Below are 72,089 nucleotides of genomic sequence, written 5' to 3' on the forward strand. Positions count from 1 at the left end.
CATTTCATGCTCAGGCCGTAAAGTGAATTTCACCAGGCCAGAAGACCGGGTGTTAGTCCCACTATAAAAGGTATTCATGCTCGCCACAAGGCGAGTCACGCCAATCCACAATCCGGGCATTAGTCCCACTAATCAAGGCATTCATGTCAAGGCACAAGACGAGTTCTGCCAGGCCAGAAGACCGAGTGTTAGTCCCACTAAAAAAGACGTTCATGTCAGATCAGAAGCTGGGTTCCACCATGCCACAATCCGGGCGTCAGTCCCAAAAATCAAGACATCTTATACCAGACCACAATTCCAGTGTTGGTTTCATTAATCAAGGCATCTTATACTCAAACAACAAGGCAAGTTCCGCTAGGCCAAAAGACTGGGTATTAGTCCCACTAATAAAGGCATTCATGTCAGGCCACAAGGTGGGTTCTTCTAGGACACAATCCAAGTATCGGTCCCATAAATCAAGGCATCTTATGCCAGGCCATAAGGTGGGTTCCACTAAGCCACAATCTAGGTGTTGGTCCCACTAATCAAGCAATTTTATGTCAGGCCACAAGACGGGTTCTGCTAGGCCATAGTCTAGATATCGGTCCCATTAATCAAGGCATTCATGCCAAGTCACAAGGCGAGTTCCGCTAGGCCACAATCTGGGCATCAGTCCCACAAATCAATGCATCTTATGTCAAGCCACAAGGTGGGTTCCGCCATACCACAATCCGAGTATTAATCCTACTAATCAAGACATCTTATGCCAAGCCATAAGGCGGGTTCCGCTAGGCCAGAAGACTTGGTGTTAGTCAGACTAAAAAAAAAGCATTCATACCAGGTCACAAGATGGGTTCTGCCATGTCATAATCCAAGCATCGGTCTCACTAAATAAGGCATTCATGTCAAGCCACAAGGTGGGTTCTGCCAGGCTACAATTCGGACATTGGTCCCACAAATCAATGCATCTTATGCCAGGCCACAAGGTGGGTTTCGCCAGGCCACAATCTGGTCGTTGGTCCCACTAATCAAGGCATCTTATGCCATGCTATAAGGTGGATTCCGCCAGCTATAAAACCAGGTGTTAGTCTCACTAAAAAAGACATTTATACCAGGCCACAGGCGGGTTTTCCCAGGCCACAATCTAGACATTAGTCCCACTAATTAAGGCATTCATGCCAGGCCATAAAGTGGGTTCCTCCAGACCATAATCCAAGCGTTGATCCCACTAATCAAGGCATTTTATGCTAGGTCACAAGGTGGGTTCCGTCAAGCCAGAAGACCGAGTGTTAGTCCCACTAAAAAAGGTATTCATGATAGGCCACAAGATGGGTTTCGCCAAGCCACAATTTAGGCGTCGATCCCACTAATCAAGGAATTCATACCAGGCCACAAGGTAGGTTTTGCCAGGCCAAAAGACCAGGTGTTAGTGCCACTAAAAAAGGCATTCATGCCAGGCCACAAGGCGAGTTTTGCCAGCCCATAATCTGGTCATTGGTCCCACAAATCAATACATCTTATGCCAGGCCACAAAGTGAGTTCCGCCATACCACAATCCGGGCTTTGGTTCCACTAATCAAGGTATTTTATGTCAGGCCATAAGGCAGGTTCCATCAAGCCAGAAGACTATCCCACTAAAAAAGGCATTCATACAAGGCTACTAGGCAGGTTTCGCCAGGCCAAAAGACTGGATGTTAGTCCCAATAAAAAAAGGCATTTATGCCAGACCACAAGGTAGGTTCCACTAGGCCACAATCCAAGCATCGATCCCACAAATCAAGGCATATTATGTCAGGCCACAAAGGTGGGTTATGCCAGCCCATAATCCGAGCATTGGTTCTATTAATTAAGGCATCTTATGCTAGACTACAAGGCAAGTTTCACTAGGCTAGAAGACTGGATGTTAGTACCACTAAAAAACACATTCATGGCATGCCACAAAGTGGGTTCTGCCAGGCCACCATCTGAGCATCAATCCCACAAATCAAGGCATTTTATGCTAGGTCATAATCTGAGCGGTGATCCCACTAATTAAAGCATTTGCCTCAAGGCGGGTTCCGTCAAGCCAACCAACTGGATGTCAATCCCACTAAGCAAAGCATCTTATGCCCAAGCCACAAGGCGAACATGCGCTAGGCTGACCAACCGAGTGTTAATCCCATTTTACAAAGATTCTAAAGCATCTTATGCCCAGGCTACCAAGCTGGTATACGCCAGGCCAAGTGACCGGGTATTAGTCCCGTTTTGTAAAAAGTTTCTAAGACATCTTCTACCCAGGCCATAATGTGGGTATATGCCAGGCCAACCAATTGGGCGTTAGACCTGTTTCACAAAGAGATTCTAAGGCAGTTCATACTCAAGCTACAAGGCAGGTATGAGCCAGGCCACACGTCCAAGCATTGGTCCTGTTTCATAGAAAGTCTCTAATACATTTGTCACTGCTCTTATAATTACTCCTGAAAATTCAAAACTTTTTTAGAAAGAAGAAGGCTCATTGTAGACGAGCAAGACTTTTTGACAATTAGCGAAGGCAGAACGGACTGCTAAGCGAGCGAGTAAAGTCCGCAAGCAGGAAAATAACAGGAAACTCGTCAGGGCTAGTCGGGACAAGAAATTGTCCGAAAGCACGCTAGGGCTGGAAAATGCCAAGAAGCTTGTCAGGGCTAGAAAAATGCTCAAAAGCTCGATAGAGTTGGAAAATGCCCGGAAACTCGTCAAGACTAGATAATATCTGAAAGATTGATAAGGCTGAAAAATGCCCAGAAGCTCGTCAGGGCTGAAAAAAGCTCAAAAACTTGTCAAGGCATTACTATATCACTTGGATCAATTTTGGTCAAGCGTTGGACAAGATTTTGGACCGAGCTGGTCGACACAGCGAGTAAGAAGAAAGTAAGGACAGCACACGCTCAGCCCAAATAGAAGTTGACTTAGTACGACAGACTGAACTAAGGCTGGCACGGTTCCACTCAAGACGGTCGTTATAATTTACACTTCAGAATCGTGACACATTTCACGACTAGCCTACTAGTTAGTCATATTGCTTATTAATTTGTAGTGGTTTTAAATGATTGTTCATTTATTATCTTTTCGATGTGGAGATTTAAAAAAAAAAAATGTACACTTAAATGATCTAACACTCTCATTTTTAATGGGAATGATTTACAATAGTCATCAAAATTTGACACAATAACAACTAATTACATTATTGATCATCATATTTATATTATTAATGAAAAAAATTTAAATTAGTATTTATTTAATTATTGTCAAAAGTTATAATTCTTGCAGTGCTTTAAAATAATATATTTCAAGTGAAATGAAAAATGAAAGTCGCAATAACTTTAATCAATGGTTTTATATTTAAACTTAGATATGGAGCATTTTAAATCTAGACTAATCAGATTAATGGATTCCCAACATCAGATGATTTATGTATATAAAAACTTTTAAGATAATCTTTATAGAATGCAAAATTCATGCTTTGACACATTTTTTTTTATTTTAATTTATTTTTATTAATATTATAAATTTGAAATGTCAAAAATATTTTTAGAAAAACAAAGTATTGAGAGTATTGATAATAGGGTCCATTCGACTTTCAAAACAACAAATCAAATTCAATTTTCAGAAAATAAATAGTTAAAAGGGATTGCTACAAATCCAAATAAAATAGAAAAACCTATTGATCACTTTTTTTTAAACTGAAGAACAAGAAAATTTTATTCATTCAATTAATTTATAAAAATATTATTATAAGAAAATTATTATTCAGTTCTTATTATATAAAACTTAAAACAATATATTAGAATACCTCTGAACTTTTAAAAAATTCACTAATTAATTTCTTTATTAATTTAGTTATTAAGTGTTATAAAAAAATTTAAAATATTTAAAATATAAAAAAATTAATTAATATATACTTTTATAAAATCGATGGATCAATTTTTATATGGCTAAAATTAATTAAATAATTAATAATAAAATTTTAAATATTTTAAAAATATTTTATTATATTTTTTAAAATTAAAAAATCAACTAATAAATTTTTATATAATATAAATACTAAATAATAATTTTTTTATAATAATAAGATAAAAATATATTTTATAAATATTTATATAACAAATTTTTTATAATAATAAAATAAAAATATATTTTATAAATTAATTGAATGAATATGTAACTAAAAAATTATAAAAAAAAATAATGATTTGATAAAATAAACTATTCTCTTCATTCTAAAATTTTTATTATTTTTTTTAAATTTTTTTTAAATTATAGTAAGATATAAATAGATTATTATAACTCTATTTAATATTTCATATTTTTAAGAAATTTCCTAAAATATTTTTTAATATTTAATAAAATTTAATATATTTAAAATATATATAATAAAAAAATTAATAAAAAAATTATATTTTTTTATATATATGAAAAAATAAAATTGATAAAATTATAAAATTGTTGAATTAATATTTACAATTTTTTATTTTAAATTTTTTTATTTAAAAATATTTTTTAAATAGTAATAATAAAAGCGTAAAAATAAAAAAACGAAAAACAGAAGTCAGCGAGTAAAAATATGAATGCACCCTTAATTTCCTGATCTTTTAGTTTTCTCATTTTTAAATTGGACCAGATATCAAGAAAACTTAATCCGTTAAATCTTTATTTTACTTTTTCCCCCAATTTGTTTTTGTAACGTGGCAATCAAAAGTGAAAAAAGAAAATGCAGCCACGTGTTTCAATTTTATCCCATGAGCCCATTTCGCCACTATTATTGGACTTTTACTTTTTTGTTTTTTTTTTAATTTAAAAATTGAGAAGTAAAATATAAAATTTTTTAAATTTATTCAGATATATTTATTATTAAATTAAATTTATGAGTATAATATTATTAAACTTTTAAATATTATCAAATTAAATATGTGACTGCACTGATATTGAACCTTTAAATATTTTTAATGCTAATATTTTTATTTAATTCTTACTAGACATTCAGTTTCTAAATTCTTTTCATAAAGGTTAGGAATTCAAAATTTAATTGAATGTATTTAATTTGGAGCTAAATTGTGAGTGATTCACTGTTGTAATTATTGGGAGTATTTATTTTATTTTTCAATTTTTTTTAATTTTCAAACTAATTAAGCTTCTTAGTTTTTTTTTATTTATATAAAATCAAATGGATAGATACAAGGAGGGGCGGCTAAAGACCTTGAAAGTCATTACACTGTATGATGAATGCTGTGGTGGCAGCCATATAACCCAATTATGAGAAAGAGTAGAACAGAGTGGCAATGGCAATCATAGAGAGAGAGCAGGTGAACAAATGAGTATATTTTAATTTGATAGTAGCAGTGTTCTTGTATTCACCTTCTATGGTTTTATTATGCCAACGTAAAAAGGCTTATATTCTCCACCATATCATTCACGTATGCATTAATAATTATATATGCCACCTTGCTTTTAATTTTATTAAGATTTATTACTACATTACCTTATTAAGGTAATGAATTCACTGCTCGTTTCATTGATTAAGACTCAAACTTTGAGGATTAAATAATAAACTGGCTCTAGAATATCTTTAATTCTATTACTAAGAAAAAGAAAAAAAAAAAAAAAAAAAAAAAAAAAAAAAGATGGCTGATTGTTGTAGTCATGTTTATACACGGATCTATACCTCACTTGCTTAGAGAGGCAGACAAGCATAACTAATCATAATTTAAAGTTACTGTTTTAGAATCTTCTTTCTTATGTTTTAGCTCAAATCCATGCTTATAAAGGTGCATCTTCTCTCATATTACAGGCATACAGCTTATCTCTCTCTCTCTCTCTCTCTCTCTCTCCCTATTTGTTTCTTCTTATAGTAATATCAAGATCAAAATGAGAGTGATAGGTTATTTTGGTTTAATAATATTTGGTGTTTTAGCATTTATGGGTTCATCAACTGAAGCTCAATTGCAAATGGGTTTTTATGCTAAGAGCTGCCCAAAAGCTGAGAAGATTGTTCAAGATTTTGTCAACAAACACATCCATAATGCTCCATCTTTAGCTGCTTCTTTCTTGAGATTGAACTTCCATGATTGCTTCGTCAGGGTTTGTCTCTTTGATCATTTCTTAATTAATTAAGCTGGATCACTCGCTGCTTGTTTTTTTTTTTTTTTTTCATTTTGAGATTTGAACTCGAAACCTCATTTATGATATGTTCTTGGCATCAGGGTTGTGATGCATCTGTGCTTCTGAACTCGTCATCGAGCTCTGGCGAACAACCTGAAAAGGAAGCTATTCCAAATCAAACAATAAGAGGATTTGACTTCCTAGACAGAGTGAAGAGCCTTCTTGAAGATAAATGTCCTGGCATAGTATCCTGTGCAGACATTCTTGCTTTGGTCGCAAGGGATTCCATTGTGGCTACAGTATGTAATTAAATCAATGGACATTAAAGAAAAATCTTGAATTATAACATGTTCCCAAATGATTAATGTTGTTGTTGTTGATTTGGATACAGGGAGGTCCCTTTTGGAGAGTTCCAACTGGAAGAAGAGATGGTGTAATATCAAGGTTGTCTGAGGCCATGGCCGACATCCCACCTCCCTTTGCAAACTTCTCTACTCTTCAGACTCAATTTGCCGACAAAGGTCTTGATTTGAAAGACCTGGTTTTGCTTTCCGGTAATTATGCAATATCCTCACATATAAATAAGGTCTTAAATTAAACAGCTTTCTTTTACATAGTTTGTGAATAATTTTTAATATTTTTTTCTGCAATTTCAACGTCAGATTTGCTTTTCTTATCATGTATAGAAAATTTTACCTAAATCAGATTTATATAAATTATAATATTAAATGTATAAAATTTCATGTGAATCTTACTTTCATTTTACATAACGGGCCTACATGAATTTAATTTAAACAAAAAAAAATTTATCATATATGAATGGTAAATATTTTTACTAAATTTTCAATAAATTAATAAAATAACTCATAAATTCAATTACATACATATTTTAAATAAATATAATTTAATCTTACCTCAATATAAATTCTCAGTGCGAGCAATTATTATATAAAATTTTCTTGAAAAAAAGCATATATAATGTGGAATTCACATGGAGAAAAAAAAAAAAGCTAAATGCATATTTATTTCTTTATTTTTTTACAAAAAAATTATTTTAAATTCTTAATTTTTATTTTTATTTTATTCTCTTTTAACTTTCAAATATTAAAAACTTATATAGCGAATGAGTAAATTTATATATGCTATTCAAAATTTAAAAAATTAAAACTGTAAATAAGATGAAGGATAAATTAGGAGGGTAAAATGATATTTTGTGAAAAGTTAAGGGGCAAATTATATATTTTCTATAATTTCCGCATATATAATACATTGAATTTTTATTTTTATTTTTATTTTTTTGTGCAGGGGCTCACACAATTGGGATATCCCATTGTCCAGCATTTTCAGACCGTTTATACAACTTCAGTGGAACTGGTGAGCCAGATCCTAGCCTAGACAGTGAGTATGCTGCAAATCTAAGGGCAAATAAGTGCAGAACTCCTGATGATAGAACCACCATTGTTGAGATGGATCCAGGAAGTAGAAAAACATTTGATCTTAGCTACTACTCTCTCTTGCTTAAAAGAAGAGGCCTTTTTGAATCAGACGCTGTTTTGATCACTGACCCTGTTACTTTATCTCTCATCAACCAACTTCTCAGTGGTTCTGTTGATGATTTCTTTGCTCAGTTTGCCAATTCCATGGAGAAATTAGGCAGAGTTGATGTTAAAACTGGAACTGATGGTCAAATTAGAAAGCACTGTGCAGTTGTTAATAGTTAATATTATAATTAGAGTTTTTCTTTTTTTTTTTCTTGGGTGATAAAAATAAAAGATCAATTAAGGGATTTTGGGTGATTTGTTTTATTTTTTTGGGCTTTGATTGTGACATAAATGTCTTGGTGAATAATTGAGATCTACTTAAGATTTCTTTATTTCTTACTTGAAAAAAAAAATAAAAAGAAGAAAAAAAGCTGTGTTGTAAAATATCCCTTCCTTTAGCAGCTTTTGTAACAAACTTTTAATAATATGAGATGATTCTTTTCTTTTATGCCAATCTATTTAATTATTTAATTGAATAAATTTTCTTAATTCTTTATTTTATGTCATGTTTTGAGCGGGAGTGAGTAATCGATCGGTCCAATTTAAAATCGAATCAAACTGAATAAATTAAAAATTAAATCAAATCGATTTTGATCAAAAATCGAATCGAATTGAACCAGTTTGATTCGGTCTGATTCAATTCGATTTGATTTGTTTGAATTTTTAATAAATTTTTTATTTTTTACACTTTATTTTTAATATTATAAAATTTAATTTGAATATTTTAATTTTAATATGATGTAATCTAATATACTATTATCACTAATAGGTTCGGTTCATTTTTTTTATTTTTTTAATTAAAATTAAATCGAAATAATCGAAATTTTTTAAAATTAAAAATTAAACCGAACCAAATCGAAATAAATAAAAAATCGAATTGAATTTTTAAATTAATTCAATTCGATTGATTTTTTCAATTTGAACCGAATACTACTCTTCTTAGTTTTGAAATAAATTTTTGAAGTGAAATAATCGCTTGTTCTTAATTATTTAACGGGAGTTTTGAAATAAGTTTTTGAAGTGAAATAATGGCTTGTTCTTAATTATTTAACGAGTAACCAGAAAATTCAGTCTATTTGTATTTATATATATATATATAGTTTCTATATTTTTATGTACATAGAGAAAGTAATTGCATTATTATATATTTATTTATTTTATTTTATAATTTTTATTACATTTCATTATATATTTTTAATTCAAATTTAAAGAGGTATCTGATCTATTAGACTTGGTTTAAAAAACAATTATTAATTATCAACACTTTGATATTGATATAATCATGAAAATTAACTAATTAGACAATATCTTTTAAAAAAATATTTTTTTCATCTTTTAATTTTTGGCACATTTAATAAAATTAATCAGCATAAAATATTTTCTGAACAAGGTAAAACTATAATTTTTTTCTATATTTTAATTTTATTAATGAAAATAATAAAAGGAAAAAGGAACAAAAATATAAAATGGCGTGAAAAATAAGGGATATAAATCATTTGCAAGGCATCTTATTATTCCAGTCAACCATTTTCCCTAGCCATCCTATTATCACATGTCCACTACTACCTAAGACTACAATTTCATTGATTGAGGTAAGGCAAAAGTCCATTCAGAATTCCAACAATTTCTAGATAGAGGAAGCCCATCCAGATGAGAATCTATTAGTTACCGCTGTATACTGAACATCATCACTTTAAAGGTCAAGTATTTGACCTCATCAGGCATGTGAATGATCTGAATTAGAAACTCGGGTCTGTTCAGTACGAGGCCACTATAGATGCTAGGGAGATGAGGCCTTGTCTCACATGGCTATACTTGAAGGTGTAAACCAATAGCACGGTGAGGCTTTAGCTCTGTGGCCGTGCTTCAAGCCGAACTTCCTCAACATGGAGAGGAGTTAGGCGTATTCATCGTGCCGTGAGGGCTCTAAGCTTTGCCAACAACAACTTCATCAGGAGGTTAATATGTTGGAAAATAGATGTGCTTCTCTTTTGAGGGCTGCTAGGGACATTGATGAAAAGGCAGCTTCACAGGCTGAGAAACGAGTTCATGAATTTAAGGCCTCAGAGTATAAAAGGAAAATTTACAAAGAAGCCTTTCATTTTTACTCCTCTAGTTTCAACCACAGACTCAAAGCTGCTCGAGATGCCTCAAAAACACCTCTTGCCGACTTCCGCACTTTGGAATTCAACTCTAACGGAGATGAGGTTCAATTTTGGGAGGATGATAACCCTATTCCTAAGGTCCATCCTGTCACTACTCATGCATAGCTAATGACCAATCCTCTTTCCTCTACTACTCCCACTGATCCTATTGCGCCTGCTGCTCCTTCTCAAGTTGCTAATGATGACTCTCATACCGCTGCCCCTGATTCCTTTGGCATCTCTATGGAGGATCCTATGGTCGTTTTAGTGCTTTTTTTTTTTCAATATTTCATTTTGCCTAATTTTTATGGGACATGTATAAAATCTTCTTTAGTTTTCTAATGTTATAATTTATTTTATTGTAAGAAAGATATTATTGTTGCCTCAAAGTTAATTTAGTATTTAATGAATAGTGGGATTAGCTTAACTGTTCCCTAAAGTGAATTTGGATTAATCTGTTTTGGTTGTTATGTACTTATACATCGTGACTTTCATTACTTTAAAGAGGCTCCTTTTATTTTATCATTCGCAACTTTACACATACACGCCATGGATCATTTTTCTATCTTGTGGTGATGGCCTCTTAGCATCCCGTAGTGGTAGCATTTCTTTCCATTAAAGCTTACAACTCGTCTTCAAGGCACCAAAAGTTAATTTTCAAGGTCGATGTCTGGTACGGTTATGTCATTTTCTTTTATTAAAACTTAACTCGGTTTCAAGGCACCATGGGTCAATTTCCGAGGCCAATGCCCAATATGGTTGTAGCATTTTTTTCCATTAAAACTTACGACTCGACTTTAAGGCACTCGGGGTTAATTTCCGAAGCTGGTGCCCGTCGTGGTTGTGGCATTTTCTTCCATTGAAACTTACAATTCAACTTCAAGACATCAGGAGTCAATTTGCAAGATCAGTGCCCTCCATATTTGTGGCATTTTCTTCCATTGATTGCTTTGTTTGGATTCAAATTTCCTCTTTTGTTCAGATTTTGAGATGGTCTTTTACACACCACAATTACTTTATCATACATGATTACATGTATTACAACTTGCATAAAATTTTTTATTGAAATTACCTTTTCTAGTGTTGAATATTCTAGACATGTGGTTCCATTTTTCCTTGCAAGTACCTTCGATTCTGTACTCTTAGCTTGACAACCTTAATTACCCTAAATGGCCCTTCCTATTTAGTGCCAGCTTTCTTATTGGATCTCATTTTCCCATTGCTTTTAACTTTCTCAACACTAGGTTTCTTACTCTCAAGTTCCTTTCTCTCACCTTCTGGTTGTAATACTGAGCTATTCATTATTGGTAGATAGGTATTCTTAAATGTGTTCACCCATGATTTCATCTAAGGCATCCAGTTGCTCTTGAGCTTCTCTTCGTTGCAAGTCCAGCACCCGGTGCATCAGGACATGCAACTCTACTAGTATTACCACTTCTATTCCATAGGCTAGGAAAAAAGGGGTTTCTCTAGTTGTCGTTCTTGGGGTCTAAAAAGCCATAGTATACGAGGAGCTTCTCTACCTAGTTCTTCTTTAATCCAGTCAGCGTTTTCTTTAAGTCCTGAAGAATCAATCTATTTGTGACCTCTATTTGGCCATTTGTTTATGGATGGGGCAACCAATTCAATAGGAAGTGGGGCATGAATCATTTTGGAAAAGCCTAATAGTTTTGAACTTCATATTTTCTCAAATTTAACTTTCCAATGTCAAATAACACGATAAAATACAAAGCCTTATTAATGGAATACATCTAGCATCCAAGGTTAATATGACTAACTTTAAGATACACAGTGATTCACAACTAATCATCAAACAAACAAAGGGGATTTATCAAGTGAAAGACTAAGTTATGCAAAAGTACTTGCCAGGTTAAGGTAATTGAGAAAGAATTTGATGAGAGGAGCGTGTTAATTCAGTATACTCAAATACTTAGAAGCAATAACAAAGAGGTTGACCTTCTCTCCCCTCCAGTACCACCATAAGAAGTCGAGAACTTATGGTTTCAAGCTCTTCACAACTGTGTCCTAGTCTTGGACGTCACCTCTTGGTTGAGATTGCTAACCGCCTCGACAGTTGCTTAGAGCTACTTTATTTCGCACCGTTTGCAACTCATGGAGATCTTCTATTCTTCTTCCTCCTAAGATTCCATTTACACACCCTTCTCTCAAGCTCCCTTTCCCTATTTTCACAAATATACCTTTCATTAGAAATTATTGGGGCCATTTTGTCCTCATTGAATCCACCATTTTCTCCATCCAATCACTCAATGCCATATCAAACGCCACTGATACCTAGCTTGTTAAAGTCGAAGAGTTGAAATCTTGTAATGTGGTTATCAAAGATGCACTCTCTCCATGCCCTTCTCTTTGTTTAATGGGGGGTTGCTTGAATTTCTAAACTTACTTGATTATAGGGTTTCTGATATCAACAACGCTTATAGACTAGAGTTTCTTAAACAAGATAAGACCACTTTTACTAGATTATACACCAAGCCAGATAACACCAAGTCTACTTATGAAGAAAGTCATTGTCTATTCGAGTTTTTTCAAGATTGGAGATGGTGGGTTTGCAATCATAACTTTGGATATGGATGAGAATGTGAGTTTGTGGAAAATAGGAGACAAGAAATGGACTAATATCAACTATGCCCGTAAGCAGTCTTATTATGTTGATATCCCTTTTTCACAATGGGAAATTTTATGCTCTTAATGTTACTAGATTGATTACCACACTCGATCCTAATAACTTTTAGATTAAAAATTTGCTAATGGATAACACTCGTGTTGGACTTGGTGATGATAATTTTACATATCTGGTGGAGTCATTTGATGACTTATTCCAGGTAGATAAGTGCGATTTCTTTGGAGGAGACTCCCCTTATGTTCATTCATGTGATATGGAAATTACCCAACCCATTGTTTTCCTAATTTACAATCTAAATATGAGTGGGTTAAAGTGGATGGGTCAGAGGATCCAATGTTGTTTCTTCATGTTGATAGCTCATTCTCTATTTTAGCAAATGATTTTACTGGGTTAAAGAAACTGTGTTTATTTCGTCAATGATTTCTTTCTTGAAAATTATGATGAGCATCATCCATATGGGATTTTTATTTTCAAGAGTCTTATTGTCATGCGGTTGTCTAAATTTTCCTTGCTATTTTAAGATTTTCTATCCACCATCAACTTGGCTCAAGACCAACCCAACTCTCTCAGTAATTGAATGTGAGTATAGATTCCATTTCTTGCTTATTGTAATATATCATTTTGCTTAATTTGTTTCTATATGTCATATAAATTATCCAATCATAGTCGCATTGCAATATTTAAACTTAGAATAAAATTAATATTTTAAATTTTTATTACACATCTAGTGTTAAATATAGTAATTATGAGGTATTTGCCTGTTTTAGGTTCGACATTGGCACCTATATTGCATTACATACAAACTCCTCTTTCTATGTGTCAAAATTTTACAATAAAATATTTTTTTTTCTTTTTTTCTTTTTATATTAATAATATTAAATATTGATCAATGATTTTTTTTAAGTCAAAAAAGAAGTTAAATCACTAATGAATTCTTCTTTTTGATAGATAAAGTTATCATACAAACTTTTTAGACTTTTCATGCATAAATATTATTGACATCACTTATTTTTTAATATTGAAGTTAATTTTTTGGAAAATAATGTTATTGTAAAATATTTTGCACATCTAAGTAATTTTATATGAAACAAGCTGGCTTAGAGATTGTTTATTGTGATTTATAAGTATAAAGTTAGTAGATATGCATTTAATTTGTTTTAAAAATTAAAAAAAATACTTAAAAATAAGTTAAAAGTCATAAAAATTACTTAAAAATAAGTTAAAAGTCATAAGTAAACTACCTTACCCACTTAATTTAAAGCTTATTTTGATCAAGTAAAGAACTATGTTATTTTAATGATTTTAAGAAATATAAAGATTATCCTAATTTGATAACCACAACACTAAATTATATATCTTTTTTGTTATTTTGTCAAATTAAGTAATTTTTATGCACATTTTAATTAAACATTTAAGATATTTAGAAAATTACTTTTAAGTAATTAACTATTTATTTTTAAATTGACTTGTAATTTAGAAAATATATTTTTAAGTTGGAAGTGATTAACCAAACTAAACATTCTTTTATTTTCACAGGATTTATAAAAGCTCAATTTATTTGAATCAAGGTGCCTAATAATATTTAAAAATTATAAAATTATTTTAATTAAAAAATATGCTCCACCTAAGAATATGTCAAAGCCTATTCTCATAACTCTCTAAAAAAGGACAAGGTAAGATGGAAAGAGGATTCCTATTTTGAGTCATAATCGACTCCCTCTCTCTACTTCTTCTTCCTCCTCTCCTCCTCTCCTCTCTCGGCAACTTCTGTGAAATAAGCCTTCTTCTAAGATTTTCTAATCTAATTTAAGCGTTGGAGAGACTTCATTGAGGGTATTTCCAGTAGAAACCCATGAGCGCGTTCCACTTTCTGGCTAGCCAATCCACCCCAACTGGTTGGCTCATTCTATGACCAATAAGATTTGCATGTTTAACCTCACTTGGGTTGCCACACGTGCCCACATGCCAAATTGGCTCCAAGAACTTCCCTTTCCAAACTCTTGTGCACATAATCTCCTTTGCCTTGGAGTTTGCTTCCGCTGGGGCTCTAACACTTTTGCTGACACCACCTTGACCTTAAGCTCCTTAAGTTAAGCTAGGGTGAGTCCCTAAAACCTTTTAGCTCGCGCATGCCTCTACCCACCATTGTGCCCACTATGCTTAGTGAACCTCATTTGCGTATGGAAACCTCTAGAACACTTTGACATAAGAGTTTGGAAAGGGAAGCTTTTATTACAAAAGAATCAAAGAAGTGCCTAACATTTTATAAGGATTGGAAGTTTTGGGTAAGAGTGCCTAACTAAGGTTCTAAGGCTAGTTGGCTATGCCAAAGTGTTTAAATGTGTCTACAAATGTGGAAGGCGAGCCTATTTATATGCATTCCACCTCCTCAACATGTGGTGGAGATGGTGCCTCCAATATGTGGCTAGAAATGGGCTTCTAGAATTTAGCTCCTAGGCTGTTTTTGGTGATTTTGTCCAATCCTAAAAATTTTTGCCGCCTATAAAACCTCACTTGTAACGACCCGAAAATCGGACCGCTACCGGCGCTAGGATCCAGATCGGCTTAAGGCCGCCGGGACCCGTAGCAAGCCTGACATAGAACCTGTAAACCTGTTCAATCCCATACATGATCAACAATCATACATAAAAATTTAAAACTTTTCTATTCATCATTTCTCATACACCAAACTCAACCTGTGCATGCACTAACATAATCATAAACTTGACCCCTCAGTGGGATCTCATCAATGCCCCAATGGGCGATACATCCAGTTGAGTTGGTTAAACATAAACATCCATAGACATTACGATCATGTATCAACAAGGGATTACAATACTCATAGGGTCAAGCACAACTATAACCTCAATATACCTCATTACATAACATACTGTAATCTCTTACATTACATCATAGTACAATTGTCATGTCCACATCTAACTTATTACATAAACATACTTCAAAACTCTGGCTAACCTCCTGGTCTACCCTGTACCTGCACATCTGGGGTTAGGGGAGAGGGGTGAGCTACAAAGCCCAGTGAGCAGAATAGTAGAACATTTAAAAACATATGATAACATGAAATGCATCACATCACAGCTAATCACATCAAGGATGAATTTGTCACCAATAGTCCCCTACATGGACCAACTGTGCCAGGGGCGTAGAATGGGCCTCACTGGTCTTTCTCTTACATAACATAACATAACATGGTCCAACTGTGCCAGGGGCGTAGAATGGGCCTCACTGGTCTTTCTCTTACATAGTGCCAGGGGCGTAGAATGGGCCTCACTGGTCTTCCGTACCGTATCATCATCATCATAGTATAGGGGGACTAATGGATCATTCAACATCCATCCACATCATCAAACATAATATGCAATGCAACATATTCGTGAGTCTAATGCAACACCCTATTATCTCATGGCATTCATGATGCGTGAATCATGCTAAACTGATTTATTTATTTAAAAGCATAAGAGTTATTCCACTCACCTCTGGCTGAAGCTCTACTGACTCTGAAGTGACTGACTCACTGCTGGGGTCCTCGGTTCCTCGGGTCCGAACCTACACGGTGGACTCAAATGAGGGACCAAACATACTAGAACATAACTCTAAAAACATCCCCCAAAAACCCCCTAAAACACCTCAAAACAATCATGCAAAACATGCAAAGGAAGGCTGGACAGGGCAGGTTCGGCGGCACCTTCGGCGGCCGAAAGTCCCAGACAGAGACGAAAGTCTCTTTTCGGGGGCAACTTCGGCAGCCGAAAGGCCTGCCTCCACAGCCATGTTCGGCGGCCGAAAGTGCCTTCGGCTGCCGAACCTGGTTTCTGCCAAAGGGCAGAAACTTGGCTCCTTTATGCACATTTGCCTCCCAACTCTTCCAACATGCATATAACTCATTCAAATCATGCAAATATACATACATTGGCTCCTAGGGGCTTCAAACTAACTTAAACCCCAACTACAACACACAACAACAACACAATCCAACCTACATTGCTCAAAACATAACATTAACTCAAAAACCTAACTATGAGCTAAACATGCATTCTACCCCATAGATCTTGCATAAAACTTACTTTAAACATAAAATGAGCTTAAGATCGGCTCTTACCTCTTGAAGATCGAGAGAGAGACGTCCTAAACTCGAAGGTGGGAGATTTTGAGTTCTTGAACCTCAAAGCTCCAAAACTTGCTAAAAACTCAAAAATCTTCAAGACAAGATGAAAACTAGTGAAAAACTTGAAAGATTTGAAGGAAAGAACTCAAGGATGGTGAGGAATGGCAGAAGGACTCACCTTGGCCGAAAATGGGGAAAAGCTCGCCCGTTTTCGGCTAAGGGACCCTTTTATAGTGGCTGGTCAGGCCACGTTCGGGGGCCAAAAGTGCCTCCGCATGCATGCCATGTTCGGCGGCCGAACTTGAGTTTCGGCGGCCGAACCTGGACTTCCCCCACTCATGCTTTCGGGGGCCTAACGTGCCTCCAAAACGCATGCATGTTCGGCGGCCGAACTTGACTTTCGGCGGCCGAACCTGGGTTTTCCTCCAAGGACTTTTTTATTCAAAAACTCATTTCCTTTTCATTCAAAATCATCAAAAACATTAAAACATTTCATGAAAACATGGTTTTACCCTTCTAGAGGCTTCCGACATCCGAGATTCCACCGGACGGTAGGAATTCCGATACCGGAGTCTAGCCGGATATTACATCACTGGTAGGTTTTATCATGCTCTAGGCCCTTTTGAAAGCTTGCATGCCTTCTAGCATGGACCTCTTCATATGTCCACCTACACGTGACCTAAAGTGGGACCTTCTCGTATGTCCACCCACGTATGACTAGTTGCCTTCAACCTTCAACAGTGCCTTAGCAGCCTTCCCCTCAACCTTTTCTTCTCTATTTTGTAGGTCTCCTTTCAAGCTCGTGTTTTAGGACCTGTTTAATGGAGTAAGAGGAAATTTCTTCATCAAGCTTGTCAGTTTCCTCCTTGATAAGTGAAACTAGAATAAATGTCCCTTCCAGATGGATCGATGGGCGGGCCATAAATAGGCTAACGAATGAGCTTATTTATATCTCATTCTTATTGTATAATAATTTCTTATAATAGAAAATAGGACAATTGTAATCTCTAGATTATTCCTTTTCTGTGTATAAATACTACAACAATCCAATGAGTAAAATTCATTTGAAGAAAATTATCCTTATTATTCTCTTTTTTTGCTCATAGTATCATCGCAAGATTTATAATTTTCTTGTTTTATTCTCCAATATTTGTTCCTTTCTATTTAGCAACTCTTCTTCACCAAAATAGCAAACATAGATCAGGTTACAAAGGGAAAACCATACAATATTCTGATCACCCAGGAATGGTGTTGGTTACAATACCCTTGAACAGTATAACTATCTCTCCTAAAGCAGATTCATTATGATTGCTTTGAAGGCCAAGGACAAACAGGGCTTCATTAATGAAAAGTGTACAAAACTTGAACCATGAGATGAAAATTATGAAAAATGGTTGAGTATTAACAATACAGTAACTTCTTGAATACTTAATACTTTATCTAAGGATTTACTTGAAGCTTTTCTCTATGTTACTTCTGCCAAAGATTAATGGAAAGAAATTCAGGAGAGATTTAAGGAAAGTAATCGACTATTTCTTTATCAAATTAAGAGAGAAATAAGCTCTTTCACTTATAATAATATGACTAATGGTTTATTTTAAAAAATTGTGGGATGAATTACACTACTTAATACCTTTACTTTCTCATGAGTATGGTACATCCAAAAATCTATCTAAAATCGATAATAATGATAAGGCAATTTAGGTTTTAATGGATTTGAATGAATCTTATGGTAATGTGAGAAATTATATCTTGTTGATGGAGCCATTGTTTAGTATTAATAAAGCTTATTCTATGGTCTTGAAGGTAGAAAAAGAAATGGAGGTTCATTGTGCTAACGATTTTAATGCTAGCACCATGATAGTAAAAGGGCTTAAGTAGTCTAGAATATGGAAATCACAATTTAAAAGGAGAGAGAGCATGGAAAATAGGTTTTGTAACCATTGCAATAAAAGTGGACACATTAGGGAAACTTGTTTTAAATTTAATAGTTATCCTAATTGGTTTTATGATTTTAGGAACAAGAAGAACAAGTAGAAGGCAAATGCAGTGGAGGAGACCCCACTTGACTAGGATACAAGCTCATAGAACCCAAAGTTGTCAAGCATGATTTAGCAAGAAATTATGAAGTATATGAAGAAGCAGAATAATGAATTTGTAGGTTGTGTAAGCTTTTTTTATTATGTAGGTAAAACTTAAGTAATTATTCTTTTAGCACATTTGAATATGATCAATATTCATGGATAGTTGACACAAGTGTCTCTTCTCATATGTCTCATGATTTTTTTGTTTTTCTTAACTTTATTTCGATCACTTCCAAAAATTTAGTAAAACTATCTAATGGTACAAATATTTCTATTTCTTAAATTGGTTCAATCTTATTATACCCAAAATTACAATTATTTAATGTTATACATTACCAAGCTCTAAACACAATCTTTTATCAGTAAGCAAGCTCACACAAAACCTGAAAAGATTATTCAATTTTTGCCTACACATTGCATTCTATAAGATCTAGTGACCCATGAAGTACTTGTTATTGGAGAGATGGAAGAAGAACTCAAAAAGATTAGTGCTACATCATTTATTACTACTACAAGTAATCAAGTATTCTATAATATGAGTACTAAGAATAATGACACCTATATGTTATGGTATACAAGACTTAGACATACCTCTAAAACCAAGTTAGAGCATATTAATAGTATATATACAAACTTGAAAATCATTATATTTGTGATATTTGTCCCTTAGCAAAACAATAAAAGGTTTATTTTCAAAATAGTTGAAAACAATAAAAGGTTTATTTTCAAAATAGTTGATAGCGGTTGTCGAAGCCGTAAAAAATAAACCTATTAAACAATCAACAATAAACTTGCAGATAGTGGCAATAGGGTCGAATCCACAGGGAATTGATACTTACTTATTTTTCTTGTCAAGACCAAGTAAAGAAACAAACAATAAAAGTAAAATGGGGGTTTTGAGGTTTGATAAACTAAACTAATATTGAAAGCAATAGAGAAAAGCAAATAATTAAAGTAGAGAAATTCAATAATGAGAAAGGCCTAGTTGAAGAGTTGGATCCACTTTAGTTGTTGGGATTGATCATTGAAACTTATATTCTCTTATTTAACTCAATAAATTAGTTATGGAGGTGGAAGATGCTTCTCACCAACCATATCCCTCCTTAAGCATAGATTAATTAGGGAACGTCCTCTAATTAATCACCAATCAACAAGTTGCCAAGGAACGTTCTTGGGCCTTTGGCATCTAACAACTGTTAATTGCATTAAGAAATAGAGAGACCTAATTCTAGCTACCCAAACGTATGGTGATATTGCTAGATTATGCAATTTCCTAGGTTTTTACACCAAGGGTTACTTGTGTTTGAATAATTCCAGCAATTACGGACTAAAAATTATCCAAACTAACAAAGAATTACTTTGCAATCAAGAATCAAGTGGCCAATTTGATCAAACAACAAAGCAACAATGAATTAAGCACAAAATTGCATAAATACTGATTAATAAAAGAATAACATAAAGGTTCAGATCTCCCAATCCATAAACAACCAAAGTTTCACCTTATTCTTTAACTAGAAAAAGGGTTTCAGCCACTCATGGCTGAAACTAACATAAAAGAAAAGAAAGAAAGCAAAAAGAGATGGAGAAGGGCTGGCGCAAGGGGTGCGCAGCTGCTGGTGTTCCTGCCGAATGTAGTTCTTGATCTTCAGATGTGAAAGATGATTGATCTGCTGGTTTGCATGCCCTTTTATAGCTGAAGAGGCTGCCCTAGGGTTTCCTTGTTGAGTTGGGACTCCTTTTCCCAATTGGAGTTGAATTCTTGGAAGGTAATTGTATTTTGATGAGATTTGCCTTCCTAAATATGTGGGATTGAGTGCTGAAGTGTCTCTAGGGTTTGCTGAGCTGTCCACACGTATTTGGGAGGGAAAACACTTCTTGAGCATTTGAATTTTGATTTTCCCGCAATTTACTGTCTGCTGGTTGCTGGTGCTGTTTGCCCGGGTTGTTTGGGCAAACAACTCGGGCAAACAGTTTGTTTTCCCTGTTGCCTGCGCACTGCTGGCCTGCTGGTCTGTTTGCCCAGTCTGTTTGGGCAAACAGTCTGGTCAAACAGCAGATTGTTCCTCTTCCATTTCAGCTTCAACTTTGGTTTGGGCAAACAATTTGGGCAAACCATGCTTGTGCAATTTTGCTCTCTTTTGGGCAGATTTAAGGCCATTTTTGCCAAATTACCATTTTACTCCATTTTCTGCAAAATAAGGTTAAAACCACAAAATTAGGTAGAAAATGTGTAAATTAACATAAATATCAATATGGAAAATGGGTCTAAATTTGGCTCTATCAATAGTAATATACTTACATAAGGTATTTTTGAGCTAATGGGTCCATGTATATTCAATACAGTTTATAATAGGTGTAAAATATTTTTTAACTATAGTAGATTATTCTAGATCAACTTTGACATATTTGTTGCATGATAAAGTTAGACTACTTGCTATTTTAACGAAATTTTAAAATATGATTCAAAACCAATTTAAAAAAATTGTTAAGATAATAATATTTGATAATAGCTATAATTTTATTAATGAAAGTTGCAGAACAATTTTTGAAATTAAAAAGATTTACATAGAAGAATATGCCCTTACTCTCTACAATGAAATGTAATTTTGGAGAAACAATATAAACACATTGTACAAATAGCAAGAGTTTTAATGTTCTAATATTGTTTATCTAAAAATTTATGGTATGAGTTTATTATAATAACAACCCATATTATAAATATTTTACTTTTAAAGGTTTTAAATTCGAAAACTCCTTTGAAGCCTTATATAAAAAAAAAAATGAATATTCTAATTTAAGAGTTTTTGGAGTGTATGCTTTGTAAGAAATACCATTCTAAATAAAATAAAGTTTAGTAAAAGAATATAGAAATATATTTTCTTAGGATATGTCCAAGGTGTCAAGGTATAGAAATTATACAATCTTAATTGTAAAAAAAAAAATATCTTATTAAGAGATATAGTTTTCATGAAAATTATTTTCCTTACAAAGAGAAACAATCTCATAAATATGACGATTCAATACGTTTACCCATACCTATCTTTGACGACTTATAAAATTACAAAAACACAAATATAACTAGAATATCAAACATTTTATCCACATATACCAAGTACAATCACTACACCAAACTTATTTCACCCATTCTTGATACAAATTCTCCTATACAATCTAAATTGGGTACAACCACAACAGTTCCGTAATTAAAAAGAAGCACAAGGAATATCGGCATATCTTAAATGACTTTGTAGCTAACATATAGGATGTAAAAAAAAATTCAAGATGCCATTACTTCAAGACATACAGGTTAGAAAGGTAAACCTTATATCGTTGTTGACAATCTTACATTTGCTTTTATGGTAAATATATCTACTAACATAGAACCTAAATCATATAAATATGCTAAAGAAGATAATAACTTGGTTAAAGTTATGCAAGTAAAATTAGATGCCTTAAAATAAAACTACACCTGGGAATTGATAAGTTTACCTCATAGGAAGAAAACCATATCCTGAAAATGGGTTTATAAGATTAAATACAAACAAGATGAAACTATAGACAAATACAAAGTGAGATTAATAGTAAAAGGATACAACCAGTCACAAAAGATTGACTACAATGAGAGTTTTTTATCTGTAGCTAAATTGGTGACTCTAAGAGTTTTTTTAACTATAGCTTCCTCTTATACTTAGCATATATATCAATTAGATATAATTAATACCTATTTACATGGACACATCGAAGAAGAACTATATATGACCTCTCTTATAAGTTATGAAAAAGCTTTACAAGGCCAAATATGCGAACTACTTAAAAAAATATTTATGGTTTAAAATAGGCAGGACGCTGGTGGAACAAAGAGTTAATTGAGAAACTTAAAGCTTATGGGTTTCAACAGTCATAGATTGATTGTTGTTTATTTACTATGGGAACAAAATATAATTTCCTACCTTTGCTATCGTGTATGTTGATGATATACTTATTACAAAAAAAAAAAAACTAATTCAAGCAATATAAAAAATCTTAAACAAAGAATTTATCATCAAAGATTTAAGTTGTGTTTTATTTCTTAGGCTTGGAGATAACATGTTCATCATTTGGAATATACCTGAGTCAAAACAAATATATCATGGATATTATATCAGACATAGAATTGATAAACACAAAGATACCAACTTCTCCTTTTCCTAAATGACTAAAATTATATAACGACACGTGAGTTACTATTTAACCCAAATCAATACAAAAGATTAATGGGACAACTTTTGTATTTTGGGTTCCCTATACTAGATTTAACATACTTAACTCAATTGTTGAGTCAATTTATGCAAGCACTAAGAAGAACTCAATGGTTGAGTCAATTATACTCAACTCAATGGTTGAGTCAATTTAGAAAGGTAAATCTTACATTTGCTTTGAATAGATAAGTTATAACATGCTTACTTGAAAGGATGCCCAAACAAAGGTTTATTTCTTCCGGATGAAAATAATATTCAAATAAATATTTATTGTGATATCGATTTGGTGACTTGTCACGTTTTCAAAAAATTCGTCATTGAGTTTTGTATCTTTCTTAGTATGTCACTAGTTTCCAAGAAAATGAAAAAACAAAAGACTATGAGTGGATCTTTCACTGAAATTGAGTATAGAAGTGTGGCTTCCACGACATATGAGTTACAATAGATAACTTATCTATTAAAAGAGTTTCAAATCGAGCCTCCTTTGCTGGTTTGCTCCATTGTGACAATAAGACAACACAACAACACAGAGCGGCCAATCTCATCTTCTATGAGAGAATGAAACATCTTGAAATCAATTGCCATATTGTGCACAACTTGATCTCATATGGTTTTCTTCGTACGATGCATGTTGGATCAAAACAACTACTGGTAGATCTTTTTATAACCCCCTTGGAAGTTTTGACTTTCATTTTTTATTGTCCAAGATGGATCTTAGAAGTTTTCTCCATTTTCATCTTGAGGATGGGCTTCATCTTGAAGATGGGTTAGAGGATAAAACTGTGTGTTGTGTAATGAGATTTAAATGGGTTTATCAATAAGGCTAAGGTAAAAGACTGTAGAAAGATTGGACAAGACGGACGGGTCAATAGGTGAACTTATTTATATCTCATTCTTATTGTATTATAATTTCTTATAACAGAAAATATGATCGTTGTAAACTCTATATCATTCTCTTTTTGTATATAAATACCACAACAATCCGGTGAGTAAAATTTATTTAGGGAAAATTATCTTTGTTATTCAATTTTTTGCTCAATATTAGCTATTAAATAAATTAATATAAAAAACACAATTAGTAATAACTTAAAATGAAAGAAAAAAAAAAGTAATCATTTTTTGTAAGAATGACATTTATTTTTTATAAAGGTACTATTACACTCTAAAAATATATAGTTTAAAATTATTTTAATGCCTTTTTCCCTTTTCCTTAGTCTTTAACTTTATATAGAATGCATATATATTTTGGAGTTTTTCTTTTTTTTTTTTATCTCTTTTTTCTTTTAGCAAATAATATAGATATGAAGTTATAGAACTATTCTTATATTATCGAGAAATGAACATATTTTTCACGAGTTAAAACAATTTGCTTAAAATTAATAATATTTTGTTTGACATAATTTATTTTATAAAAAAATAATTTAAATGAATTTTTATAAAATTATGAAAGAATTCACTTTCTTTTAAAATAAAATTTTTTTAAGTTAAATGAGTTGAAAAATTTCATTTAAAAAAAATAGAACTATTAAAAAGTAAATTAATTGAATTTAATTCTTAAGAAATTATTGATTTTAAATGGAAGGTAAAAAAAAAAAAAAATCTTTTCCGCAAATAAATAAATTTGAGAGGGAGGCTTAGTAGAAATTTAGAAGAGTATAAATTTTCTCATTATAATTGTGATCATCTGAAAATTAGTATGAATAGAAGTAATACAATAGCAACAACTTTTTATTTTAGATTTTGAAATTATTATTTTTTAACAATGTACATGACATAAATATAGATTTTATGAAATCAAATTTTATAATCATTTTATTAAATATTTATATTAATTTTATATAGCAAAATAACAAAAAAAAAAAAAAAACAACAATTGCAATGAAAAGAGTCAAGAGTCAAGAAAAGAAAACAACTGCCTATTATTCCAAGAATGCAAAGAAGTTGTAAGGTGATATGGCAATATATAGAATAAAAAATTATTCTTCATTCTACGAGAATTTTATAAACTCCTTTTATTTATTTTTCTTTCAAACAATCTCAAATATGAGTAGAAATATATGTAACTTTTCAAAGATTGAAATATCAAATTTATCCCTAACTTGCATAACACGGTTAAAATTTTTAAAATTTATTTATTTTTATCGAAATTTTCTTTGAATTATTATTAAAAGTCAAAATAAAATCGTAAGGATTTAAAGATGTAAACCATATTTTCTTCAATCAATTTAATTTTATTTAAATGTTTACCCTCTATTTCAAATCAATAATTTCACATAAACTTAATTTAATTAATTTTTAAAAAAATTCTTTTATTTAAAATAAAAAATTTTCAATTATCTTTAACTCGAAAAACTTATATTTTAAAAGAAATAAAATCTTACATAATTTTATTTATTTTATACAAAATGAATTATATCATAAATGATAATTTCTAGCTTGTCTGTTAGATTTTATAAATTTTATATTTCACTATAATTTTTTAAATTATAAAGATTTAATTATTAAATTTATTAACCTACAAAAAATTGTAATTCAGACAAGAAAAATAATGGGCTGTTTGTCAATGGATGGGCCAAAATGATTTAGCCCAACCCTACAACCAACCTATAGACGTAATCATCACTAGTCCTTGGTCCTTCCAGTATCTCTATCTCTCATTCTCACTCTCACTCTCACTCTCATTATTTCTATTTCCCTCGCTTTCTTTTCATCTACTTTCCCTCCTTTTCTAAGCACGGTACAGCGAACTGAAATCTCCCGCCAAAACGACGGCCATGAACCGAAATGGCAACACCAGGAAGCGCCCCCCGCCGACATCACAACCCACGCCATCGCCACCAGCACCGAAGCATCAAGCCACGACACCAGCCGTAGACGATGAATTCGTGGATGAGGATGTTTTCCTTGATGAAACCCTTATTGCGGAAGAGGAGAATCTCATCCTCCGTGACCTCGAGGAGCGCCAGGCCCTTGCATCCCGCCTTGCCAAGTGGTCTCGGCCGTCCCTCTCTCACGAGTACACTTCCCAATCTCGTAGCATTAGTGAGTAACTTCGGTGTTTCCTAATTATGGGTATTATTGTTGTGGATTACTTTTATTTTCTTTTATCTTTCTTTTATTGTGAAATTCGATGGATTTATTATTTTCTTTACGGTCAGTATTTCAGCAGCTGGAAATTGATTATGTGATTGGAGAGAGTCATAAGGAGCTGCTGCCTGATAGGTCAGGGGTCGCTGCGATTATCAGAATTTTTGGGGTCACAAGGGAAGGTTAGGTCATTATTGTAATTTAGAAAATAATCCCTATAAAACTGAGAACATGCTATAGAAAAGTGAAATTTTTTACTTTTTTTTTTTAATAAATTTGTTAAATTTGTGGTGTAGTTGTATTGTATATGTGTAGAAGCATACTTTTACTTACACTATCTATGGGTTTTTTACTCGGTGAAGCGAAGGGTGTAGTTTTCAATTTCAAAGGTTTCTAATTGGCAAATTTGATAACATATTCATGGAATTCATTGGTAAACGAGTGTACTAATTATGTTTTATGCATGAGTAGTTAAATATGGCAATCTATTCATGTGCCTGGAAATGCAACATCTATTTATTCTGTAACATTCTTATTTCAGTATATTTTAATTTGGTTTCCAATTATGCTCCATATTTTGCCTCTCTCCTCTGATTTCCAAACCAAATAAACAAAAATATTGTACACATTTGCTTTTTCGACTTTGGATCAGTGGTTTCATTCTGATTTCAACCCAGTTTGTCTATTTCATCAAATTTAGATTTGATAGATACATGTAACACAATATCCATATTTTTTAAATTTCTTTCTCTAATTGACATTGGCACACACTTGCACTGATGAATTCTTTGAATAGGTAGATGATTAGTTTCTATATCATTTAAGATTTTTTTTTTCTTGTTGAATTTGAATCAGCGACATATTGCTCTTTGAGAATCACAGTTACTTTTTTATCATTTTATTCTCTTGCCAATTTCAACGTTGTGTTATATAATAAACTTTATAGCTATGGATATGGCTAAAGCATCTTGAACTACATACAGTTTGAAACTTGTAATTGTTTCTACCTCACACAAATATATTTACATACTGACTTTTTGTTAGGACATAGTGTTTGCTGCCTTGTTCACGGATTTGAGCCATATTTTTACATCAGTTGCCCTCCTGGGATGGGTCCTGATGATATTTCTCGTTTTCAACAAATTCTTGAGGTATTTCATCTACGAATTTCTCTGCCTATATATTTATAGATAACTACATGCATACACACATATGTATATAGAGCTAATTGATTGCTTAATTATCTCAATATCATCTTTGTTTTGGGTGTTTAAGGGGAGGATGAAGGAGATGAATAGGAACAGTCAAGTGCCCAAATTTGTACGGCGAATAGAAATGGTTCAAAAAAGGAGCATTATGTATTACCAGCAACAGCCATCACATCCTTTTCTGAAGATTGTAGTTGCATTGCCAACAATGGTAGCCAGCTGTCGTGGTAAGCATCTTCAATTTTTTAATAGATGTAACTGTGATGCAAACATGTATAATCTCTTTTAAGTTGTTTACAGCATAATGATTTTGATATCTGTATTGAATTTTGAGTCTCTTGACAATTCCCAATCATTTGCAGGTATTCTTGATAAGGGCATACACATTGATGGCCTTGGTATGAAGAGCTTTATGACATATGAAAGCAATGTTCTCTTTGCCCTCCGCTTCATGATTGACTGTAATGTTGTTGGTGGAAATTGGATTGAAGTACCAGCTGGAAAATATAAGAAGACATCAAAGAATCTGTCATATGGCCAACTTGAGTTTGATTGCCTGTATCCTTATGCATGTCGATCATTCTTTCCTTGAGAGAATACTTCAATTCTTATTGTCCATACTTGGGGCTGTTTTCTTGAAAACAATTTTCTGTTTTTCATTTTTTTTTTTTTTTTGGTAAGGAAACTCTCCATTTTGCATTTTCTATAAAGTAAGGGAAAACGTGGAGATCCCATTATAGAAAACAATTTTCTAATTCAATTTTTTAAAATGTTCATATCATTCATAATAAAAAAAAAATCATTATAAATTATATATAAAATTTTGTTTAACTTTTAAATTTTTTAATATTTGTTATTCATTTAATGTATAATAGTATGATTAATTTTTATCATTGTAAATTAATATTTTCCTAAATAATTATTCAATTTTAGTTATGACAAATTTATGGTGTAATTTTAGTTATAGAAAAGTCATTATTTTCTATGTCAAAAAATTTGGAGACGAAGATTAAAAACTAACTTATCACTATTTTCCTAACCTTAGTTAAATTTTCAAGGCAACCGGAAGCTAGTTTTCCAATCCTTCATTTGGAAAATTGGCATTCGTGAATGAAACTCTGTTTTCCAGTTCTCTTAGCTAACTTTTCTAGAAAACTACTCCAGTTTTCCACAGTGAACATTTCCGTAGTGTTTTTCAAGATTAATTCCTTGACCAATGTTCATAGGTATTCAGAATTGATAAGCCATGCCCCAGAAGGGGAATTCTCAAAGATGGCTCCATTCCGCATTTTAAGTTTTGATATTGAATGTGCTGGTCGGAAAGGTCATTTTCCTGAGCCTACCCATGATCCTGTTATTCAGGTTTTTCCCTAGTTTTTATGCTTGTTTTACTTCAGTCAAGCAGTCTGGTTGGTGGATGGATGATAATTCCTTTTTCACTGTTGCTGAAATCAAAATTTCCATTTCATTTTAGGTGGCAAATCTAGTTACTATGCAGGGGGAGGACCAACCATTTATCCGTAATGTTATGACTTTAAACTCATGCTCTCCAATAGTTGGTGTAGATGTGATGTCTTTTGATACGGAGAGAGAAGTCCTGCTGGCTTGGAGGGTATGTTTGCTTTTCTCTATAGTTCTCTTTTGCTTTGAAGAAAGCTAGGTTGCATGTTTATAATTTGAATAACTCTTCTATACAATTATTTTAACATGTTAGATTTGGTGAGGAAAATTTCTGTAAGTAATATAATAAAAAACTCATAAGATAATAGCAACCTGAGACTTTTGAATGGCATAGTTGTTCTAAAGCAAAAATATTTTAGCAAATTTAATAGTATGGTAATAGATGCATCTGTCATATACTCCTATCTTCCTGGGTTTGCTGCTTGAATCCAGTTTGATCTATAGCTGTAGTGGCCCATGTGTCTCCTGCAGTTATAATGTTCATGTCTTTTTGGAACCACCATCTTGAATGTGTCTGTCAATGGAAGTTGGAAGTTGAAGCTTTGAGCTATCTGCATTTGATCAATGGGATGGACTTTTTTTTTTTTTTTTTATCTTGTGAAATGCCGTCTTATTTGCTTGTTTCAGAAAATAATGGCTTCCACAGTTATTTATTTATTACTCTGGATAAAAAAAATTTCATTCATAGTGTTTGATTGAAAACCTAGCTTAAAGTACATACAGCCAGGTGAAATTGCTCCTCTTTATCTCTCACTCCATCCTTTATCTCCTCCTCCTCCTTTTTATTTATTTATTTCTTTATTTTTAGATTTCGGTAAATCTATCTTATTAAACAAAATTCTCAGTTCATAGTCAACAATCTCATATACTGAGCATGACCTAGAGGTGTGCAAAATCTGCTTTGGCAGTTAAAAGGATTTTGGATATCAAGAAGAAACCACAATTTACAGTTTGTGAATTTCTCAAACCAATTTAGACTATCTTTGAGTACAGAAATCAAACTAATCAAAATGTTAGTTCACAATTTTGTTTGGCATGGAAATCCCTTTTGGCTGAAGAAGCCATTCTTTTAGATTCTCCTGTCACAACTATGCTTATCAAACACTTGGCCATGGTTGCACTAAAATCCACTTTCTTCCATATATTTGCTGTGTAAGCATGAATCTTCATGCACCCTTAGCTTTGCCTTCTTTGATACCCTAATCTTTGTGTAGTGCTTAAATATAGGACTCTAGCTTAACAATGTGTATCTTAACTGTACTATCAGTTGATGGGTTGATCTTGTATTAGTTTTATGATCAGGCGCTGCATTAAGGTTATTAATAATTTCTCGTAGTAGGATATAGTGCATTTTATGATGTAGTAAGCAGGTTTTGCATGCAGGATTTTATCCGTGAAGTGGACCCAGATATTATAATTGGATATAATATCTGCAAATTTGACTTGCCGTATCTCATTGAGGTAATTAGAAGTCTTCTATATTCTCTTTATGCATTTTTATAGTGAAGTTTTTTTTCTTTAATTTTGTTTTGCAGTTTAATAAATTTGAAATGCTATTTTTCTTGGTTTACAGAGAGCTGAAACTTTGGGTATAGCAGAGTTTCCTGTGTTCGGCCGTGTCAAGAATAGCAGGGTTCGGGTCAAAGACACAACATTTTCATCGAGGTAGTATTTTTGTTTGTTACAACAAGTATCATGTCTTTCGTGTGCGTGTGTCTTTCGTGTGCGTGCTTACATATTCTTGATTGGAGGGCATTGCTTTATAAACTTTTTTTTTCTTCTCTCGCTTTTTATAATCTTCTTGTTGTAGTTGTATTTGGAGCTCTTTAGGAGGATTCCTTGCTTACTATGCTGTATTTGTTGAGTTCTATTCGATTCCTTCTGTACCTTGTTTTATTGGTCAAGTTCTGTAGAAGTATTCCATTCCATGTCTACCATGTAGCACTCTCCTTTCTTTCTCAATAAAATATTTTCGTATATACTGAAAAAATATTGATGCCGTCATAAGCTTTAAGTTGAAGATTAGAATACTTGTGCACAGTGCATGTTATACTTTTGCTTCCTGTCTAAGATTTTTTTTTCCCATGAAATTTGATGAGAAGAGTTACTGCCTTCCCGAGAATTTCAGAGATTTAATGAGAAGTTTAATGAGAAGTTCAGAGAATTTCATGGAATATGAGTGATGTGCTTTTATTTGTCTATAAACCCAAAATGAACTTTTATGTCCTTTTGGTTTCATAAATTTCAGACTCTCAGGTGAAATCCCTAGTAGTCGTAAAGATAGCAATATAATTGGGAAGATCGTATTGTAATTTGATTTCAAAAATCTGGGTCATCCTTAATGTGAGAGTAAGCTTTAAAGAATGTGTGTATGGTGTTCCTTACCTGGATTTAGTGCTTAAACATTGGCACCTTAATCCTTGTTGCTGTTTGCAGACAATATGGTACAAGGGAAAGTAAAGAAGTTACATTGGAAGGAAGGGTTCAATTTGATTTGCTTCAGGTTTTGTGCAATAAAACTTTTTCTTTCCACAATCTCATTTTTGTTTCTATGAGATAAAAGTTCATTTAGGCATGTTGTTATCCTTCCATCCAGGCAATGCAACGAGATTATAAATTAAGTTCTTACTCATTAAATTCTGTCTCGGCGCACTTCCTCTCTGAGCAGGTAAGATATAGAATTGTTTGGCTCAAGTGTCATTTCTTCTTGAAGTTTCAGTACACTATGATTGACCTGCTTTGTTTTTTATTATCTAATTGTTAATATACACCATAGAAGTAGTCTTAGCTGGATCAAAATATGAGTAACTTTTCCTCCCTAACTTTCTCCATTTGCTTTCTGTAATTACTTTTGTACTACGTCTTTGTAAGTTTCTGCCTTGAATTATTGTTCATACTGGTAATGAAAGCATTGGTTGCAATAGGAAGTTAGCAATTTTCTCAGAAATTTACGTTGCACATTAACTATTTTGGTTCTTTTTGGGTCTCAATCAATGTATGTGCAGTTTCTCTCTCTCTCTCTCTCTCTCAGCCATTTTCTATTTAACCTTCTTCATTATGGAAAAAAGATATTTGGTGCTGATGTTGATGACATGTTATTTGTCTTGTTCAGAAAGAGGATGTCCACCATTCAATAATATCTGATCTTCAGAATGGTAATGCAGAAACTAGGAGGCGGCTTGCCGTGTATTGTTTAAAGGTGCATAGTTTTGTTTATCTTCTGTGGCCCTTTTTCCTAAAATTTGCCTTACTTTGCTTCTCTCTTTTGCTGGCAATTCTTTCATTATTGAACTATATTTGATGCATTAAAATTTGACAATTTATTTCTTCTTTGAAACAAGGATTTGCATCGACTAGTCTATCTTGATATTATAGATTGTGAACTTGATGTAATGAAATGTAGTGAGTCTGCTACCTGTTTATAAATCTTTAGTGTTACTGGATATTGATTGAAATCGTGTGGTACTTTACTTTTGGAATTGCAGGATGCTTATCTCCCACAGCGGCTCTTGGACAAGCTGATGTTTATTTATAATTATGTAGAAATGGCCCGTGTCACAGGCGTCCCTTTATCTTTCCTTCTTTCCAGGGGACAAAGTATCAAGGTTAGTGACCTGTCATCGCACATCAGTTGATTGAATCTTACTTGATCAAGCTAATCAAATCATAGGATGTTGACCTCTTGTTTTCAGGTACTTTCTCAACTCCTGAGGAAGGCTAAACAGAAGAACCTTGTTATTCCCAATGTCAAACAGGCAGGATCTGAACAAGGAACATATGAAGGAGCCACTGTGAGTAAATTTTATCTGCATGGTCATGTGTACTGTTTTAAGAATTACAATGGCTTTGAGTCGATAGTTCCATCTACTGGTTTAGCCTTATTTTATGTAAATATATCTTGCTAGAAAGTAAAAGTATATGGCTTGCAATGTTATACATCAGTTTCTGACTATTAATTTGTAGTTAGAACTGCAAGTGCCACTATTTCAAAATGTTACACATCAGTTTCTGACTATTGATTTATAGTAAGAGCTGCAAGTACCACTGCTTCAAAATATTTGGTTTTTGCATATCCTGCATTGTTTAGGCATGTGGGTAATCTGTCTCTTATAAAGACTTGAGAAATCTTCCCCCTTCCAAATTCTTAATGGTAATAATAAAAAATTTACATCACATAACTGATTCACTAACTTGAATACTACCATAGTTGATGAAGTTGTTGTATTCTTTCTTTTGTGAGTACGTGTGTTCATGTAGGTGTGGACATGGATGTGAGTCCTCCCTCGTGTTTCTCTCTTCTTTCACCTCTTCTTTTGTGCCCCTTTTTTGGGTTTTTTGTGAGTTGGGGGGGTGGGTTTGGGTGTGGTTTAAGTCTTGTATCTTGGTAATTGTCTTTTACTTCCCCCTTTACAAAGCTGAATCATCTTTGCCAATGATTTGGATCTAACAAAATTTCAGGTTTTGGAGGCTAGAGCAGGATTCTACGAAAAGCCAATTGCAACACTAGATTTTGCATCTTTATATCCTTCAATAATGATGGCATATAATCTATGTTACTGCACCTTGGTAATAATCTTGACCATTTATTCTTTTTGTTGGCATAACGATTATGGCTTGTAATATTGGCACAAACTTTGTTTATTTCAATGTTAAACTTTTGTCTTTTGCTTGTCAAGGTGACTCCTGAAGATGTTCGTAAACTCAATATTCCACCTGAATGTGTCAACAAAACTCCGTCTGGTGAAACATTTGTCAAATCAAATTTACAAAAGGTTAAATCATGAATTTTTTTATAATCATTTTTATTGGTGTCATCATCATCTTGATTACCAGGATTAATTAGAATTATCTTTCAGGGAATTCTTCCTGAAATTCTTGAAGAACTATTAGCTGCTCGAAGAAGAGCAAAAGCAGATTTGAAGGTAATTATCTATTGTTTTGGCTGCTTTATTAAATGTTTGTATTTATTATTCCTTTGTGCATTGCTTATTATTCCTTTGTGCGTTGCCAATTTTTTACTCTGTTGTAATGTTACCGCTAGGTTTCTAGGCCTTTGTGCTTTTTATGATTTTATCTAATAATTTTAGGAAGCTAAGGATCCGCTTGTGAAGGCTGTTCTAGATGGTCGACAACTGGCCTTGAAGGTAAGCTTATAGATACATTGATCTGTCGATGCTCATTTTTAGTGTTCACAATCTATTTACTATCTAGTGAGGCCAAAGCTTATAGAAAGTTATACGCCATCAAGTGGATGGCCTCAAATGCTTTTAAAATATTATCTCTTTTCTCTTTAAAATTGATTGAAATATTGAATTTTTGTTACTAAAAAATAAATATAAGTGATTAGTTAAAATTTAATGAATACGTTGAATGAATTATTTCATTATATCCCAGAATATCTAACTTTGAGTTAAAGCTAACGTTTGTACTTCCCATATTTCTTTTTGTTAAGATTCAATAATTAGAAAATATATTTTAAAAATAATGTTATTCTTAGATCAACTATTATTGCTTGAAACTTGTATTCTTTACTATTTTATATTCATGAAAGAATATTTAGCATTTCCATAAAGTGTATGGTCTTATCATCTTGGAAATTATTTATTTTTTTGTGATTAATATAATATTTTATGAAGTGTCTTTAAAATTTTCCCTCCCTTGGCTTCCCTTTTTGGTTATGTTAATGTTTAATGAGAAAATGACTTGTTTATCATTCTGTTATATACAAGTAAATACTTGTTGGTTTTTCAGTAATCCAAATATTTAATTTTATGAATTTTATTGATAAATTTTTGTGTTTATCAAAGTTTGACTATGTATATTTAACATTTTCAAACTAATTGTTTTATATTATTTAGTGAACTTAGATCACTCATTTTGTAGACGATGCAAAAAGTGCAGTGAGAAGACTAGTATAATAAGATAAAGAATAATTGGGCAATTTCAGTGTGTTTTCTCTGTTAAAGCAAGTGTGTATATATACAGATTACAAGGGCAATTTCTAAGAATTCTTTATTAATCAATTAGCCTATGATTATATAATCTCCTTTAATTATGTATAGATTATGTTCACAATCTAATACTCTCCCTTAAGTTGGAGCATAGATGTTTATCATGTCCAACTTGTTAGAAAAATATTCTATTCAAGGCTCATTTAAAGTTTTGGTGAGTAGATCACCCAGTTGCTCTCCTGTCTTCACATAACTACTCACCCAGTTGCTCTCCTGTCTTCACATAACTACTCACCTAGTTGCTCTCCTGTCTTCACATAACTAGTCACATAACCAGTGGAGATTAAATTTTCTTGAATCTTCTAATGGATGAAATGACAATCAATTTCAATATGCTTAGTCCATTCGTGGTATACTTGATTGAAAGCAATGTGAAGAGCAGCCTGATTATTACACTAAAATTTCACGGGTGACGCAACATCCATACCAATTTAGAATCTCACAAGTGAATCATTGAGCCATGGCTCTGTATTCTGACTAGGCACTGAATTTGGATATCATATTTTGTTTCTTACTTTTTCAAAACACTAGGTTTCCTCCAACAAATACACAGTAGTCTATGGTCGACCTTTTATCACTTTTGAATCTCGCCTAATCAACGTCAGGAAAACTTAAGTGCAGTATGCCCATGATGACTCAATCCTTTTTAGATAATATAGAATTTGTTCTAGAGCAGTATAATGTTTCACCATAAATGCAGACATGAACTGGCTTACAATGCTTACTACTAGGGGTGAGCAGTATTCGTTTCAAACCGAAAAAACCGACCGAACCGAATTAATTTCAAAATTCGGTTCGGTTTTTTATTCAATTCGGTTCGGTTTGATTTTTAATTTCAGAAATTTCGGTTATTTCGGTTCGGTTTTAATCAGAAAAAAATTAAAAAAAACCGAACCAAACCGACCGAATGCTCATCCCTACTTACTGCAAAAGCAATAGCTGACTAAGTCATTACCGTAAAGTAATTCAGCTTTCCAACCAACTTCCTGTACCTCTTTGGATCATCACAAGGGTCTCCGTCATCCTTTGTTAGATATATATATTAGGAATCATTGGTGTGCTAGAGAGTTTAGCTCCTATTTTCCCATTTTCTGCAAGTAAGTCAAGGATATATTTCTTTTGAGATAGAAAAATTCTCTTTTTACTCCTCAAGACTTCGACTCCTAAGAAATATTTAACTTGACTCAAGTTTTTAGATTGAAAACTTGCATGCAAGTAGTTTTTGAGAGGAGATCTTATACTATCATTCTCTATAATGATAATGTCATTAACATACACAACAAGGAGAATAATACTAGTATCTGAATTTTTATAAAAGACTAAATGATCACACTTGCTTTTTTTCAATCCAAATTTTTGAACAACTTCACTGAACTTGTCAAACCATGCACGGAGATTCTGCTTCAAACCATATAAAGATTTTTTCAAATGGCTGACTTTTCCATACTCCCTTGAGCAACAATGGTTGCTTCATATACACTTTCTCTTGGAAGTCGCCATGTAAAAGTGCATTCTTGATATCTAACTGGTGTAAAGGACAATGCTGAGAAGTTGTTAGGGAGATGAACAAACAAATTGAGATCATTTTTGCCTCAGGCGAAAAAGTGTCAGAATAGTCAACGCCATAGGTTTGTACATAACCTTTAGCGACATGAAGGCTATAGAACCATCTGGATTGACTTTGATGACAAAAATCCATTTAGAGTTCACAACCTTTTTGTTTGAGGGTAGATTAACTAGTTCGCAAATATGATTTTCATCTAGACCCTTAATCTCCTCAAACATTGTATCATGCCATCCAGAATGAGTCAGGGCCTCTTTGACTGTCTTAAACAAAGAAATGGAATCTAGAGAGACAATTAAGGAGATAGAAGGAGACAGGTAATTATAAGACAGAAAGTTAGCAATAGAGTATGTAGACTTTCATTGTCGTTTACCTTTACAAAAACTAATGTGAAGGTCAAGGTCACTCGGTGGTGAATCCGATGGCAAAGAAGATTCTAGTGCAGGACATGTATCATCAGGTACTTGGTCTCCGAGAGTAAACTTCGGTTTAATAGGAGGCTAAGTATTAGGAGGAATGTTACAATCATATTGTACAACAAAAGGCATACTCAAAGAGTTTTCACCATCAGATATGATTTTATAAATAAGTCGCACATCATCCTCCTTTCAACTAGTAGAGGTTTGTGTAACAGGATAAAAAGGAATTTGCTCGAAAAAGGCTATATCTACTGAGACTAGATATTTGTTGAGGTTTGGAGAGTAACACCGATACCCCTTTTGAAGGGGATCAAGTTTAGTCACATGAGGTTTGACATTCCGAACATAGCACTAAAAAGTCGTGGTTTCAGAGAAAATAATAGCTTCTTAAAAAAGGGCATGCATTAATGAGAAAGCATTCAGTAGAGACAATATCGGTCCAAAATTGCTTAGAAACTTGCATTTGAAACAACAGAGCTCAGGCAGTCTTAAGGAGATGTCGATTCTTCCTTTCAGCTATCCCACTTTGAGCGGGTGTATCAACACATGACTATTGGTAAAGAATATTGTTGGGTCATATAAGTCTGAAATGATTTTGATATATATTTTTTAGCATTGTCCCTTCGTAAAATTTGCACAAAAACATTAAATTGAGTCTTGATTTCAGCATAAAAGGCAAAAATATAAGAAAACATCTCTGAATGACACTTTATAAAATAAATCAAAGCCGTTCTAGAGTAATCATCCACAAAAGTGATAAAATATATGAATCTGGTCTTAGATCCAACCGGACATGGGCCCTGAACTTCTGAATGGACTAATTCAAAAACAGACTAAGCTGGTTTATTAACTCTAGTACTTAAAGAGTTTCAATGATGTTTTGTAAAATGACATGACTCACATTTTAGTGAAGATACCTCATGAAATTGAGGGCATAGCTTCTTCAAAACTAAAGAAGGATGTCCCAACCGACAATGTGCTTTGAACGGAGACACGACACTAGAGCAGACAACGCATTAAGGCACCCATGCATCCAAAATGGAAAGACCCAAGATACATGTCTTTTACTAATAATTTGTTTTGTTATAAGATCTTGAATGAGACAATGATTAGGAAAAAAAAAACACAATAATTTAGGTCTTTGGTAAGTTTACTTACAGAGATTAGATTAAAGGAAAATTAGGTAAGCTTAACACACATGATAGGATAATAGGAGTAGGTTTAACAGTCTCAGCCTCAGAATCCTCAATATTATAGGTTGATCTATCAGCTATAGTAAAAAGAGAATGTGCTTTATGAGATCGAAAGCTGGTAAAAATATGAGAATTACATGTCATGTGATCTGTGGCATTAGAATCAATGATCCATTTGTATGAAGAGGAAATAAGACAAGTTTACTTATCTCAGCGTCTACCGGAGACGTTGAGATAATTTTAATAATATGAGTTTTACTATTAGAAATCATTTCAACCAAAACCTTATATTCCTATGCCTTCAAATGAATTAAAGGAAAACAACAGAACCTAATCACGTGAACAGTACAGTAGGCTACCACTGAAGGACACTTTCCAATCAATGTCGGATGGCTGGAGTTCTACTAGAGACGTGCTGGAAATGACCGGGCGATTGTTGGGGAAGAAACCAGAAGTCAAACGGAGGCCACACATGCTCCCGCGCGCTGTCGCATAAAACTAGAGCTGAAACTTGGATCGGCGCATGAGCACCACTCGCGGAAGCTCCAGTCACTGTTTTCTGAGGAACAGTCGGAAATAATGTTGCGTCTCTCCTTGGGCCTTTGGTGAGATCGAACGGACACCCAAACTTGATGACCCAACAACTAGTTTCTCAACCCGAAAAATTCAAAAAAATTAGACATCCAAAATTAGCTCAAAGGCTATGATACAATATAACAAGACAAGGAATAATTGGGAAATCTCAGTGTGTTTTCTCTATTAAAGTAAGTGTGTATATATATAGATTACAAGCCTTTATTAAGGCAATTCCTAAGAACCCTCTATCAATTAATTAGCCTATAATTACGTAATTTTCTTTAATTATGTACGGATTATATTCACACTCGAACAACTAACTTAGATTCATGTTGGTTCAGGATTTATACAATCTTCCATTGGTTTGAGCTCTTTGATTATCTTATGTTATTGTAGGTAAGTGCAAATTCTGTATATGGATTTACAGGAGCTACTATTGGCCAGTTGCCATGTATAGAAATATCCTCTAGCGTTACAAGCTACGGTATGCTAATACAAGATTCTCCCTAATTAATATGGTGTTTTTTTATTCAATTTGATCTAACATGTTGTTGGTTGCAAAGGTCGACAGATGATTGAACACACTAAAAAGCTTGTAGAAGAAAAATTCACCATAACAGGAGGATATGAACACAATGCAGAGGTATGCAATCTGGAATTTAGATGAGTATTATAATGTAGTATTTTGAAAATGTTTATTGGTTAAAATGATGTAGTTATTTTAAAATGTTGCTCCATTTAGAAGTATTTTGGTTTGTTTTTAAGAGTTTCACATCATAAAATTCATAAATTTAACCTTTCTTTGCATTAAACACACCATTTTGTTTTATTGTTTAATCCAGCATCACACACTAATTTATTATCTTTTTGTCCTTGTTTTATACCTCTCTGTTTGATTTGCTGTCACTCACACTCTCTTTGTTTTGTGCATTAATCAATTTGTTCTTATTATAGATGTGACTTTAGTTTCGTTTCCAATGCTCTCAGTCCTAGTGCCATTTTAGTATCATTATGCGTCTTTCAAAATCAAATAATCTTCCAAATTGAATTTTGAAATTTCAAATTTGTTGTTTTGGATTTACACAATATCTTAGTTCAATTCAAACAGAAGACTTTAGGTTTGAGAACTGATTGATTTTCACTGGAAAACTAAATTGAACCAATTCAATTTCAGTTTTTGATTTGGTTTAGGAGAGAGCATTCGGTCGGTTTGGTTCTGAACCGAACTGAATTTGAAAAACTGAAAACCAAAGTCTTTAAAATTATAAACCGAATTAAATTGATATTATAGAAAAATCGAACCAAATCAAACTGATAAATATCAGTTTGGTTTGGGTCAACAAAAACCGAAATTCCCAAATTATAGCAACTAGCCTAAGAATGGCCTCCTCAAATTGCAACAACCAACAAGAGAATGACACTTAATATTAATTTGTTCCAAAATCAATATATAACATTTGTAAATAGACAAGGAATAATTGTGTAATTTCAGTGTGTTCTCTATTGAAGTAAGTGTGTATATATACAGATTACAAGACCTTGTTAAGTCAACTTCTAAGAATTCTCTATCAATCAATTAACCTATGATTATGTAATCTCCTTTAATTATATATAAATTATATTCACACTCTAACACTCCCCCTCAAGTTGGAGCATAGATGTTTATTATACCCAACTTGTTAGGAAAATATTCTATTCGAGACTCATTTAAAGTTTTGGTGAGTAGATCACCTAGTTGCTCTCCTTTCTTCACATAACTAGTGAAGATTAAATTTTCTTGAATCTACTCATAGATAAAATGACAATAAACTTTAATATGCTTAGTCTATTTGTGATATACTGGATTAGAAGCCATGTAAAGAGCAGTCTGATTATCACACCAAAGTTTCGTGGGTGACGCAACATCCATACCAATTTCATTCAGCAGATGATTTACTCGGCATTAGATTTGGACACTACATTTTGCTTCTTATTTTTTTAAGACATAAGGTTTTCTTCAACAAATACACTAGTCGATCTTTTATCACTTTTGGTTCCCACTGGATCAGCATTAGAAAAACACTCGAGTGCAGTATCTCGAGTGCAGTATGCCCATAATCACCGTAGACTATACTAAGTCATTTAGTTATGATAAATACTATACATTTAGTTATGATATTTATGAATTATATAAATACTATAAATTTAGTTAAAATTGCATATAAAAATATATGCATTTTGTTAGTTATTTCATTACATTTTGATATTTTATTACACTATTACTATTATTATTGAGCGAAAATCATTATTAAAATGCATTACATTATTTTTTTAATTAAATATAATATTAAAAATGAGAATTTTAATTATCTAATGAATTAAAATTTTATATGGTACTTTATATTTAATTTTCAGATTATTTAAATGAATTTTATTAATTTATTATGAACCATATATTTAATATAAAAATAATTTTAACATTTAATTTATAAAAAAAAATTAGAAATACATGAAAAGTGAGAATTTATTAATAGTTACAGCAGGTTAAACACACACTTCTGCATGTTTTTATATTATATGTGGCAACTATGCATGTTAAGATTAGTACAAAAGCAAAGAAAAATCCTCACTTGTAGACAACCCAAAAAGCAGAGGAAACCACTGCATCAAGAAGAAAAAAACGGGGTGGGCAGATTATCTTCAATGAGTGGGAGGGCAACAAGAGAAGGAAGAAAGAAGAAAGAGAGAAGGAGAAAATAAAAAAAATCCAAATGATGTTCTTCAAGCAAAAGCAGAAAAGCAAGGTGAGAGGGAGGAGAAAAGATGAAAAAATAAAAGAAAGAACCTGGATTTGCATCTATCCATTCATGAGTTTGGATTTCCTCTTACTTCTTTTTTTTTTTCTTCTTCCGACAACTAGAACCGCCTTGTGTAACTAGGACGTGCCTTGTCTGCGCCTGCATGAGGGCGCCTCCCGCCTGACACCACTCAAGGCGCCAGGGCTGGCGCTTGGTGCGCCTTGCGCCTCAAGCGCGCCTTTCACAACACTGGTAATAATATAATAAATTATCTTGTTATTAATATTATGAAAATAAAATTTTAGTATTGGTGTTAGTAATATATAATAAATAATATTTATTTATTTATAAATATTGTCTATTTATAGAAAATTAATATTAATTTTAGTTATATTTATATATTTTTTATTTTTTTATTATATATATATATTATATTATTATTCTATGTTCTATAATCTATATTGTAATTATATTCTATATTTATATTTTATGAAATAGTGTTTTGAAATAATAATATTATTTATTGTATAAATTGTTATATTATATAGTATATATAATTTGTATAATTTAGAAATTTATATATTATTTTTGGTTAATATTATTATTTAATTATAAATATATTATTTATAATTATAGTTATATATATATGTATAAATTTATTTATATATATTAAGAAATTAATATTTATCTTCTATATATTATATAAACATAATTTATCACCAACTATATTTTATATATTTTAATATAATTGAAGAAATTAATATCTAGTTGGATTAAAATATATAAATTGTAGTTAGTGATGCATTTTATGCATATATACATGTACATTTAAAATATATAAAAAAATTTTTTAACTTTGTCCGCTTTTTTAAAAAGGCGTTGCCTTGTGCCTTGCCTCTTGCCTAAGGGGATAGAAGGCTCCATCGCCTTAGTGTCGCCTCGCGTGCAAAAGCCCTAGTTATGAATAATTCGCCTGAGAACCTGCATATGCGAAGGTGATGCTTCGGCACCAAGACATGCACAGCTTTGACTTGGCGAGAGCATATGGTGATTGGCAAGAATGGACGGTGATAGAAGGCTCTATTGCCTTGGTTTTTCAGTTTTGTTCAAAACTGAATCAGTTGATTGCACACCTAGAAGAAATACAGAATTTGGTTATTTTGGTTTTTACAATTTTTTTATCAAACTGACCAAATGCTATTCCCTCATGCAAAAGCAGTCAATTCTTGGTGCCAACTTTAATCATATTCTCCTGCCGAGATCATTAGCAACTTCCGCAAATTGGCTGGCTTCTGTTTCTGTGGAGTTTATGATTGGAGAGAAGGCTAGATATGTTGGTGGAATTGGAAGTTAAATAATTTTATGAATGGAGAGAAAGCTAGAACTTTTGATGGAATTGAAGTTTGCTAAGTGATGTGGGATTTTAAATTGATTTTGCTGTTCTGCTGGTTGTCTTATTTATTCACCATATAGATTTATTGAGTATACTTTATTAATGTATTAGACTAGGCTATCCTTTTCTTTCGGTGCACTTTGTTCCTCGTTTGTTCTAAAATCCACAAAGCTTTTGGCATTTCATATCAATAACACATTGTGGTAAGCTTTATCTATAGGGAAAAAGCGTCGTAGATTACCACGTGAAAAATATTATGCATTTTTGTCTATTTGGAAATTTGAATTTCAAATCATGAACATAAGAATGCAAAAATGAGTTTCATTTACGGAATATGTGGATGTAGTAAGCTAATCCTCTCTATTTTACATTTCTATATGCTTGGTATTTATTAAAATTTTCTTACATACCTGTTTTGAGTACAATATAGGTCAAAAGCAGTCCTACTTTTTATGGTAATAGCTTGACCTGATCGAAGTGATAATTTCAGGTTATATATGGGGACACAGATTCAGTTATGGTACAATTTGGTGTGCCTACTGTTGAAGAAGCAATGAAATTGGGAAGAGAAGCTGCTGAATGCATCAGTGGGACTTTCATAAAAGTAATTTTTATCTTGAATTCTCTGATTTAGAATTTAACTATTTGATAGTCTTTGCAAATTCATTTTTAGTTAAATCAGCCAGGATAGCTAATGAAGAGCCTTTGAAATACAGCAACTATGATAAGCTTTGAATGGTAATTTTGAACTCCAATTAAATGAATTGGCAGTGTACTGTGATTTTTCGCAAAAAAGGAAAGGCAGGGTTGAATTACTCAATTGAGATATTATTTCCTGAATATGAACTTCTCAAATATCAAAATTGTTAGTTTAATTGTTGTTCTTTTTTCTTTTTTGGTCTCAATATAGTTGCCTCTGTCTCACACATGCATTTTTTTGTGTGATTGTTTTAGTGTAGTTTTCTTCATATGACTTATGGATTTCTTAACTTTTAGCAAATGAGTAAAATAAACCAAATCTAAGTCTGTTATTTTCCACGAGATTCCTCTTATACAGCTGAAATTGAACACAGCCAAAGTTACTATACTGGTTTTATGTTCAATATTTTTATACCTTTAATTGAGTCAACTTCACAAGGTTACTCGCGTGAGTTGGTGACATTTAATAATTTTTTCTGTGCAAATGTTGCTAGGAAGTTATTGTCGGATAATGCTACAGCGCATCATGATACATAAGTTAGAATGATGTCTGAATAAATCAGTCATTTATATTTTAAAAATAGTCGTTTCTATTTTAAAAAGATAATCACTGGGGGCTTGAAGACTATCTAGTCTGGCAACAGTGGGAAGAGACATGGGAATTCTCATTATGAAATTTGTTGAACTTGGTTTCTGTTTGCTATAGCTATATGATTTTTTCAGATATGGATACACCTGTAGTGTTCATCCAACTTGAATTCTAATTAAATGCTAAGGTTTGGAAGCTGTCAAATTAGCTTTATGTGATTCAACTTTTGGCCTTTTTTTTTGCCTTTTTTTTCTATCAACTTTTTTAATGGTTATCATTTAACTAACTCATTTCATTTTTGTATTTGGGTTTTTGAATGTGAAGCCTATCAAGCTAGAATTTGAGAAGGTTTATTATCCATATCTGTTGATTAGCAAGAAGAGATATGCCGGTTTATTCTGGACTAATCCCAACAAATTTGACAAAATGGATACTAAAGGTGAATACAACCTCTCAAACATCTGAGCTTCTGGATATTGTTTGGGAATAATCTATTGACTTTTGTCATATATCTTGGGCAGGAATTGAAACAGTTAGAAGGGACAACTGTTTATTGGTCAAAAACCTGGTAAATGAGTGTCTTCACAAGATACTAATAGACAGAGATGTGCCTGGTGCAGTTCAGTATGTCAAGAATACCATCTCTGATCTTCTCATGAATCGTATGGATTTGTCACTTCTGGTTATTACAAAGGTGTGAAATTGTATTGGTTAGGGTCCTACATACTGTCCTTAAACTGCTGTATAAGAACATCTAAATATCTTGTGTCATCAACATGGATATTTTCTTCCTGTCCTAATTTATTTTGTTTAACAGGGTCTGACAAAGACTGGAGACGATTACGAAGTTAAGGCAGCTCATGTTGAACTTGCTGAACGCATGCGCAAGGTGCTTTTTTTTTAGTGTTCTTTTTTCCTCCTTTGTAGAAGGGCTTGTTCTTTTGCTAGAATTCTGGAGAGAGGAATTAAAAGTCTGGGACCTTAATAATCTTGTTTTTATTTAGATAAGTTGAGATTAGGCTCAAAATTCTATAGGAATTTAAAATCAGATAGGATGGGATTTTTAGATTTTTAAAGATTTTATTTAAACTTCTTAATTATTCTGGTGGGCAAAACATAAAGTACTACTAATCTACGTTGAAACAAGGAAAATAGCAAAGAAAAGAAACTACTGATGCCATCTGTAAGAACCTGGATAGATTCTTCGATGGATTTTGGAGATTAGGTGAGAGAGAAAGTAGATGTAGATGAGAAGAGAAGGGAGGAGAAAATAGAGTAGATGAGAAGAGAATTAGGAGAGTAGAGAGGAGGATTCTGTTATTGGTTATTCTTCAATGATCAATACAGATAGTTGCTTCTTATTTATAGCAGACCCACAACTAATTTCTGTTGCAACCAATTTTCCCTCGAAAACCAACAGCTCACACACACAGCTGTACTAAGCTCCTCTGTTTTTCCTCCTAAAATACATAACACCATCTTATCATTTTGAATGATATTCACCAACATGAAACGCTCCAAGGCACAAGCCATAAAGAAGCCAAGAAAACTATCTTACTCTGCAGGATGTGGGAAAACAAAGTTTAATAATCTATAATACAGCATAAGATCTTATTCTGTTTGTTATTGACAGAGAGATGCTGCCACTGCTCCAAATGTTGGGGATCGAGTACCTTATGTTATTATAAAAGCTGCAAAAGGTGCCAAGGTAGTTTTCTGGGATTTGGTTTTGTTTAATACCTTTTTCTCTAAATTACTTGGTACGGTACTCTGATTGTTCAATTTTTATATGCAACTGATAATCAGGCTTATGAGAGATCAGAAGATCCTATCTATGTTCTGGAAAATAATATACCAATAGATCCTCAGTATTATCTTGAAAACCAAATCAGCAAGGTTAGTTTGGTATATGTTTTGTACAAAGCCAAATAGTGATTCTTTTTCTAATATTCATTAATTATAAATGTTGATATTGCAGCCACTTTTAAGAATTTTTGAGCCCATATTGAAGAATGCCAGCAAGGAACTCCTCCATGGAAGTCATACAAGATCTATTTCCATCTCCACTCCTTCAAATAGTGGCATTATGAAATTTGCTAAGAAACAACTCAGTTGTATTGGCTGCAAGGCACTAATTAGGTATATTTTATTTGTATTCCACTTTATCTCTGCCTTAGCACTACCCATATTGGCTGCAAGGCACTAATTAGGTACTTCCAAGGTCTCTGTGGATGGTGGGAGGCCCTAGATTACTTGCTATAGCTTTTCGGTTTCTTGTACTTTTAATTGGTAAAAGGTACTTTGTAATTTGTAAATCAACTGAAATTGAGATCTCTATTTCAGCGCCTCTATGACCCAAAGATTTCCTTAAACACTCATATGGTTGCATTCATTTACTTTCCCGAGTTATATAATATATTTGAGATATCTGAGGTTTTAGAGGAGAAGGCAAATTTGGCACCATTTATTTATTTATGATTTATCAAGTTCAATGATTGCACGATTTTTCACTCTTTTTCTCATTCTGCTTAGTGAACTTCTGTTCATCACAGACTAAGAGTGCAAAGTAGGATTCTGTATTCTTTCTCACTTACAATAATACCAATTATTTAAGATGTTTTACTATCTCCTTAATTGATCAGATCTATTGTAATAGAGTGAAAATCAAATGCACCTTTATCTCTAGATATTTTGTGCATTCAAAATTCCATATGCGTTTTTTATGTAATAATTAGTGCTCCTTTTTTCTGCTTTTGCTGTGGGTATTTCCTCATTGATTATGGGATTCTATCCTTCTTTGCTGCCATACGAATACAGGCATTATATTTATTTGAAGAGCCTAATACTATTAATTTGGTTTTGGACCAGCAATTCAGATCGAACTCTCTGCACACACTGTAAAGGAAGAGAAGCAGAATTGTACTGCAAAACGGTTTCTCAAGGTAGACATCTCTTCTGAATTCTGAATCATGATAATTTGTGTAATTGTAATAGAGATGGTGTTTATTAAACAGAATTCATGGATTGATTGCAGTGTCCGAACTGGAGTTGCTTTTTGGGAGGCTGTGGACACAGTGCCAAGAGTGCCAGGGCTCTCTCCATCAGGATGTTCTTTGCACTAGGTTTTATTTTCTTTCCATTCTGTTACCATTAAATAATATTCTTTGAAAAAAATGTTTGCGGGGTTTCCTGGTAGCTAAATTATTAGCTCAAATTGTAACTAAATATTTTATTTTTCTTTAATAAAAAGAAAGAAAGAAGAATCACAGAGCACATATTCTACGATACTTTGTAATCACTGATTTTTGTTATGCTTCATATGTCCACAGTCGGGATTGCCCAATATTCTATAGGAGAAAGAAGGCACAAAAGGACATGGCTGAAGCCAAACGGCAGTTGGATAGGTGGAACTTCTAATCTGATAACAAGGTTAGTATCTTTTATTCTCGGAGTCATTGTTTAGCTTTTACATATTTGTGAATTAACAAATCTGATGTTAACTCACTAGGGAAAATTCGGAAGTCAGTTTGTCACAGAGGCCTGCAATAGTTGAGGGTCCAACTGACTTGAAAGGTTGCATATCTGATTGGCTAGTATTAAGGCAGAAGCCGTGTCGAGACATGAGTTCTAAAATGGCAGATTTTCTGGTTGATTGACCTTTCGCAGGCTTTGATAGTCGGGATGTCGAACTGGGGAACAAGCTTACAGTGGTTGCAACTTCCCTATGCTTCTTGTATCGCTGATACTTGTGAATACTTGCGTCTCAGTTTTGTAGCTAAGGTTTGCTCAGGTAATTAAGAGTGTAAGTAATACATCTTCAGAGTTAATTTAATGGATAAATCTCTAATCCTTGTAATCTATCTCTATCCCCGCGTGTGTTTAGGCCGACACTTGAATGTGTTAATTTTGGTCTATCTTGGATTACTGGTACATCTCTGGCCATTTTTTGCTGTAACTTGAATGTCATTACGATAGCCGTTCTAACAGCGCATCTTTAGCTGAGCCAATATAATATGACAAGTAAAGCCATGCTATTTCAGTTTGAACGTTGTGGAAAATAAGTGTAAGATGGTGTTTGGCTTAATTTATGATTATAAGCACCAAATGTTTATTAACTATTGAAAATTTATAAGCATTTAAAATTTTAAGTGATTTTGCGTCTAGTTAAAATATTTTTAAGTTGTTGAAAAACTACTGTTATATTTGATAATAAATAGTTTATAAGCATATTTATTATTAAAATTACTAAAAAGTATATTAAATATGCAAAAGACTTATCTCAAACCTTGATAAATTTTTAAAAGTTCACTTAAGTTTTTTATCTATTAAGTTTTTTAATTAAATAGTATAGATCAATTAACTCAAAACGTTTTACAAACTCGGCCATTCCTCTAAACATATTTGCCTGTCAAGCTTGCAGTTGCTATTTAATTTCGATGTTGCTCTTTCACGCGTTATCGCTCTCTAATCTTGCTTCTCCTTTACAATTTGCACTGAACAATGGATCGAAAAGTTGTAATCATGTATATTAACCCAAAGTTGAAACAATGCGAATTGCCTTTGCAAAAGCAGAGATTCGGGATAGGATAAAAATTTCTAGTGATTTTCTTCATCTTTTTCCTCTGCTTAGTATGCTTCGTATATGACCTTTGATAGCGCCTAAACGTTCCATGCAACAAATGACACTTCAAAATATAGTTTTGGATTTAAATGAGAAGTTTCAATTTTATCTAGGTTTTGATTGTCTAGGAGAAAGAGTATGAAAAGAACTATAACAACCAAAACTGGGGAAAGATGGATCTTTAGGGCGTATTGGAAGTAGAGTAGAATTAGAGTTTAGAGAGTGATAATACAAGAGAACATAGGATTTCTCAAGATTCAGATTGATTTCTCAAGCTCCAGATTCTTTTTAGTAGATGCAGCAATAGCTCCAAATTCATTGTGAAGCTCTTTTAGAGACTTCTATTTTTGTTCTAGCTTTGTATTGTTTGACAAAACTTGAGACAAAAGAGAGTATGATTTGGAGAAATTCTCATTTGAAACCTTCAACTTGTCTTCAAGGTTGTTGCATTATCTCTTCATTTGTGTTGTGTTACTATTGAGATCTAGTACAATTGTTTCAAGAGCTTCTTTTTTCTTTTCATTACTTTCACCAATTCTTCATATATAGTTGAGATCTGTCCCTTTTGGTTTTGTATTGCTGCTTCAACCAATTCCCTTGCATCAACTTCCTCTTGCAACTGAATCTCGATGCCTTCTAGTTCAAAGACCTTTAAGATCTTTAAGGGTATTGAGCAAATTCTCTATTGCTAAGATATCTTCCTTCACCTGAGATTCTGGACACTACTGTAATGTAATATGATTAAATGATTAAAAAAAAAAATTTGGATGTCCACTTTAACATCTGTTAGCCATGTGTAAATCACATGAATCTTTTTTTTTTCCTGATTAACTTGAGTTTCGTTTAGTCCAATTTTAGTTTAATTAATAAATATTATTTAGTCGAATTTTAGTTTAATTAGTAAATATTATTTAGTTAAGTAACTCGTTGTACCAAAAATTTTATCGAAGACTTAAAGGGAACTCTTCAAAATTTAAAGAAGACTTAAAGTAGCCTTTTACCTATTAAATAAGATGTAAAGTTTTAAAATTAAATAAAAGTAATATAGTAATTTGTTTAGTAAATCAGAAAATGAAAAATTGGTCCCTCTTAATTTTATAGGCTGAACTTGTAAGCTTAAAAAATGTTAAAAATAATTAAGTTAATTTTTTGGGAGCTTATAAGCTAGTTAAACATCCTTAAATTCGCGTTTTGCACTTTTCATTTAGGACTAAACAAGTCATTTTTTATTTTTTTTTTTGTGTTAAATATGCTCATAATTTTGTATTTAAGGTTAAACACGTCTTAATGTTTTAAACCATAATTTTTTAAGAAATTTTTGGGCTGTGATTTTTGTTGACATTTATTGAAAATAAATCTAAATATATAAACTCAATTTTAATTTTTCATCCTCACTATTAGTGTTGTTGGAATATTAAAAATATGTTTACCAGTCAGTTGAAATGCTAAAATGTCCATAAAATATGAAAAATTATATAATATCAATGTAGATGTTTATATGGTATGAAAAAAAATAAAAATATTTATTTAAAAGTAATTATTATATATATATATATATATATATATATATATATATATATATATAAATGTAAGTTAATTAATTTTTTTAGAGTTCATTCATTTATAATATATATTTGTCTATTTATCTAACTTTTATTATTTTGTTATTCCATATAAAATTGACTATGTGGAACAAAAGCGGCACTGTATTAAATAATATACAAAAAAAAAATTCTAACCGATTAATAAGTCAGATAGTTATGAGGTAGAAATAGAAGTATGATAGAAGATATTCTTTTTTTTTTTTTTTTCCCTCTTTCAAGTCGACATTCTCCTTTTTAGTGCCACAATGCGTTTATATCCTCCCTGGCACTTATTTATCCAATCCAATAATTCTTCGACTTTTTTTTTTAGGTATCCATCCGTGAGTTTCTTTTCATCATTTTTTATATTATTCATAAATCTTTTTTGATTTGATATCAATTATCACAATTTTATATTTTGACACTGATTTAGAACTGTACAGTACTTGATTTGAACTCCTTTCAAATTAAATTAAATTAAATTTATAAAAAATAAATTCAATAGATTTGGGGCAAGGTACAAAAAAAATTATCCTTTTCTTATTTATACTAGTAGAACTTCAAGTAATTAAAGTATTGAATAATGTAAATAGGCGTTATTACGGGGTGAGCAATATTTTATTAAAATTAAAAAAATCGATTAAACTAAATTAATTTTAAAATTTATTTTGATTTGATTTAATTTTAAATTTCAAAAATTTTGGTTATTTCAATTTGATTTAGTTTTAGTTAGAAACAAAATAAAAAAATTAAACCGAATCATTTAGTGATAATAATATATTATTTTCAATAATATAAAGATATTAGATCATGTTAAGATTAAAATATTTTAATTAAATTTTAAAATATTATAAATAAAGTGTAAAAAATAAAAAAATTATTAAAATTTCAAATCAATCAAATCAAATTAAATCAGACCGATTCAATTCGATTTAATTTCTAACTAAAATCGATTCAATTTGGTTTCCATCAATATCAAAATTTCGATTTTTAATTTATTCAATTCAGTTTGATTTAAAATCAAATCGATCGAAACTCTCAAGTGTTTTTTTTTTTAAATGAAAACTCTTAGGTGTTATTGGGTCTGAAAATCTAAAGGTTAAATTTTAAATGTTTTACTGTTTTATAATTTAATCTAAAATTTTAAATTTTAATATAATTCAACTCAAAATTTACAAATTTATTTTTCTTTACCATTAAATTTCCAAAACTCCATATTTTTATATTTCATTTTCATCTCTTTGGTGTAAGAAATCACAGCTGCATAGTATTTGTACTTGTATTTTAAAAATTAGCTTATGCTATTAAACAGTGTTAAATTATCAATAAAATAATTTTAAATAGTGAATATATAATTTTTATTTTGATAACATTGAAATGATTTTTTAAAATAAATATATTTAAATTTATTATAATATGCTACTGATAGAGTATTTGAAAAGTAATAAATCAATAAATATGAAATTTGTTATAATTTTTACTGAAATTAATAATAAATAGGAAGATCATTTGTATTAAATTATATAGTAATGAAAAAAAATAAATTTAAAGATTTTAAATTAAATTATATAATTTTTAAAAATTTAAATTATATTATAAAATAATAAAAAATTTAATTTTTTTATCAATAGTCTTTTATTTACTGTTATGTGAATATAATAAAATAATTAATGTGATATTTATAAAATTTTAAATCATTAAATTAAATTATAAAATAATGAAAAATTTTAAATTTTTTATATCAATAGGCCATTTATTAACTATAAAAATTATGAAAATTAGACATTTTAAACTTATGAGTTTGATTGAAGTTTTTTTAATAAATTTAATATCCCCATCCTTAAATAAGGAGAGAATATGCCAAAAGAAAAGAAATGGCTGTTAAGAAAACAATTAAATCCCATTGCTTTTGCTAAAAGGATTCTGCGTACGGGCTATTTATGTTTGATCTGCGTCTGAAATCGTGGGCCAAGTATTGGGCTTCGCTAATTCAAAGTTCGGCGGCACATGAATCGGCTCAACTAACAATTGCACTCCACTCCGTAGACGACTGAGCTGCCTCTCAATTCAAAACCCTAATTGCTATACCTCTATCCCCTATATATGCATGTCAAATCCATTCTTCCAATTCGTGCTCTGCCTCTCGTCGTTTCCACTCGGTTATTAGATTTCAAACTCGTAAAAATTATGTTTTCTGTTCTTTCTTTTCAATCATGATCTTTAAGAAGAGTGCAATGATGAAGCATTTTTTTGTGGACTAGAGTTTCTGATCTGGGAATCTCTCCTAGAAGTTGAAGACTAACCCTTGGCTGTCTGAGTACTCTTCTTCCCCCCAATTTCTCCTTTTCTTTTCAACTTTTTTTTTTATTAATCTTTTTAATGGATTTTAGATTTGACTGGAAGGGGCTTATGATGATAATATAATTATCTTAGCGGATTTCAGTGAGATAAACTTATTTATCAGTGATCTGATTGTTACACACACTGAGGCCTTTTCAATTAATTGAGAATTTTTCAGATCTGAAATTAGGGATTTGGATAAAATTAGGGATTTGGATGCTGTGATGAGGTTAAACACTAATGTGTTTGAAGGGCAGTGGACGGGTGCCATTTTCGGACTCGCCGTGAGCCCATCTAATTAACGACTTCTCCTTCCACTGAGCCCCAATCCCAAATAAAAAAATATTAAATTTTCCGATTGTTATTGGATTAATTGCGCCCATTACCAATTCTGGGGGATTATCAGTTCCTCTTGGCATAATGGCTCGGGCGCTATATCTGATTCTGTGGCTTATCCTGATTAATGGCTTCTTTTCATGTCATCTAATCCTGGAAACACCACATATATTTTTCAATTTTAATTCTATATTTTTGTTTTAAATTGTAACTTTTATGTAAATTTTATCTATAATTTCATTTTCAAACATTTGTAATTCGTGAATCCTGAATTTAAAATGGTAATTGAAACGAGCTTTGATCCCTCAAATTTCCAAATGGTTAATACAAGATCCCCCTTTAAAGTCTTCACCATAATAATCAATGTTAAAAGAAAAATAATCAAATTATCTGATTAAAGAAAAATCAAAATATCTCGTGTTTAATGAGCGAGTATACAACTGAAAATGGGAAGAAAAGGTTACATGAAATATGAAGTCGTGGTTAATGCTAACGACTCCAATGTCACATCAAAACCCAGATGGTGAATATAGTTTGTGAATTGGCTTGGCAATTAGGGTTATAGGGCAATGACTCTAATTAGGGATTTTAATAAACAGAATAAACAAATCAAAATTGGTTTTCTGGTTGGAGATGATATTAATTTCATTTATAATTGTAGAAATAGACTACAAAATACAGTACTAGCCTCAATTAACAGGTCTAACGCCAAAGAGTCCATGGGTTTAAAAAGTAGCCCATGAAAGCAAGATTCGGAAACCCAACAGAAGAATCTGAATTAGGCCCATATCTACCACAAAGCAACAGAGGCACTACACCCAACTCAGGAAGATTAGGCCACTGGTAGCCACGACAAAAAGGTTTATCTCCCTCTACACTGCTGAATTTGGCCTTATGTTCTGAAGATATGCTTACAGATCTAACCACTGCATTTGAAAATAGATTGCTCAGATTCTAACGAGGATCAACCATTTCAAAGGATGTCGGTAAAAGTGGATGGAGATGTTTCGTGACTCCTGTACACCTTTCAACTGTTATAAAATAATTTTAGATTTTAAAAGATTTTATGGTGGTTAAGATTTTATAATTATTAAAAATTTTATTTGTAAGATTTTTAAATTATTTAAATTTAATATTTAATTTAATTTAATATTAAATCTGATTTTTATAATTTTATTATATTATTTTAAAATTTTTATAATTGCTTGCAAACTTGCATCTTATAAAGAATCTTAATTATTTTACTTTATTTTTTTTTCTTTTTCTATCTTTTCATCTTTATAAAAAAAAAATATTTTTATTATTCTCACCGAAAGTTAAGTATAAATTCTTGTTGTATTATGAAAATTAAATTAAAAAAATCAAAAAATTAAATTTTAAATGGTTTAATTATGGAGATTGCAAAATAAATTCTTACTTAATAGTATTCAACACGACTCCATTTTTATTATTGTATTCTATTTTTTCAATAATTTTAAAATTTTTTCATTTAATGGTGAAATAAAATCTTATCTTTATTAATTGTGAAATAAAATCTTATCTTTAATTATGGTAGTAGAAAAGCTAAACAATCAAATAGATAAATTTATTATTATTAATATTTTTATTATTATTTTTTAAACATTTTTTTCGTGGACAGAAATGGTATCCATCAATTAAATATTAAATTTATAGACTCAATTTAAAATAATTTTTTTAAAAAATTAAAAAAAAAAGTTGAAAATGTATGATAATGAGATCCACACAATTACGTAGTGTTTGAAAAATCAAAAATATAACCAATATTTCTTTTTATTTTTAAATTATAACAAATTTCTTATTTTTAATATTTGCAATAAATATCTAATATTTAGATAAATATGAATTAATTTGTAGAATAAATGATTTATTTTTTTAATTACAAACTAGTAGGATAATTTTTTTTATTCAGTTGGATATTAAAAAAATATTCATTTTTTAAGTAATTTAATTTTTTTATTTTATTAAAATAGAGGTGGACACATATTCGGGTAAATTAAGGTCAACCGCAAATTAAAGATAGAAATAGAATTTTAGCTCCACCTTCCGATCCAACAGTTACTTTCTCTAAAAATTGTCAATATATATAATCAATTATAAAGTGATGGATAATTGCACTTAATTTTTTTTAGAGTTTTAATAATTTTTTATTTTTAAAAAGTTTAGAGTAATAAATTATTATGAACTATTATTATTTTTATATGTAGTTGTATTTATTTTATTCATGGTACTATTAAGAATAATGCAATAGAAATAAAATAAAATAATAAATTGATAATACTTCTATATATTATAAAAAAATTACAAAATTTACTTTAAATATTTAAAAGGGTGGGATATTTTGTTAAAATTATACTTTATGATCCTTAAAAAAAAAAGGTTGAAACTTTATTCACCAAGGGATTTATTTATTTTAAAGATTTAAAAAAAAAATATTTACGTGGTATAAAGGTATTCTTGAATTTTTATATAGTGAACAGTGATATGAGATATTTCACTAAGTTTTAACTAGGTATATATATTTACAAAATTTATATATAATGAACATATCATTATTTGTTCATATATGAATGATATGCTTATATTTAATATAAGTTATAATATAGCATATGAAATTAAATATTTTTCTATTTATAAATTTGATATAAAATATAAAGGAAGCAAATGTGATTTGGAGTATTAAAATTGGAATGGTTGTATAATTATATCACAAAAGCATTAATATTAAGTTTTTTTTAAAAAGTTTAGATATCTCAATGTCAAATTAGTGAGTACCCATGTATTGTTAATTCTCAAAGAATAATGGAAATTATATTATTACTCAATTTAGATATGCATATATTATTAGAAGATTGTTGCATTTAATAAAATTTTCAGACTTAGATATATCTTATGCTATATAGATGATTTACACATAATATAATTATGATCATTGGGCTATTTTAGTCAAATTAAGAATTATTTGAGAGGTACTATAAGTTATAGTATTTTATATAGTGGATGTCTCTCTGTATTAGAAGAACATAGTGATATTAATTGAAATTGAAATTCAAATAAGATAAAATTCACTAGTAATTATATATTTAATTGGTAGTGTAATTATTTAGAAATTAATTATTATTATTGTAATACCCGGCTAGACTCCGGTATCGGAATTCCTACCGTCCGGTGGAATTTCAGATGTCGGAAGCCTCTAGTAGGGTAGAAGTATGTTTTCATAAAATGTTTTAAGGTATTTCATGGTTTTAAGTAAAATGGAAATGAGTTTTTGCATAAAAATGACCTTGAAGGAAAACTCAGGTTCGGCCGCCGAACATGCATGCCTTCGGGAGCGCCTTTAGGCCCCCGAAAGCATAGGTGAGGAAAGTCCAGGTTCGGCCGCCGAACATGGCATGCATGCGGAGGCACGTTCGGCCTCCGAACGTGGCCTGGCCAGCCACTATAAAAGGGACCCTTAGCCGAAAATGGGCGAGCTTTCTCCCCATTTCCGGCCAAGGTGAGCTCTCCGCCGCCCCTCACCGATCTTGAGTTCTTTCCTTCCCATATTACTTGATTTTCATGAGTTTTTAACTTGTTTTGAAGATTTTCAAGCTTTGAGCAAAGTTTTGGAGCTTTGAGGTTCAAGAACTCAAAACCTCCCACCTCCGAGTTTAGGACGTCTCTCCCTCAATCTACAAGAGGTAAGAGCCGATCTTAAGCTCATTTTATGTTTAAAGTAAGTTTTATGCAAGATCTATGGGGTAAAATGCATGTTTAGCTCATGGTTAGGTTTATGGGTTTTATATGTGTTTATGAACAATGTGAGTTGTTTGTTGTGTTGTAGTTGGGGTTTTGATGGTTTGATGCCCCTAGGAGCTTGTATGCTTGTGTTTGAGTGTTGTAGAATAGGTTTATGCATGTTGGATAGTTTTGGAGGCATAAATGCATAGGGGAGCTGAGTTTCTGCCATTCTGGGAGAAACCAGGTTCGGCAGCCGAAGGAACTTTCGGCCGCCGAACGTGCTTGTGGAGGCAGCCTTCGGCTGCCGAAGCTTGCCCCCGAAAGGAGACTTTCGTCTCTGTCTGGCACTTTCGGCCGCCGAAGGTGCCGCCAAACATGCATGAGTTTCGCCTCTGTCTGGGAGTTTCGGCCGCCGAAGATGCCGCCGAACCTGCCTGACTTTCGGCTCTGGAGGGACTTTCGGCCGCCGAACCTGCCGCCGAAAGTGCCCTATTCAGCCATTTCTTGCATGTTTTTCTATGATGATTCCATGATGTTTTAGGGGGTTTTTGGGGAATAGTTTAGAGTTATGTTCATGTATGTTTGGTCCCTCACTTGAGTCCACCTGTGTAGGTTCGGACCCGAGGAACCGAGGACCCCAGCAGTGAGTCTGTTGCCCCAGTGTCTGGTCAGAGCTATCCAGAGGTGAGTGGAATAACTTATTCTGTTTAAAAGCAATTAATGAACTTTTCAGCATGTCTCATGCATCATGAATGCCATGTGATGAATTAGGTTGCTTGCATTAGAATTCACGAATATGTTGCATTGCATATTTTAATGTTGATGTGGATGAACGTTGGATGATCCATAGCCCTCGATCTATGATATGACGATGTGATATGTACGGTACGGAATGTAAGACCAGTGGGACACATTCTACGTTCGCTGGCACTATGTAAGGGAAAGACCAGGACCCATTCTACGTTCTGGCACAGTTGGACCATGTAGAGGGCTATTGGTGACAGGTTCATCCTTGATGTGATTAGCTGTGATGTGATGCATTCCATGATCCATATGATTTAAATGTTTTTATTATTCTGCTCACTGGGCTCTTATAGCTCACCCCTCTCCCAATTTCCCCAGGATTGCAGGTACAGGGTAGACCAGGAGGTTTACAAGAGTATTGAAGTCATGTATATGTAATAGATAGTGTGGACATGATAAATGTATTAATGTTATGCAAAAGTACAGTTTCAGTCATGTAATGATATTGAGGATTAGATATTGTGCTTGACATTGTGTTTGAGGTATCCCTTTTATTACATGATCAAAAATGTTTTATAATGTCATGTAAGCCAACTCATCTCATGTTTTATCGCCCATTGGGGCATTCATGGGATCCCACAGAGGGATCATGATTATGATTATGGCTATGTACAGTGCATGTTCAGGTTGAGTTGGATGTATGAAAGAAAAGTTTTAAATTTTTATGTATGCTGTTGATCATGTATGGGATTAAACAGGTTTTCAGGTTGCAAGTTAGGCTTGCTACGGGTCTTGGCGGCCTTAAACCGACCCGGATCCTAGCACCGGTAGCGGTCCGATTTTTGGATCGTTACAGAATGGTATCAGAGCCATAGGTTCATAGGATCGGACCTAGAGTGTCGGGCTCATAGAGGTTATAGAAGGTCAAGCACAATAGGAAAGATCATGTCCACTAGGATAGGATGTGAAGTCCTGTCTTGTATGATGATGTGAAATGTCATGATTATATACATGTGCATTGATGCTATGATATGATTGATGTGTATGTGATGAGGGTTCATGTTTGCCCACATGAACCATATGATGCTAATGTTTGTGTAATGTGTACTGTTTTTCAGAAAACAGGATGAGAGGAACTCGTCGATCTGCACGATTGACTGGAGTGCCACCTGAGGATGAGGGCATGAGCGCCCGTCCTCCTACATTGCCTAGGGCAATGTCTTGTAGAGCAAACAGAGAAAGAGTGTCAAGGGACCCTAGAAGGTCTTTTGATGCTAGCAGAAGGGGGACAGATAGAGGAGGAAATTCTTCAGATGTGAGGGAGGTTATGGAAGAGGATCAGAGGAGGGATGGTAACCTGGATGTAAGCATGGAGGAAGAGGGGACAGGGGAGTCTCAGGGAGGCGTTCAGGCCTCGGGGTATGGTTTTCCACCCCATTATCCACCTTTCCCTCAGGGTTCAGGGTATCCGATGGGAGGTACATCGGATTACTCCAGCTTTAACCCCTACCCTACCTACATGCCTTATCCACCTTTCTATCCACCTTACACACAGTACCCAGCTTATCCACCCTCACCCTTCTATCCAAACCCGGCAAACCCCACCTCGGGGAATGCCGCACCCCCACCTCCACCACCTACAGAACCAGCAGCCCCAGTTGCTCAACCTTCTAGACCTAGCTCAGCCGGTGGGAGCAAAGTAAAGATGACAGATTACCTCAAGCTGGATGCTCCCAAGTACAAGTTAGGGGATGACCCCTTCGAGTATCTGAGAATAGTGAAGACAATAACTGATGAGCTAGGGGCGGATGATAGCAGGGCCATTCAGATGGCAGGGTTCACTTTAAAGTGCAAGAAGGCACGGAATGGTTCAAGTGTTATGTGGACCCGAGACTAGACGGCATGTCATGGGAGGAATTTGCGAATGAGTTCGCTGGATGGGCTTTTCCAGATAGTTCCAGAGAACTGAAAATGATTGAGTTTGAGCAACTGAGGCAGATAGAGCACATGAGTGTAGAGGAGTTCACGGATAAATTCTTGGAGCTATTGCCTTTCTCAGGGCAAGCTCTAGATACGGATTCGAAGAAGGCCAAGAGATATGTTATGAAGCTGCATTCTAGGTACTCCTCTTTGATTCAGTCGGTCGACAGGGAAAGTTTCCACACTGTAGTGGATATGGCTCGAAGGATGGAGGCGAGTGCTATAGTTGAGGGGTCAGTGAAGTAGTCAGTGACCCAGTCTTCAGGGGTTAAGACCCCAGGCAGAGGATGGCCAGGTCTCTCTTCTCAGAGCTCAAGTAAGAAGAGGTGGGACAACACCACCAAGAAGCCGAAGAAGAATAAGTTTTGGAACAAGTTGAAATCCGGTCTGGGATTTGGCGGTGGCTCGAGTTCAGGTTCAGATGGTACAGAATGCCAGAGATGTGGAAGGCCGCACAGGGGAGTGTGTCGAGCTGGGACTAATACATGTTTCAGATGTGGACAAGAGGGACACATAGCTAGAGAGTGTCCTAGAGCACCTTTTATGGGCCAGCCCCAGCAGACAGCTTCTGGTAGTGTGGCACAGCCAGCAGCTCCAGCCACAACTCAGGGCAGTGGCAGAGGTAGAGGGAGAGGGGCAGCCTCTTCTTCTGGTTCCCGAGGTGAAGGTCCATCAGCTCCAGCCAAGATCTTCACCATGACTCAGCAGGAGGCTAACACATCCAACACCGTGGTGTCAGGTAATCTCGTCATTGGATGTTCTGATGTGTATGCTTTAATGGACCCGGGTGCATCTCATTCATTTATTGCTCCGAGAGCCGTTGAGAGGTTGGGTCTGATAGTCTCTGGGTTAGAGTGTCCCCTATGGGTCAGTGGACCCAAGTGTGACCCGTCAGTGGCAGTGTCAGTCTGCCAGTACAGTCCAGTTTTTGTTGAGGGAAGATGCCTCTCCGCCGACCTGGTGGTTCTAGATTTGACAGACTTTGACGTCATTCTAGGGATGGATTGGCTATCTACCCATGGTGCTACCTTGGACTGCAGGGACAAGGTAGTCAAGTTCAGAGATCAGAACAGGTCAGAGGTCATCTTCAGAGGAGACAAGAGGGGCACACCTAGAGGTCTGATATCAGCTCTTGAGGCTCGTAGGTTGCTTAGAAAGGGATGTCAGGGGTATTTGGCTCATGTGAGAGAGCTAGACAGTCAGGTCAGGAAGCCAGCCTCGGTGCCAGTTGTCAGAGAGTTTCAGGATGTCTTTCCAGACGAGCTTCCAGGTTTACCACCTGCTAGGGAGATAGAGTTCGAAATAGAGTTGGTGCCTGGAGCTAGACCGATCTCTATCCCTCCCTACAGGATGGCCCCAGCAGAGTTGAAAGAGTTGAAAGAGCAATTGCAGGAGCTGGTAGAAAGGGGCTTCATCTGACAGAGTACCTCACCTTGGGGTGCTCCGGTCCTGTTTGTGAGGAAGAAGGATGGGTCCCTCAGACTTTGTATCGACTACAGGCAGTTGAACAAAGTCACTACCAAAAATAGGTACCCTTTGCCGAGGATCGACGATCTATTCGACCAGCTAGCTGGAGCGGGTTGTTTCTCCAAAATAGATCTAAGATCGGGGTACCATCAGCTAAGGATAAGGGATGAAGATGTGCCAAAGACAGCTTTCAGGACCAGATATGGGCATTTTGAGTTCCTTGTAATGCCGTTCGGGTTAACCAACGCCCCTGCAGCATTCATGGATCTCATGAACAGAGTGTTTAGCCAGTACCTGGATCACTTCGTTATTGTCTTCATAGATGATATCTTAATGTATTCCAGGAATGCAGAGGAGCATGCCCATCATCTGCAGTTGGTCTTGCAGACCTTGAGGGAACATGGCTTGTATGCCAAGTTCTCTAAATGTGAGTTCTGGCTGAGGAGCATTTCGTTCTTGGGGCATGTAGTGTCAGAGAATGGTATTGAGGTAGACCCCAAGAAGACAGAAACTGTGGCTAACTGGCCTAGACCCACTTCAGTAACAGAGATTAGAAGTTTCTTGGGTTTGGCAGGTTACTACAGGAGGTTCGTTCAGGACTTCTCAAAGATAGCAGCTCCTCTGACCCGACTAACCAGGAAGAATCAGAAGTTTGTGTGGACCGACCAGTGCGAAGAGAGTTTCGAAGAACTCAAGAAGAGGTTGACTTCAGCACCAGTTTTAGCTCTGCCATCTAGTGATGAGGACTTTACAGTCTTTTATGATGCATCCCGTGTGGGACTGGATTGTGTACTAATGCAGAATGAGAGGGTGATCGCTTATGCTTCTAGGCAGCTGAAGAAGCATGAGTTGAATTACCCCACACATGACCTGGAGATGGCAGCAGTAATCTTTGCACTCAAGATGTGGAGGCATTACCTCTATGGGGTTAAATGTGAGATCTTTACAGATCATAAAAGCTTGCAGTACATCCTGAGTCAAAGAGATTTGAATTTAAGACAGAGAAGATGGGTGGAGCTGCTGAGTGACTATGATTGCAAGATTCAGTACCATCCGGGTAAGGCGAATGTTGTGGCAGACGCCTTAAGCCGGAAATCACTCGGCCGTTTATCCCACATATCGGCAGAGAGGAGGCCAGTGGTGAAGGAGTTTTATAAGCTCATTGAGGAAGGTCTACAGATGGAGTTGTCTGGTACAGGTGCTTTAGTGGCCCAGATGAGAGTGACACCCATGTTTCTGGAGCAGGTGGCTCAGAAACAGCATGAGGACCCGGAGTTAGTGAAGATTGCCAGGACTGTTCAGTCAGGCAATGACAGTGAGTTCAGATTCGACAGTAAGGGGATCCTCCGCTATGGGAGCAGACTTTGTGTACCAGATGACATAGGGTTAAAGGGAGACATTATGAGAGAGGCTCATAATGCAAGATACAGCATTCACCCCGGAGCCACCAAGATGTATCAAGACCTAAAGAAGGTTTATTGGTGGCCAGCCATGAAGAAAGAAGTGGCACAGTTTGTGTCAGCCTGCGAAGTGTGTCAGAGGGTGAAGCTGGAACATCAGAAGCCGGCTGGAAAGCTTAACCCGCTACCTATTCTAGAATGGAAATGGGAAAATATAGCTATGGACTTCGTAGTGGGGTTACCGGCGGCGTCCAACAGATTGGACTCCATATGGGTGATTGTGGACAGACTCACCAAATCTGCTCACTTCATCCCTGTCAGGAGTGGCTATTCTGTGGACAAGTTGGCGCAGGTGTATGTTGATGAGATCGTCAGGCTGCATGGGGTTCCTGTTTCGATAGTGTCAGATAGAGGGCCCCAGTTCACCTCCAGGTTTTGGCGGAGTCTGCAGAGTGCCATGGGTACCAGGTTAGATTTCAGCACTGCTTTCCATCCACAGACGGACGGGCAGTCAGAAAGGACCATCCAGACCATAGAGGATATGCTCAGGATGTGTGTGCTGGACTTTGGCGGTTCTTGGAGGCAGCATCTACCTTTGGTGGAGTTTGCCTACAATAACAGCCATCATGCTAGCATCGGGATGGGTCCATATGAAGCTTTATATGGGAGGAAGTGCAGATCACCTGTTTGCTGGGAAGAGGTTGGAGAAAAGGCCTTGGCAGGGCCTGAGCTTGTAGAAATTACCAGCAGGGTAGTACCCATAATCAGAGAAAGAATCAAGACTGCTGCAAGCAGACAGAAGAGTTATGCAGACATCCGCAGAAGGCGGTTAGAGTTTCAGGAGGGGGATCTGGTATTGCTCAAGGTGTCTCCTATGAAAGGAGTGGTTCGCTTCGGAAAGAAAGGTAAACTAGCCTCACGATACATCGGACCCTTCGAAATATTGCAAAAGATTGGGAATGTGTCGTACAAGCTGGATTTACCTGCTTCAATGGAAAGAATCCATCTGGTTTTCCATGTTTCAATGTTGAGGAAGTTTGTGTCGGATCCGAGCAAGGTTCTTAGTGAGCCTGATGTGGAGGTCCAAGAGGATCTCACCTATGTTGAACAGCCAGTACGGATCATAGACACCCAGATCAGAAAGCTAAGAAATAAGGAAATCCCGATGGTGAAAGTCCTGTGGAACCACCACAATTTGGAAGAATGCACTTGGGAGACACGGGAGTCTATGCTCCAGCAGTACCCTCATCTCTTTTAAGGTTAGATCTCTATGTGTTTATGTGCCATGTATGTATGTTATGTTTTATGCCATGCTATGTGCTAGTTGAGGAACATTCGGGGACGAATGTTCTTAAGGGGGGGAGAATGTAATACCCAGCTAGACTCCGGTATCGGAATTCCTACCGTCCGGTGGAATTTCGAATGTCGGAAGCCTCTAGTAGGGTAGAAGTATGTTTTCATAAAATGTTTTAAGGTATTTCATGGTTTTAAGTAAAATGGAAATGAGTTTTTACATAAAAATGACCTTGAAGGAAAACTCAGGTTCGGCCGCCGAACCTCAAGTTCGGCCGCCGAACATGCATGCCTTCGGGAGCGCCTTTAGGCCCCCGAAAGCATAGGTGAGGAAAGTCCAGGTTTGGCCGCCGAACCTCAAGTTCGGCCGCCGAACATGACATGCATGCGGAGGCATGTTCGGCCCCCGAACGTGGCCTGGCCAGCCACTATAAAAGGGACCCTTAGCCGAAAATGGGCGAGCTTTCTCCCCATTTCCGGGCAAGGTGAGCTCTCCGCCGCCCCTCACCGATCTTGAGTTCTTTCCTTCCCATATTACTCGATTTTCATGAGTTTTTAACTTGTTTTGAAGATTTTTAAGCTTTGAGCAAAGTTTTGGAGCTTTGAGGTTCAAGAACTCAAAACCTCCCACCTCCGAGTTTAGGACGTCTCTCCCTCGATCTACAAGAGATAAGAGCCGATCTTAAGCTCATTTTATATTTAAAGTAAGTTTTATGCAAGATCTATGGGGTAAAATGCATGTTTAGCTCATGGTTAGGTTTATGGGTTTTATATGTGTTTATGAACAATGTGAGTTGTTTGTTGTGTTGTAGTTGGGGTTTTGATGGTTTGATGCCCCTAGGAGCTTGTATGCTTGTGTTTGAGTGTTGTAGAATAGGTTTATGCATGTTGGATAGTTTTGGAGGCATAAATGCATAGGGGAGCTGAGTTTCTGCCATTCTAGGAGAAACCAGGTTCGGCAGCCGAAGGAACTTTCGGCCGCCGAACGTGCTTGTGGAGGCAGCCTTCGGCTGCCGAAGCTTGCCCCCGAAAGGAGACTTTCGTCTCTGTAACGACCCGAAAATCCGGACCGCTACCGGCGCTAGGATCCAGATCGGCATAAGGCCGCCGGGAACCGTAGCAAGCCTGACATAACCTGTAATCCTGTTTAATCCCATACATGATCAACAATACTCATAAACCTGTAAACATTCTCATATAACAACCAAGCTCAACCTGTACATAAACATAAACATAACATAAACCTCCACTGGAGCCCTCATCAAATGCTCCAATGTGGTATCTCATCATACATAAGCTTGGTTGAAACATAACCTCATATCTCATATCATAAAGACCATGTACATACAAGTGGGATTAACAATCTGTATTGGTCAAGCACAACTCTATCCTCAATATTCAAATTTCATAACATAACTTATCATTTACTTTTACATTACATCATAATACAATTGTCATGTCCACAATCTAACTATTACATAAACATAACTTCCATACTCTGGCTAACCTCCTGATCTACCCTGTACCTGCACATCTGGGGTTAGGGGAGAGGGGTGAGCTATAAAGCCCAGTGAGCAGAATAGAGAAAAACATATATTAAAATTTCATGCTTCCATGAAATGCAACACATCACAAACATATCACATAAGGATGGTACTGTCACCTATAGTCCTCAACATAGTCCAATCGTGCCAGGGGCGTAGAATGGGCCTCACTGGTCTTTCTCTTACATACATAACATAACATAACATTTCAATATGTCAGGGGCGTAGAATGGGCCTCACTGGTCTTTCTCTTAACATAGTCCAGGGGCGTAGAATGGGCCTCACTGGCAATCCATACCGTATCCTCATCATATCATATCATAGGAGGACTAGAGGATCATCCAATAGCCAATCCGCATCCACATCAAATTATGCAATGCAACATATTCGTGATTACTAGTGCAAACACCCTATAATATCACATGGCATATATGATGCATGAACATGCTCAAAAAGTTATATTTCATTTATTTAAAAACTTAAGGTTTATTCCACTCACCTCTGGCTGAAGCTCTACAGACTCTGAAGCAGCTATCTCACTGCTGGGGTCCTCGGTTCCTCGGGTCCGAACCTACACAGGTGGACTCCAATGAGGGACCAAACATACATAAACATAACTCTAATAGACTCCCCAAAAACCCCCTAGAACATCCTGAAATAATCATAGAAACACATGCATGAAATGGCTGGACAGGGCACTTTCGGCGGCAGGTTCGGCGGCCGAAAGTCCCTCCAGAGCCGAAAATCAGGCACTTTCGGCGGCACCTTCGACGGCCGAAAGTCCCAGACAGAGACGAAAGTCTCTTTTCGGGGGCAACTTCGGCAGCCGAAAGCTGCCTCCACAAGGGGGGTTCGGCGGCCGAAAGTCCCTTCGGCTGCCGAACCTGGTTTCTGCCAAACGGGCAGAAACTTGGTTCACATGAACCTCTTGCCTCCCAAAACCTCAAATCATGCATAAACTTGTTCTAAAACATGCATACACATCATACATCACACCTAGGGGTCTCAAACTATCATATACCCCATCTACAACACTTCAAACACACAAAAACCAACATACATAGTTCAAAATCATAACATAAACCCAAATATTCAAATAACCCTAACATGCATTTCTACCCCATAAATCTACTTAAAACTTGTTAGAAACATACATTGAGCTCAAGATCGGCTCTTACCTCTTGAAGATCGAGAGAGAGACGACCTAAACTCGGAGATCCAAGCAAATGGGCTCCTGAGTCTCCCAAGCTCCAAAACTTGTTTTAAAAGCTCAAAACCTTCAATGCAAGCTCAAAACTTAAGAAAAATGATGGGGATTTGGAGGAAGAATAAAAGATTTGGGAGAGGGAGGTTGGAAGCTAGCTGTGGCCGAAAATGGGAGAAAACTCACCCATTTCGGCTAAGTCCCCTTTTTATAGGTGGCTGGCTAGGCCACGTTCGGGGGCCGAATGTGCCTCCGAATCCATGCAATGTTCGGCGGCCGAACTTGACTTTCGGTGGCCGAACCTGGACTTCCCTCACTCATGCTTTCGGGGGCCTAAAGCACTCCCGAAGCGCATGCAAGTTCGGCGGCCGAACCTGACTTTCGGCGGCCGAACCTGAGTTTTCCTCCAAAGACTTTCATGCAAAAACTCTTTTAAAATCATATTTAAAATCATCAAAACATGAAAACATTTCATGAAAACATGCTTTTACCCTTCTAGAGGTTTCCGACATCCAAGATTCCACCGGACGGTAGGAATTCCGATACCGGAGTCTAGCCGGGTATTACAGTCTCTGTCTAGCACTTTCGGCCGCCGAAGGTGCCGCCAAACATGCATGAGTTTCGCCTCTGTCTGGGAGTTTCGGCCGCCGAAGATGCCGCCGAACCTGCCTGACTTTCGGCTCTGGAGGGACTTTCGGCCGCCGAACCTGCCGCCGAAAGTGCCCTGTTCAGCCATTTCTTGCATGTTTTTCTATGATGATTCCATGATGTTTTAGGGGGTTTTTGGGGAATAGTTTAGAGTTATGTTCATGTATGTTTGGTCCCTCACTTGAGTCCACCTGTGTAGGTTCGGACCCGAGGAACCGAGGACCCCAGCAGTGAGTCTGTTGCCCCAGTGTCTGGTCAGAGCTATCCAGAGGTGAGTGGAATAACTTATTCTGTTTAAAAGCAATTAATGAACTTTTCAGCATGTCTCATGCATCATGAATGTCATGTGATGAATTAGGTTGCTTGCATTAGAATTCACGAATATGTTGTATTGCATATTTTAATGTTGATGTGGATGAACGTTGGATGATCCATAGCCCTCGATCTATGATATGACGATGTGATATGTACGGTACGGAATGTAAGACCAGTGGGACCCATTCTACGTTCGCTGGCACTATGTAAGGGAAAGACCAGGACCCATTCTACGTTCTGGCACAGTTGGACCATGTAGAGGGCTATTGGTGACAGGTTCATCCTTGATGTGATTAGCTGTGATGTGATGCATTCCATGATCCATATGATTTAAATGTTTTTGTTATTCTGCTCACTGGGCTCTTGTAGCTCACCCTTCTCCCAATTTCTCCAGGATTGCAGGTACAGGGTAGACCAGGAGGTTTACAAGAGTATTGAAGTCATGTATATGTAATAGATAGTGTGGACATGATAAATGTATTAATGTTATGCAAAAGTACAGTTTCAGTCATGTAATGATATTGAGGATTAGATATTGTGCTTGACATTGTGTTTGAGGTATCCCTTTTATTACATGATCAAAAATATTTTATAATGTCATGTAAGCCAACTCATCTCATGTTTTATCGCCCATTGGGGCATTCATGGGATCCCACAGAGGGATCATGATAATGATTATGGCTATGTACAGTGCATGTTCAGGTTGAGTTGGATGTATGAAAGAAAAGTTTTAAATTTTTATGTATGTTGTTGATCATGTAAGGGATTAAACAGGTTTTCAGGTTGCAAGTCAGGCTTGCTACGGGTCTTGGCGGCCTTAAGCCAACCCGGATCCTAGCGCCGGTAGCGGTCCGATTTTCGGGTCGTTACAATTATCAAAATCATCACGGAGTTAAAAGAGTTTTTTAGTATGAAATTAGATGATAATGAGACTTGAGTGGCTAAAAAGTTTCTTAGCAAATATTATATTGAGAATAAAATCAATATCATTCATGTATTATGGTTGCCAAACGGCAATAACTATAACAAAAAATAAAATTTTCAATAGTAAAAATAGATAAATTTATCTAAGACATGATATGCTTAGCAACTGCTAAGAAATGAAATTATATCTATTAATTATGTGAAATCAAAGTGAATTTAGTCAATTCTTTGATTATGTTTAAGAAAGAAGTTAATAAATAAAATATCGGGAATGATCTAAAATTAACAGTGATAAAAACGCTACATTTATAATTGGAGATCCTGAAAAACGTTCATATGGAATGGATTACGTTAAATAATGCTAGAAGAACTAACAAGTAACTTGTTATTATCCATCTGGATTTCAGTTATTATTTCAAGAATTTTATAATCGCTTACGACGGCTATTTTTTTTCACTATAAATAGCATGCATCTTTACAAAGAAAGACACTTCTATTATTCTACTTTATTCCTTCTCTTCTCTATCCATTCTGCTGGATTATAAATTAAAAATAAATTTTTATTATTCTGATCCTGAAAATTAAATTCTATAAAAAAATGTTTAATCCCGGAAGATTGCAAAATAAATTTTTAAGGACAGTGTTCAACACGACATAGGTTTATTATTTTATCTTATTTTTCCAACACCAACATCTAATTCCTCGAGCAACACCAACCTTCTTACACTGGAAATCAATCATAAAGAATCGATCAAGCAAATCTTTTACCTGAAAAATAACTGAAACATGCAAAATACACTATCCAACCTAACAAATACAGGAACACGACAAACCATCAAAAACATCCTCTTAGAGCACCATAGGTGCCACGATAAAATAAAGATATCTATTTACACCCAATCCAGCTTATTCATAAATAATTGTTTATATATACATTTTCTAAATATCGTGTATTAATTTTTATCATATTGATCTAGCATTTATATTGATAAATTGTTGATCCATGATTTCCAGATGGTTGAATTTATATGTTTGGAGTATCAAAGGCCATCAATCAAGCGAATCGTAGGATAAAATGTGATTAGTTTTGTGCAACTCTAAATGTACGAACAAATATCAATACAAAATATAAATTATAGATGTTCTTGTAATTTAATTTTGATAGAGAAAGAAACATCACTTACTAATAAAATTTTCAATAAGATGAAGGAGAAATTGATGATTCATTCAATTAGGAAAATTAAAATTGATGATGGTGATAATTTAATTTTTATAAAATGAGAGAATATAAATATCATTTCTTTACCTTTTAATTTGATATGGTAGCGCGTGAGTATTACATGTCAGTCGTAAAAATTAAATTATTTCACAATAAATAAAATTATTATTATTAAGCTTGTGATTTTATCAAAATGAACACTTAAGATTTATGTAGAGTTCAAAGTTATAAAAGCAAAAAAATGAATTTTGGTGCTGGAGATTAAACACTAGACATATTACAAGTTAAGGAATTTTATTTCAAAAAAATAATATTAAATTCAACTGAATTAGTTGATAAATTAAACTAAAATTTTCATTCAATTCAGTAGTAATTTTTTTTAGTTTAAACTAAATTGTGCTCTACCATAGACTTGGGTGGAATATTCCGTGTGAGTTGGGACTATCATTAGGTTGGGTAAGAAGTGTAATAAATAGGAAGTAAGTCCAAATCCCCTTTAGACTTTACAGGGAGAGTTAGTGGTAAATGTCGGTTTGGTTTAAAACCGAATCAAACTGAATAAATTGAAAATTAAAATTTTAATATTTATAAAAATCAAACTGAATTAATTTTGATTAGAAATCGAATCGAACTGAATCGATCTGATTCGGTTTGATTCAATTCGATTTGATCGGTTTGAATTTTTTAAAAATTTTTATTTTTTACACTTTATTTTTAATATTTTAAAATTTAATTGAAATATTTTAACCTTAATATGATCTAATCTTTATATATTATTGAAAATAATATATTATTATCAGTAATTAGTTCGGTTCAGTTTTTTCGATTTTTTTATTAAAATCAAATCAAATTAAAATAATCAAAATTTTTGAAATTAAAAATCAAATTAAATCAAAATGAATAAAAAATTAAATTAAAATTTTAAATTAATTTAATTTGATTAATTTTTTTATTTAAATTAAACACTGCCTGACCGAGAGTTAAATAAAGATACACTTTTTATCTTATTAATAAAACTAATTTCCTTTTACACACTTGCATTATATACATATATTTATATTTATATTTACATATTTATTGTTTTGATAGTAAAATTTTAATTATCAAATAATAATTTAATTTAATTATACAATTGATAAATATATAAAAACTTATAAAAATAAAAGTTTTATTGAATGAAATTTTAAATTACCGCCGTAAAATGTAGCCTAACATTTGATTGTGCTGCTGTTGATTTTCTTTTTTCTATTTATTGATTAAAATCTTTAAAATTTCATCTAAATCTATTTATAAAATTACCAGTTTCTTGTTAATCTATATTAAAAAGTAAATCTATTAAAATAATTAAATAATAGCATCTATAAATTAATATTCTAATTAATAAAATAATCTACAGATTGTATTTAATTGCTTTGCATCTATAATTATGATAATTTATGATAATTTTTTGTACTTTTATTATATTGGTTGATTTCATATAATAATTACAGTAAAAATACTTTTAAAATGAAAAATATTAACATTAAAATTCAACTATTATAAAATTATATAACTTAAAATAAAATAAAGTGTAAAAATATTTAAAAAATAAGCATATTCACATTCGAATGATGTAAAATTATATATATAATTTTTTGAGATATGATGATTTTATTTTCTTGAATAATATTTGATGATATGCGATTCAATAGAGGGTAGGATTAGAGTACGTGTGTGAGATTGGTTTGAATGACCCATTCCCTTTGCCTTTATTCTTTTTCTCTTTTGTCGTTTTGTGACATGTAATCGCCACTCTGTATAGTATCATATGCCGTTATCATGCAGAGCCGTATATACATATGTATTGTCCTTTCCTCTGTTGTTAGGTGGCTATTTAATTTCTTTCAGCGTCTATGTTGGTACGATCTCAGACGTGTGTGATCGGTTGTCTCATCGATCTATTAAATTAACTGAGCTGAATCTCTTCCTATTGGCTCGGCCGTATTTGATCAGGCCAGTTGACGTGAGGCCTAGGCCATGTTCATGAGAGTGGACTAACTTGGTTTGTCACAAGGCTCAGGCCTGATCTTTTTCCATGGACCCAGTAATGGCTTGAGTGTCTGAGACCCATCGGTTATCAAGTGCCCTTTACCCGCTTATTAATTATTCCATGAAACCCCAATTATTACTGTGCGGCTCTATGAATGTTTTTATCAAAACGTCTTCTCTTCGCCTTTACCCATTTCAAATTTGTACTTTCGATTTTACTCTCGACTCTTATTCTTACTATGCTCCCGTTAACTTTTTCTCTCCATTTATATAATTAGGGTTCCTTTTCGTAATAAGATTTGCCTTCGGCAGGTTTGATAGACCTCCAGTAGAGTCACAACTTAGTTTTCTTCGTTAACCAATGCGACTTTGGGCTTACATTCCCCTTCACCCCTTCTTCATTGCGGTCTTCCATCACTTTGGAATGACCCCTCGCATGCTGTCCTCAAACTCCATCCTCTTTATGTGCTCTTCGAGTCAATATGTTTATGCTAGAATTTTGCCCCTTCTGTTGAATTTTTTTTCACTTTCTTTTGATTTGTCCGATCTAATAATGAGTTTTATTATTTCGATTTTCGGAGAGAGTTGTCTATTTTTGCCGGGTATAAAGACTCGACAAAAGGTTGGCTGAAACCTTTAATGCAGTTGCTATCATATAAAACCAACATTACAACGTGCAACAAATGTATTAGTAAGTGAATCACAACAATTAAGTAGCACTCAGATCAAAATTTATAATAGCAACACTCATTTCTCATAGCAATTGTATCTCGACCATTCAAAAATATAATCTAAAAAATAATATAAATTATACACAAGTAACAAACAAAATCCCATAAGAAAAAGATAGTCTAT

The 72,089-nt window shown here is 33.9% G+C and overlaps 2 protein-coding genes and 4 non-coding genes across 8 annotated transcripts; all 6 read left to right on the forward strand.

Annotated features, from left to right (window-relative positions):
• Window positions 1–5,778: 5,778 nt before the first annotated feature.
• On the forward strand, window positions 5,779–8,085 carry LOC122721339 (peroxidase 3-like). The gene is made up of 4 exons (XM_043948630.1): window positions 5,779–6,075; window positions 6,198–6,395; window positions 6,488–6,650; window positions 7,402–8,085. Exons 1-4 carry the CDS (start codon window positions 5,863–5,865, stop codon window positions 7,815–7,817), a joined length of 990 nt encoding a protein of 329 aa, XP_043804565.1. The 5' UTR covers window positions 5,779–5,862; the 3' UTR covers window positions 7,818–8,085.
• A 17,439-nt stretch (window positions 8,086–25,524) lies between these two features.
• On the forward strand, window positions 25,525–47,780 carry LOC110628780 (DNA polymerase delta catalytic subunit). Of its 3 annotated transcripts, none has more exons than XM_021775578.2 (31): window positions 25,525–25,915; window positions 26,032–26,142; window positions 27,005–27,111; window positions 27,236–27,395; window positions 27,531–27,726; window positions 28,395–28,530; window positions 28,643–28,780; window positions 30,013–30,090; window positions 30,203–30,294; window positions 31,066–31,132; window positions 31,226–31,297; window positions 31,742–31,828; window positions 32,115–32,234; window positions 32,322–32,420; window positions 33,088–33,195; window positions 33,306–33,401; window positions 33,486–33,551; window positions 33,717–33,773; window positions 38,789–38,876; window positions 38,956–39,035; window positions 43,053–43,166; window positions 44,175–44,289; window positions 44,372–44,544; window positions 44,668–44,739; window positions 45,484–45,558; window positions 45,657–45,746; window positions 45,829–45,989; window positions 46,719–46,792; window positions 46,885–46,972; window positions 47,180–47,279; window positions 47,359–47,780. In XM_021775578.2, the coding sequence occupies exons 1-30, from the start codon at window positions 25,648–25,650 to the stop codon at window positions 47,265–47,267; spliced, it is 3,276 nt and encodes a 1,091-aa protein (XP_021631270.1). In that variant the 5' UTR covers window positions 25,525–25,647; the 3' UTR covers window positions 47,268–47,279; window positions 47,359–47,780. The 3 variants fall into 3 exon arrangements, 2 of the variants coding, with proteins under 2 accessions (XP_021631270.1, XP_021631271.1); XM_021775579.2 differs by having other exon boundaries at window positions 25,610–25,915; window positions 26,040–26,142; XR_006348002.1 differs by lacking the exons at window positions 47,180–47,279; window positions 47,359–47,780 and having other exon boundaries at window positions 45,829–46,060; window positions 46,885–46,945.
• Window positions 47,781–52,279: 4,499 nt separating this feature from the next.
• On the forward strand, window positions 52,280–52,379 carry LOC122721423. Its single transcript, XR_006348102.1, has one exon. It is a non-coding gene; the product is annotated as a small nucleolar RNA Z157/R69/R10 (small nucleolar RNA).
• Window positions 52,380–52,457: 78 nt separating this feature from the next.
• On the forward strand, window positions 52,458–52,547 carry LOC122721424. Its single transcript, XR_006348103.1, has one exon. It is a non-coding gene; the product is annotated as a small nucleolar RNA R11/Z151 (small nucleolar RNA).
• Window positions 52,548–52,609: 62 nt separating this feature from the next.
• Window positions 52,610–52,720, forward strand: LOC122721425. The gene has a single exon (XR_006348104.1). It is a non-coding gene; the product is annotated as a small nucleolar RNA Z152/R70/R12 (small nucleolar RNA).
• A 58-nt stretch (window positions 52,721–52,778) lies between these two features.
• Window positions 52,779–52,904, forward strand: LOC122721433. Its single transcript, XR_006348112.1, has one exon. It is a non-coding gene; the product is annotated as a small nucleolar RNA snoR80 (small nucleolar RNA).
• Window positions 52,905–72,089: the final 19,185 nt, after the last annotated feature.

This window comes from Manihot esculenta, chromosome 12 (genome assembly GCF_001659605.2).
Source record: "Manihot esculenta cultivar AM560-2 chromosome 12, M.esculenta_v8, whole genome shotgun sequence".
Taxonomy (NCBI): Eukaryota; Viridiplantae; Streptophyta; class Magnoliopsida; order Malpighiales; family Euphorbiaceae; genus Manihot; species Manihot esculenta.

Excerpts from the sequence above, each read along its gene's own strand:
- LOC122721339 (XM_043948630.1), top strand. The coding sequence starts at position 5,863 with ATGAGAGTGATAGGTTATTTTGGTTTAATAATATTTGGTGTTTTAGCA. Across the intron at positions 6,076-6,197 it reads TCCATGATTGCTTCGTCAGG|GGTTGTGATGCATCTGTGCT; the intron begins GTTTGTCTCTTT and ends TCTTGGCATCAG. Across the intron at positions 6,396-6,487 it reads GGGATTCCATTGTGGCTACA|GGAGGTCCCTTTTGGAGAGT; the intron begins GTATGTAATTAA and ends ATTTGGATACAG.
- LOC110628780 (XM_021775578.2), top strand. The coding sequence starts at position 25,648 with ATGAACCGAAATGGCAACACCAGGAAGCGCCCCCCGCCGACATCACAA. Across the intron at positions 31,829-32,114 it reads TTGCCGTGTATTGTTTAAAG|GATGCTTATCTCCCACAGCG; the intron begins GTGCATAGTTTT and ends TTGGAATTGCAG. Across the intron at positions 33,774-38,788 it reads GTCGACAACTGGCCTTGAAG|GTAAGTGCAAATTCTGTATA; the intron begins GTAAGCTTATAG and ends ATGTTATTGTAG.